This window comes from Gossypium hirsutum, chromosome D07, assembly GCF_007990345.1.
Source record: "Gossypium hirsutum isolate 1008001.06 chromosome D07, Gossypium_hirsutum_v2.1, whole genome shotgun sequence".
NCBI lineage: Eukaryota > Viridiplantae > Streptophyta > Magnoliopsida > Malvales > Malvaceae > Gossypium > Gossypium hirsutum.
The window spans coordinates 50484591-50556479 of record NC_053443.1 but is presented as its reverse complement, the minus strand read 5'-3'; the positions used below and the strand labels follow the sequence as shown (position 1 = coordinate 50556479).

Sequence of the window (71889 nt, the reverse complement as noted above, 5' to 3'; positions counted from 1 at the left end):
TGCCTTAGAAGCAAATCTGCCCTGATTAGTGTAATCGTCTAATGGAAGTTGCCCCCCAAGGTTAACATAGTAATTCAATATTCATACACTTGAATAAAGAATGATGAGACACAATTGGCATTGCTCTTTTCGAAAGGAATCGGTAAAATAGGCTAGAAAATAAAATTGAGAATTTGATCAGGAAATTTGACGAGAAAAGATAATTGAAAAGAAAACAAGCGAGTTGAGAAAATAAGAATGAGGTTGTTGTTTTTCTTGTTGTATAAAATGAAGAGAATGGCCTGCCATTTAAACTGTTTTTTGAAGGCGTAAAATGGTAAAACACGCAGTGTCAATTTCCACAAAAAAGTGACATGAACTCAGATCGGGTTGGATGGTAGCATGTGTGTGTTGGGCCTTTAGCCCCAATTACTTAATGAGGGTAAGAGGCAATGCTATATTTAAACCCTCTTAGAAGCATTTTCTCAACCAATGTGGGATTACCCTTTTTGCAATACCAACATTCCCTCACTAATACAAAAGAATTTGAATTTTTTGTAAACATGAGAAAAGGTAAAATGTGAGAAGAGCAACATCGAAATTAGCCACTTAAGCACTAGTATCTTGTGGGTTTGAACTAGTACGTAGTGAAAGATGTTATTCTTCTCTTTAACAAGTGAACAAATCTTGAACTTGTTAATATAGAGGTTAACTCATGACACACGACCAATCTCAAATCCAATTGATGTTCCGCGATAGATCAATAAGTTTTAGCCAATACACATTAGGATGCTGGTAAGTGCTCTAGAAAGACGACTCTATGTCTTTGATAGAAGGTGGCTAGTTCTTCATACTTACGTAGGTGATTTCATCAAGTCTATCTCAATATAGACTACTTGAAATATGACTATGAAATCTTTCAGAGCATTTATTAAGCTTATCCTCTAAAATTTAAATTCAGTGAATTCATCAAATCTTTCTTAATAATACCACACAGACCTTGGGATACGAATTCATTAAAAGTAAGAATTTAACCTTATGTATGTACATCGTTTTCCATAAGGATAGGTATAAATGTACACTATGAGTCTTTCCATGGTTTCATTTGAGCATATTTAACTTAAAAAACTAAGTTGGGTATCCACCATGAATTCCTCAACCACTGGACTTAAGACCCATCCTCTTCGACGAATTAAAAATCATTTTCCTACTTAACCCTTTGGTTAGTGGATTAGCTAGGTTCCTTTCAGACCTCACGCACTCCAAAGCAAGTACTTTATTCTTGATTAAATGTCTCACATATTTACTTTATTAATAATATGGTTTGCAGAAAGTATGACCTCCCCCTACATATTGCTAAGTAAACTAGAACTTAGATACATTTATCATTTCTTTTAGAGTTTTGTTTTTCTTTTCAACTATGTCATCTTGTTGTGGGAAATAAGGATCAGAGAACTCTTACATAATGTTGTCTTTCTCATAGACCACTTTAAGGAAATTAGTCTCATATTCATCCCCTCTATCGAATTTAAGATGTTTTATTCTCCTATCAAACAGGTTTTCTACTTCTGCTTTAAAAAGAAGAAAAGTTTTATTAGCTTCATCTTTCAATCTTAGAGGATAAACCTTTGTAAAAGGTCACTCCATTTTGGCAAAAGACCCACGCCCAAGTTCCATAACTTTGGGTCCGCTATCCCGATCATGATTTTCCTACATCCAAAGGGAAAGGTCCTTTCTTTTTGGCCGATTGTGGGCAATGAGGGATTCAAACCCTCGACACCGTGGTTCGTAGCCATGTGCTCTAACCCTCTGAGCTACAGGCCCTACCTCGTCTCCATTAAATCTGTTCCCAGCCATTTTGAGTTAAGAAAATGTGAAAGTGCCTTTCTCTCTATAAGAACTGTACGTTTCGAGGTGTAAAGTGGGAGAGAGGGGATTTCATAATTGGGGTTTTTAATAAGACGACCTTTTCATTTTTCATTCTTATTACTTTTTCATATGAAAAAGTAATAAAAATGAGAGGTGTTAAGCTTTTTATCATCCTGGCGTCGAGCTATTTTGCCGTAGGATAAACCTTTGTATAACTAGAGTAATCATCTACAAAGGTGATATAGTAGCGTTTTTCACTTTTATTTTCTGGGTTTTTTAAGTCTACTAGATCAGTATGAACTAACTCTAAAAGTTCAATTTTCCTATTAGTAAGAGTTTTTAAGGAAGGTTTAGAAGGTTTGGTTTCAACACAAATTTCACATTTATTAAAGCTATTATCATCTAGATTAGGAATTAGATTCATTTTTACGAGCATTTTAGAAAATAAATATTCACATGACCTAATCTAGCATGCCACATATCAAAGGATTCAACAATATAAGTAGAAGTGGTAGTTTTATTATTATCATTAAACATAGTCTAATCACAAATAAACCTCCACTCAGATAATCTTTCCCAACATAATCTCCATTATAGGAAAGTACAAGTTTATCGGATTCAAAGACTAATTTAATGCCTGCCTTATTCAATAATCCACCACTAATTAAATTTTTACGTAGTGCAAGTACATAAAGAACATTATTCAATGCTAATGTTTTGCCAAAGTACATAAAGAACATAAAACTCGCAGGTGAATAACCACAGCCTCCAACACAAGTAGCGAGAGCAAAGCTCCCAACTGTCATATTAAAGCTCGAAGGTAAAGAGCCACAGCCTCCAACGCAGTTAGCGAGAGTTACAAGCTCTCAGCTGTCATATTAAGGTTCACAGGTGAAGAGTCGCAGCCTCCAACACAGTTAGCGAGAGTAAAGCTCTCAGCAGTCATATTAAGGCTCATAGGTGAAGAGTCGTAGCCTCCAACATAGTTAGCGAGAACAAAGCTCTCATCTGTCATATTAAGGCTCGCAGGTGAAGAGCCGCAGCCTCCAACATAGTTAGGGAAAGCAGAACTCCCAGCTATTATATTATGGCTCGTAGGTGAAGAGCCGGAACCTGTGAGCCGCAGCCTCCAACACAATTAGCAAGAGCAAAGCTCTTAGCTATCATATTAAGGCTCGTAGGTGAAGAGTCGCAGCCTCTAACACAGTTAGCGTGAGTAAAGCTCTTGCAGATGAAGAACCACAGCCTCCAAAATAGTTAGCAGACCTACTTCCCAATTGATATTCTAAATGCTCGCTAGTTTAATATCACGACCTCCAAAACAACTCACGAACTTATGTTCTGTAACACCCCTAACCCTAATTGTCACCGGAATAGAGTTACGAGGTATTAACGAACCAAATTTAAATTCGAATAATCATAGATATATGTTCAACCTACAAAAACAGCCAAGTCTTAAATCAAAAATGTAATATCAACTTATTACGAGTCATTTCATATCATGTATCGAACATATTCGTAAACACAACTAATAATTAAAATTTATCCAGAGTATTTCAAACACCACTTTCGATCATACCTCATTTCGCCTACTTGACTAACAAATCAATTATAAACAACAACAACACTGTAAGGCCCAATTTTTGCCCGGGCCCGCATAAATAATAACAATACCAAATAAAACGTAAAGCCCAAACCCAAATAGCCCAAGACACATAAACCCTAGCAGCAAACCTAGTGCCGCAGCAACCTCGCCCCAACGTCGCAACACTCCGCACGTTTTCCTTCCCTCGCACGCCTCCGTTAATGTCGCACAGTCCGCGCACGTCTTCTACGTTCTGCAACAGACCACGAACAGAAGAGAGAGCAGAAAATATAGTAAAAATTGGTTAGATTTTATTTTTTTATTTTTTTATTTTTTATTCTTCTCTAAGATTCGGTTATAAAGACCGATGGAGGCATTTGTAAAGGACAGAGATGAAGAGAAAACAAGAAATTGAGAGGAGGGGTTACATATATTGAATCAAAAAAAGAAAAAGAAATTAGTGTAAACGAAATACAAAGGGAGAAAATAAAAATAGCAGTGGGATTGAAGGTGATTTTCTAGGTCTATTTTCTTCTTGCTCATTAGTTTCTTTGCTTGTTTTTTTTCTTTGTGCACCAAAAAAAATAAAAGAAAGAGGAGAAATCCTTACCAAAAGAGGCGCGCCGTCGCCATCTTTGCTTCTCTTCGTCTAAATCGAAGTTGAAAGGAGGGAGTTCAGCTTGAAGAATAGAGGAGAGGATGGAGCAGTTCTTGAGGCTGCTGTTACCGCAAATGGAATAGGGTTTTAATTAGAGTTTGAAATGGGTTTTAACTTTTAAGCATTGATGGGTTATTTGTGTTTTTAATCCTTCCATTTTATCCCATCATTTCAAAACCTTTTTTTTTGTTCTCAAATTTTTCCATGAAATATCGAATCTGTTTTATTTTAGTCCAATGTTGCGCAGCATTTTGGGTGGTTTGAGTAAATTTCTCTTTGGATCCTCCTCCTGTTGCGTGCATTTTGATTTGGTCCCTTTTCGCGTTATCTATTTTTGAATTCAGCCTTTAAATTCCGTTTATTTTCATTTTAATCCTTAATCTTTCATTTTAGGTTTTTTATTTTAATATTATTAATACAGTTATATTGCATTATTATTATTATTATTATTATTATTGTTACGTTTTTATTCTAATTCCTATACATATACACACGCATAGTTTTTAATATATATGCATATTTTCTTTATAATATATATGTATATATTTTAAACTTCTGTAAATACATATACATATTTTATATATATTTTATTATTTTATTTTCATAACTTTTATATACATGTATACATATATACATTTACATTTTATAATACGTATATATATTCCATATTTTATAATCCATGCATATACATGCATTTTTTATAATATATATGTGTACCTTTTTTTAGAAATTATTATAAGTTTTTTTTATATATATATTTCATTCATTTATATATATATATGTATGCTTATATATACGTATTTAAATATATGCATATACATATTTTCAAAATTTATTTATATATCATACTTATATATATACATAATTTGTAAATACATATACATATATAATTTATATTAAAGTATTTGTTTTATGTTGTATATTAACATTTTATCATTTTTTTTTTAAAAAATATATTTGGTTTCATCAAAGCATTAAAACTATTTTTGTTCAAAGGCTCTCAAAATAAGGCAATATTCGATATTTGGGATCTTCGAGAGGATTGAGCTCTAACGTATTGGGTTCCAATTTTCTTCGTTGAATCTAAATAATCGGGAATGCTCTTTAATCAAAAAAACATAAAAAAACTCATTATCGGGAATTCAATACATTGTATCCTAACGCATTGGATATGACGCATTGTTTTCTCGAGATGAGGATTTTTCTAAAAATAATAAAGGTAATATTCCGTATTTGGGAAATTCGAGTGATCGTGCCCTAACTTACTAGGTTTCGATTTTTTCTTTTAACCCAAATAAACGAATATCCTTTGAAATTTAAATGCATGAATTTTAAAAATTAAAAGAAAAACTTAATTTTGAAGATTAAAAATGTTGCGCCCTAACTCACTGGGTGTGATGTTTTATTTCTTTAAAATAAGAATGTTTTATTATTTTAATTCATTCGAGTTAAAAAGTTTTCTTTTAAAATCTTTTCAAATTTTCGACATCAAGACGTTAAACAATCAATTCGGTACCGATTTTGGGCGTTACGAGGATGCTAACCCTTCCTCGTGCGTAACTGACTCCCGAACCTATTTTCTCAAATTTTGCAGACCAAAATCGTTTTTAAGGTGAGCCGATCACACCTCAATCAAGGATCGGTGGCGACTCCAATTTTTGTTTTTTAAAGTCGACAACTAAATTTTTATTTTCAAAAAAATGGTTTCGACAGACACAATTATGTATATAAAACTCAATTTTAAAATTTACTTATTTTACATGTAATCATTATATTTTAACATATGTACCTATACCAAACCTTATAAATACAAGCATTTATAAACATTGGGCCGAATATACCATAAGCATTTATATAATTTCATAGTATATTCACATATTATTATTCAAATACACAAAAATGTTGATCAAATTGCATATAAATATTTATTCATCAAATAAATAAAGATACTATTCATATGGGCAATTTTTTTTTCAAGCTTTAGCCGAATATAATTTTATTTTAATCAATGTCAAATTCATCAATATTCAACATTTTCATGCCTAACATACCAACACCGATCCTATATATATATGTATATATATTAGTAATATTTATTCTCCCAATGAATCAAAGGTCATTTATAAAACCAATTCCATAAACAAGGTTCATTATGCAAATTACCAATTTCAACTACCCTATAATCACAGTAAATCAATATACAACTTTCACATAGTAAATGATAATCCAAATTCAATCTCAATTACCGAATATAAAGATATTAAATTAGCAACTCATTCTCATATATATAATAAATCAAGTCAAAGCATTTTATATTAGTCTCAACCATTTACGAAACATAGCCAAATCATCAACCATAATATTTAATCAAAACATAAAACCATTCATAACAAAATAAACAAGCCATTTTCGCATGTATTATTATATATACACACTTCATTCAAAATATATATTCAAAAGGGTAGTATAGTCTATACATGCCATAGATTTTATATTGAACTTTTATAAATACCGATGGACGGTCGATAGTGTGATTGACTTCGCTAATGATCCCCGAGCCCGTAACTAGCTTCCAAAATCTATAAAACCGAAGGAAACACACATACAGTATAAGCTATCACAGCTTAGTAAGTCATAATCAATTAGACAATTCAATAATGTTAATAATTCAATAACAAAACCGAATAATGCAATCATATTCATATATACACATTTGAGCTTGCAAAATTTAATTATCTAATATGTAACTATGAATCAATTTCAACTTAGCCAAATATACACGTAAATAAAAACGTACTTATTTTTCACTTTCAAATCATATACCCACTATTTACCAAATGTACTCATTCATATATAGATGCATATAATTCACAATTACAATATCACATATACTTACCATTTGGCCGAATATAGACCTTCATATACTCATATACTTTCATTTACCTTATATAAATTTTCTTATCACAATTGAAGTAACTAACTTACCTTGATATCAATTATTATTCAACCATTGCATACTTGACCTATCATGTACTAAATAATTGGTCGAGGCCATAATGAAGTTGCACAATTAGTGCTCTTTCTCATCTAACCAAATTGCTCTCGGTATCGCACACTTAGTGCTCGTTATTCTACATCATCATTTTAATTTCGCACACTTAGTGCCCATTATTCAACATCGTCATTTTAGTTTCACACACTTAGTGCCGTTCATATAGCTGTAGCTATCCCATACTCGTACACTTAGTGCTAAATATTGATAAATCACATTCACGTCTATTTCTACTTTCTGACTAAAACACATTCCGCTACGTATATATAGTTTTGCATACTTTCATTTCGGCATATATAACTAATATTTATTCAGAAATTATAACATCTATTTGATTATAAACTTACCTCGGATAGCGATAAACTGGAACGGAACGATTAATCGATGACTTTATTTTTCCCCCGATCCAAGTCCGATTTCTTTAATTCTTGATCTAAACACATTCAAATTTAACTCATTCAAACATAATTTCATTCAATTTCATCCAAAAACACATAAATTGGTAATTACCATTTTGCCCTTGATATTTAACATTTTTACAATTCAGTCCAAATTGCACAAAACACAAAATATTCCAAATTAATCACAATGTAGTTTGGCCGAATATTCCCTAGTCTCATATAGGTCCTTGCATTTCATTTATTTCACATTTTAGTCCCTCAATTTAATATTTCTTACAATTTAACTCAAAATAATCAAATTCATAAAAAATTCAAAAACAAACATTATAACCTATCACATATCTTTTATTTTCTACCATCAACCAACAAAAATCACAAACTATCATCAATGGCACATCACAAAATCATCATAAATTCCAAAAGTTAAAGCATGGGTTTTGAAGAACACGAAACAACGATCTCAAAAACATAAAAATTATCAAAAATCGATTAAAAAAATTACCTCAATCAAGCTCAACCTAGGCCGAATATAACAAAGCTTCAACTCTTTCTTTTTCTTTCAACATTCGGTGATGGGTGGATGAACAATCCACTAACATTTTTCATTTGTTTTATTATAATATACATTAAAATTCATTTACCAATTAACCTTTAATAATAATAATATTTAACATATATGCTAAGGTCATTCTTGTCAAATGCCTCCCACTAGCTTTAATAATGGTCTATTTGCCACATAAAGCCTTCACATTAAAAGAACAATTATTATTCGGCCCTATTGAATTTAACCCTTAAATTTTCATTTTACGCAATTAAATCCTTTCATTTAATCGGACACTTAAACGATAAAATTAAAACACGAAAATTTCACGCAAGCAAATTCACACATAATAGACACAGAAAATAATATTAAAATATTTTTCTAATTCGGATTTATGGTCCCGAAACCACTGTCCGACTAGGGTTTAGATCGGGCAGTTACATGTTCCTAGCTCATATTATAAAGGTTAGCTGAGTTAAAATCACAACTTTCAATTATTTGAGTTAGTTGATTTAAGACCGCAACCTCACACAGCTTACTGATTTAAGATCAAAACGGATATTGAATAATCTTCTCTGAGTCCGCTAGTCTACAACTTTTTTCTTACGGAAAATACAGTTCACAGTATTTTGCGTTACAATTCTTGACTCATGTCCCACACTATCGGACAACAAAATTTGTTCAATAAATACCATTTAATTTATTATTTGTTCATAGTACAATTCTTGACTCTAAAATTATCATTTCTCTTATTTTGGGACCTCTATCTTTATTTCCGTTGATTATTTGTATCAACAAATACCATTTAATTTTGTTGTATATTATTGAGGTAAAAAAGTGCATATATATTATATTTATATATTTTCTACATTGGGTTTGAAAGATTCCCACCTAAAATAGGTTCTAAGGTTAGTAGAAAATCCCCCCATTACATTGGTTATTTGAGCAAAACAAGGAGAATTTAGTTATGTTGTGTGCTTCCTTCCCATATAACCCAATTTGATCAACAAATGTGGTTTTAAGTCGCTTTTAATTCTTGCCGACCGTGTTAAATCAATTGATATTAATATTATTGTCAAAGAATATAAACTCGAATGCAATAAAATACGTTCATCATTTCATTTAAAATTGCTTTTAATACTTATTCTAAAATTGTTTTTTTAAAAGAATATTGATATAGTTTTATTATAGATTTTAATTATATATGTTCTATTTGACACAATATTTAGAAATATTTATAATCTTTCCCCTAATTCATAAATAGGAGGATAATGCACTTTAACGTAATCGAACTCACGTCTTACTGCATAAATAATAATGCTCATACCAATTAAGTTAAAACTGAATCAACAAGTCGAAATTTTAAACTCTAGCCAAAAGTTAAAATTTAAAACTTAGAATTTATTTTGATGATGATGGAGTCGATTTTGAGTAACCTCATATTTTTACTAGAGTTTATGAACTTCACAAAAAAATTTATTTGTAATGTTCTCTAACTTTATAAAAAAAATCATTTTAATTTTTCACTTAATTTTTCACTTTTTTAATCTTTAAAGTTGTACTCTCTTTTTTTGTAAAATAGATAAAAAAAAGTTAACAAGCGTGAACTAGTGTGGACATATTCGTGGATTGCCATGTAAATATCACATCAACAAGTAATTAAATTTTTCAAAAATCTCAGAAAGAAAATCCAAAGAAAAATAGAAAGCCATTAAAAATATTTAAAAAAATGTAAAAATAAAGAGTATTATATATTTTAAAAAAATATATATTAAATTTATTTAATTACTGATGTTTATATCGACAAAATGAATATTTTTTCATCTAACTAAGCTAATTGATAGAAAAAATACAAAAAAATATTACACCTATTTTGAGTTAGCATTTGTTCAATTCAATCTTATACTCAAACACAAATAAATAAATTTGTCTTCTTCTACATAAACATCTACGACGTGAAACAAACTGGATGATGAGATTGAAAAGTAAAGATGGAATAGAATAACATATTTAGAATCCATTGATTTATACACAAAGGAAGTAAGTTGCTAACAAATCCAACTAAAATACACAATAATACTCCCCACCCTAAAAATTCATGATTTCATTCTACCACTCTTTCAGTATCCCGTCGGAAATTCGCAATCACCATACTCTGCAAAATTAAACCAAATATTTGCATTAAAATGGCAGCATTATTACCATTAATGTTTTTATTATTTCCCACTGCACTGCGGCCCCACACCACGTCAACTTTTGCAAGATTCCAATTTTCCTTTCACCCCTCATCACGTGGGTGTTTTTTTTTCCTAACCTGGCGTGCACTGTGGACCACCCACTGTGCACGTTAGTAACTCCACTTTACATCTCGCTAACGTGGACCTTGTTAAAAACAGTTTTTATGCTGAAAATAATTTAATATGCGCCGAATTAAAGAGGGAGAGAAGGATAGAATACGCACTAGGGGGTTGGGTGACGACGTAGGCCGCCCCGCCAAAATAACACGTCCCCATGTGGCGTCCGTTCTTTTGATAATAACTGTTGAAAGCGAACGAAGCGTGGGCTTCCAGGGTGTTGGGATCGTAACACGTGGCACCTGGTTGGATCGAATGGCAATCAGCACCTCCTTCACCGCAGGCGAAATCTAGAGCTGCCTGCAGCTTCTCTTTTCCAGCTTCGCCGTTCGCAACGCACCACGTGTTCCCCGTCGTACTCTTCGACACACCCCCTTTTCCTCCGTTGACGGGTTGATTCCCGGCCTCCGGCGACCGCCTGTCATGGTAATTCTTCAACCCTTCTACAGTGAAAGGGATATCGTAAACTTTTTCCTCTGTCGGGTAAAAGAGGCCGTAATTTCGTTCGGATGTAGGCCCGACTTTGTTGTTTTCATTAAAAAGGGCAAACAGATAAACGGTAAGATCTGCTTTGGGTCTCAAAGGGGTCCCACCGCCGGTCAAGATCCGACGGACCAGATTCCCGTTATAAGCGGCGGCGTTTTCGGCACTAGCACCGATCTCATTCTCATCCCCCTTTGAGGGCCAACCCGTTTCCGTCACAACCAATCGAATATCATCATATTTCAAAGCAGACATTGCCGCGAAAACGGCATCGATTTGAGCGTCGAAAAGACTAAAATACCTCAACCCGTTACCCGCATCCACCACACCCGGATTCTCTCTAAACAAAGCGTAGTCCAAGGAGATGACGTCCGTGTTTGACTCATAAGCAAAGAAAGGATAAGCATTGACCATAAGGAAAGACCCGGTTTGGCGGAGGAAATTCAACATGGGTTTAAAAACGGGTTCAATAAGTTCGGGTCGGAAAGATCCGGCAGAAGACGGGTAAGAGTTTTGGAGAGCGGAAAGGGCAATGGGGGAAGAGATTTTAATATCCGAGTGAAGGTTGGACTTAACCAAAGCTTGGTGGATATTTTTCATGGCGGGTACGAGGAACTTAGTCGTATTGTGGGGGTCCACGAAGACTTCGTTACCGACGGCAATGGCTTCTATTTCAGTGTGAGGGTAGTAAGCGGCGACGTTTCGCTGGACCCAAGAGTTAGCAAAGGAAGTGCTTTTAGCAGCGGCGAAGAGTTGCTCGTTTGGGAGGTCGACGGTGACCTTGATTCCGGATCCAGATAATGCATGGAGAACAGCCGGGTCAGTGTCGTAGACTTTGACACGGTTTAAAGCTTGGGATTTAAGTAGTTCCACTACTTTGGTAGCTGAAGGAAGGTTGTTGGCGATTCTTCCGTAGTTTACTCCAATAGAACCACAGTCTGCAAAATGGGAAAAATAAATGCATCACCCAAGAGAAACAAAAAATACAACCATTTTTTTAATAAAAAAAAGACCAAAATGTTGGTTACCTGCAACAATGAAGAGAGCAGAAATGAGTAAAAAAGAGAAAGAAGCGAAAATGGGCACCATTGCTCTGCTCTATGACTTTTTTTCTTTTTCCCACTGAGAAACAGAGCAGGAATGAAGTGAAGAAGAGGAAGAGAGAGTAGTGGGAGTTCAACGGTAGGGTTTTGAGGAGTGTATAAAAGAGAAAAAGAGTGGGGAAGATTAGGTGTTTGAGCAGATCGAGATGGTGGGGGTGGGACCTGGTTGTCAGAAGAAATTGACAATAACCAGAGAGAGAGAAAGAGAGAGATGCTGGGCGGCAGAGTTTACAAGGACCACGATTTCCCCCACTTCGGTAATCTATATTAACAATTGGCTGCATCGAAAATCGTATGGTGTTTATACTACTATTTAAAAATTTTATGTTAATTTCTATACAACATTCTCGTTCTTAGAAAATTAGTGAGAGAACCTTAGTCAGAGCTTTTGTAAGAGGAAAAACATGGCTTGAATTGGGTAAACACAAGACCACTCCATCCCACGTGGCCCTACTTTCTCTGCCCTCAGCTGTACAATTCCTATGCTACTCACCTTCATCACCCGCAACGTGTCACCCGTTGTCCATTTCATCCACGTTTACCCTTTTATTTGATTTACTAATCTTCATGGTTAATTAAATAATTTATTTTAACAATTGATTCAGTCGATTTTACTCAAAAATTAGTTCAACTCATCCACTTGAATTTGATTCCGATAGCTAATTGTAGAATTTTTAAATTTAATAAATAAGATTAAAATCTCTTTTAAATTAAAGATATGTGATCAATTTTTTATCTCATATGTGAAATTAAAGATAGTTATCCTCTACGTATATAAAAAATATTTATCCTCTATTTTCTATTTTATATAAAAAAATAAGTGATACTGTTTTAAAAATATAAATTTTTATTTTCTATTTTATATAAAAAATTAGTTATCCTCTATTTATACAAAATTATTTTAAATTTATATGAAATATTAGTATTTTCTACCTATTATCATAATTTAAAGATTAAAATATGTCATAAGTCTATATATTTGGATGGGCGGTGCGGTGTGTTTAGCTTACTTTTTGTCTCACGCTACAGTACCGTTATAGTATTTAATCTCACCGCCACCGCTATTTTTATACTAACTGTAGGTAAACGCACCGCCCATCCAAACCCACCCTAAAACTCACCGACATTATTGATTAAAATTATTTCATGAGTCAGGTCAGATCAGATCGAATCGGGTTCGAAATAAAGGCTTAAAATTGTTTAAATCTGTCCATATTATTTTTTAAAAATATTAAAATTTTAGAATTATATTATTTTTAATTTAATATTTAATAATTTTATATATTTTTATTTATTAAAATTTTATATATAGACATCTTAACAATTTTTAATATTTACATTATTGTAGTAGCATATAATATTACTATAGATTTAATTTTTGTGTTATAAATTACATAATATATAAAAATAACGTGATATAAAACATTACCAACTTAAAAATGGGTCGAGCTGAGCTCCTTGAATGTTCAAGCCCGAGCTAGGACCATGTTTTAAACAGGTCTAATTTTTTTTTTACTTAAGCCCATTTTTTAAGTTTAATATTTTTACCTAAACCCTTTCAAATTTCGTGCTGACCTTTGAATTTGAGCAAATAGCCTATTCATAAACAAATCTAGTGAAAATCTCCGCTAAAGGATCGACGCTTTTTTTATTTACAATATACCAATAATTTACAATATACTAGTAATTGAAATATTTGCAACAATAACTAGAGATGTTCATGGGACGGGCGGCCCGGCCCGGCCCGCCAGAAATATGGGAGGGTTCGGGTAAAAATATAGGCCCGAAATATGGGTTTGGGCAAAAAAACTAAACGGGCCGGGCCTCAGGCACCACTTTTTTGGCCCGTGCCCGGCCCGAATATATAATATATATTTTTTTATTTTTTTATTTTAAAATACTTTTTTATTTTTTAAATAATTTTTTGGTGTTTATTAAAAAAATAGGCCGAGCCGGGCATGGACAAAATTTCAGGCCCATATTTTCGAGCCTAGGACGCGGGCCAAATTTTTTTCTGGGCCCGGCCCGACCCATGAACACCTCTAACGATAACTAATTATTTAAGCTCCAAAATTTAATTAGATTTTTTTAAAAATATCAATCAAGTTGTTAAATAAAATTGTAAATGATGAGGATGTATGGAAGATAAAGAATGTAAATGTATAAAGTGAATACGTGGTGGTGTTTATGAAAATATAATAATATACAAATTGATTAAATTGTAATATAATATAATATATTGAATTCAATAATCTTTTGCACTATCCCCTTCAAAAGTTTTATGTGTTTTAAAACATAAATTCCACATCCTTTAAATAAGACCATCAAGATTATGTTTATCTATCACTGTTTACCTTATGCTTATGGGAAGATGGACATTTGTGCACTACTAGGTTCAAATCGATTTTGCTTTTCACATTTCTCTTTTATTTTATTTGTATTGTTTTAGTTAAACAAGGTTACTTGATTTCCTAAGTAAATCATATTTTCTTAACGTTTACTAACAATATCAATATTTTCCCAACGGTTATGTTTTCCTATTTTTAGCATGCATGGTACCTATAAATACCATCAATTTATTCTTTACGTTCTCTTTCAAACACTCTTTGGTTTCTTAAAAGCTTTATTCTACGATTTTAGCTTAGCATTTAATTGACTTATTCTTCCTTATTTCATGTATTCATGCCGGTTAACAGAAGTACTTGTTGAATACGCGAATCCGCGAAATATCCTTAAGGGCATGGATACTCACACCTCAAGTAGCAATTCCAACTTTTTTACCCTCAGATTTCTAACAGTCTTTAAGGTAGATGGCTATAGTTATTCTTGTCTCAGTAGATGCTTCTGCTAGCTTCCTCACTAATCACCCTTCGACCAATGTCGTGCATATTCCCCCGCCTCGATAATGCCTGTTGTATCGTATGTTAAATCATTCCCTAATTCTCTAAGATCAAAATTTTTTTACAAGAATAATTTCAAGCACTGATAAGAACGCATTTTCTGTCCTTGACATATATGGAGTGACTTTTGCTCTAACCGAGAAACCTCATTTAACACCTCAAGTAAGTAGGTTGAATTGTTGGAATTTGGCAACAAGGTATATAGACACACAATAATTTCTAAACTTTTGAATGAACTTTTTGATGTTTACTGTTCGTACAAGGGAGTGAAAGAGATTTGGGATAACATGATTATCAAGTACACAGCCGATGATGATGGCAAATAGAAGTCTCTTATAGTTAAATATTACCAATGAGAGATTTCTGATAACAAAGACATCAAAATGCAAATGAATGAGTACTGCAAACTTTTGGAAGATTTGAAAACTAAGAAAACCATTTTGTTGAAAGAGTTTATGGTCAGTTTGCTAATCAAAACCTTTCTCTAGCAGACTTAATCACACACACATGATGTCCACTAAACTAACTAATAAATCGACTAAGACAATTGCACCTATCAATTAATAGTATAGTTATGGTGAGCACAAACATCGTTTCCTCGAGGACTACAATTACTAGTAATTATCGTCTTCCTATTATTTAACCTAATAATTCAAAAGATGGATTAAAACTAAAATTAACTAATGAATGCGCCAAATAGTAAAACACAAAAATAATCAAATACTTGAACTATGGAAATTTTATCCTCCTAATCTTAAATACTTGAAAGTGTAGGGGTGTCTTGCTAAAGTCATGTTGCCTGAGCTTAAGAAAAGGAAAATAGGTTCTAAAAATTTTGATTGCATGTTCATTGGTTATGTTGAACAATAGTGTTGCGTACAAATTTTTAGTTGTAAAAGTGATGTGCTCGAGCATAATACTATTCTTGAAACAAAAAATGTTGAGTTTTTTGAGCATATTTTTCCATTAAAGATTGATTACTATTCTCATGCACATATCTTACAAAATAAATTTGGATATGAGGATTTAAGAAGGTCCAAAAGACCCAGGATTGAAAAATCTTTTGGAAATGATTTTTACCCCTGTTTGGTAGAAAATGATCCATTAACTTTTTTTGAAGTAATATTTTTTTTGACGATCCGTTTCAAAAAGAGGCAATTAAAATTGAGCTTGATTCAATATTTCAAAATAAAACTTGCAAATTGGTTTATTTACCACCTAGAGCACAACCTATATGGTTGTAAGTGAATTTAATAAAAAATACAAACTCAATGGTTCTGTAATGGCCTAAATTCAAGGTTATCGGAACAGTGGTTTTGTAACCACAAATCCGATTTAAAGAGAAATTTATTTTAATATTTTTGCATGAATATTGATATGATAGGAAAATTGTATAAAAATATCGATAGAAAAATTTTACCGATTTAGTGGTTAGTTAGAAAAAGAAATTATTGGAAAATTTGGGTAAAAACAAGGTATCGAGACCTCGATCTTGTAAAACTGAGTTGGAAATACTTTTATAAATATTTATGAAGTGTTAGTAATATGGTATTAAAATTTCGTTAGAAAATTTCTACGTTTGGGTAGTTAATTAAGTAAAAAGGACTAAATTGAAAAATGTGTAAAAGTTACTAGAAGGATTAAATAGCTCAATTGTTAAATGAGGAGCAACATAAATTGAGAATAAGCCCAAAAGGAGATATTTAGGGTGGCATAAGCTGAGGAAAATCAGGAGAATTGGTGAAATAAGGGAAAAATGGGAAAATAACAAAATTTACTAAAATAAAAATGGGACCAACTTCTAATATCTAGAATTCTCTTCATATTTTCTTCATTATCATCAGAAAAAAACGTCCTAAGGGTTTATTCAAGCTGGTATTTCATAATTTTTTCACCAAGTGAGTTAATCCTTGCCTTTTTCTTGTAATTTTAGTGTTTCTAAGACTTTTACAACTAGGTCCTATTACTAAATTCATTAGTTTTTGATTTTATGAATGAAATTGAAAGTTGCTATGAATATGTGCTGGAAGTATATGATGATTTAGCATGGAATTAGAGCTTTAAATTGTTTATATGCAGATTTTATTGAAAGAATTGAATAGAAAGTGAATGTTTGAGACCTAATTGTAAAAGAGTTTAAAGTTAGGGTTTTAAGTGGAAATTCTAAATTTAAATAATTGTGAAATAACTTATAATGTCTAGGTAAAGTATTAATTGATAAAAAATTGGCTTAATTGAGGGGTTAATTGAGCAAGGACTTGTATGAACTGTGAAATTTTAGGTAAAATGGAAATCTACACTTGGCACTAAAACAGTTTTGGACAGCAGCAGTAGTATAATTTTGAAAAATCACCAAAAATTATATATATCGAATTATAGGATGAATAAAATATGAAATTAAATCTTATTTAGTCTAGTTTCTTATAAAAGAAACGGTGTAAGAAATGAAATTGTAAATCGTGAGATATAATAGGTTTTGTGAGATAAGGTCAGAATGATTTTGGGTTCCCTTGTTCTGACTTTGGAAAATCATAAAAAAATGGATAAAAATAATTAGGGGCTTAAATTTATATGTTTAAAATCCTTAATAAGTCTATTTTCAAAAGAAACAAATTAAAACATCATCTAAATTCTGTACGAGGAGATAATTGTTTTTTAGTGAAGAAGGGTCAAAACTGTCAGACAGCAAAATAGGGATGACTTTAAAGAATAAACTGTACTTACTGGCTAAACCAAAAATTCTGAAAATTTTATGGTAAGAAGATATGTGAGTCTAGTTTCGGGAAAAATTAGTGGATCTTAATTTGGAGTTCCGTAACTCAAGATATAAATAATTTAGTGATTATGACTTAAGGAGACAGCTCTGAATGAACTATAAATAATAATGGGATTAGAGAGAATGTTACATATGAACATGAAATGTATTAAATTAATGATTAAATTTATTTATTTAAATCCAAAAAATTCAAATACGAAGCTAGATTGAGGAAAAGAAAAAGTTCGGGATTAATAGATTTTTGCATACAAACAAGTATCGAGGTAAGTTCGTGTAACTTGAATTATATTCCTAAATGCTTGAAATATATTTTTCTTGATGTGAATATGATTTGGATGCTTATTGTATGATAATTGATGAAGTATTGATATTCTTGATGAAAAGAGAAAATAAATCTCGGTTGAATGAAAGGAAAATTCGATGGATCTCTGAAAAGGAATTGACGGTAAAAAGGATCTAACCCGGAAGGGTGATCCTATCCTGATATAGCCCTCCCGAAGAATATGTGAAAAATAGATTTAGCCCGGACGGGTAATCCAAATTAGGGTCTGAATTTAGCCTGGACTGGTAATTCAGATCCAAGCTCATTAGAGTAATTGTCATTGCAAGGGATTTAGCCTAGACTAGTAATCTCGACAATACTCTATGAGTTTATATTATAGGGGATTTAGCCTGGACTAGTAATCCCGCTGTAAGGATGAGGTTTGCGAGAGTGTGCTCTCTAAAATGGAAATGTGCGCACATGAATATAAATTGACGGACCCGGATTTGTACTCTTAGGTGTACCCCTGAAAATCCATCGAAATTCCAAATAATTCAACGGGATAAATATGGAAAAATAACAAGGGAATGGAAATCATGGAATTGATGAGCTCATCAATCATGGTATATATATTATTGATACATGGAAATTATTGAACTAACTTGAATGTTGAGTTTGTGCATGTTAAGGGAATAGCATTGAATGGATGTATGAATGTTTATTGCGTTGCATTGAAAATATTAGGTAAGTATAATTCTTGTTACATGAGCTTACTAAGCACAAAATACTTACCCTGTTTCCTTTTCCCCTGTGTTGTAGTGTCAAGAGCTCGGAGGTCAGATTTGGTCGGAGACGCATTACACTATCAACCTCAAGATCTCGGTATATAAAGAAACTTTATTTTGGAAATCAATGGCATGTATAAGCTAGTAAAGTAAATGTTAATGTGAAATGAATGTATGGTTAGCCATTGGTATGGCTAACAAATTTTGTTTTTGGTATGTGATGAGGCTATCTTATGAATATGTTAAATCTATCTTGAAAATATGTTGAAATGGATTGGTTGTGTTGGATTGGTCTCGACTTAAAATTGCAGGGAAGATTAGATATTTATAAAGGGGTTATATTGAGTTCATAAAAAAAACTTCGGGATTTTGCGAAATTTTTTTTCTTATGGTTTCGATTTAATCCCGATTTGGTCCCGATGTATGTTTTGGGCTTCGGAGGCCCATCCAAAGGACGTCATGACATGTTTCGATAAATGAATAGTATTTAACTCGTAATAACAAAAAAATTATTCGATAAAATCTGGTAATGCCTCATACTCTATTTCGGTGACGAATACGGGTAGGGGATATTATATTTGTTGGTATCAGAGCTACTGTTTAGCCAGTTCTCTGGCAGACGTAACAAATATGAGATTAATTAATAAATATCATATAAATCCAACCTAACACATCCGGAATAATATAAATCCTCCTTAACACACCAGTATATCATATCCGCCTAAACACACCAATAAGGCATTAGATGCCTCTTCAGATAAACCGAAGCATATATTAACAGAATCATCTTATCAGCCGAACTACAAATCTCCTCATCACATCACAAATCCTATGGCATGCCATTTGTATCCAATCTAGTCCGATAAGTTAATAGGGTATTATTTTACTTTTCCAATTTCGAATTCATTTCCACAACAATTTCAAATATTTAGTCAATTCAAAACATCTATTATTTCAATTCACAAACAATTCAATATCATTTAATTTAATATCGATATTCACCTTATTTTTATTTATTAAACATATTATTCAAAATTCAACAAGTACTATTAATAAATTTAATACCAATACGTATTTATCATTCAATTCAATCATGATACTTACCTCAATTTGCTTATCATGTATATTAATTTAAAATTTAACAATTAATAATTAAATTCGAATTATGGTAATACTAACCGAAATTTTCTCGAATCACTCCTTGTCCACCTTCTCATTTCCTTTCTCGAACAATGACTCTTGCACGACATTAGCTACGTAATTAAACAATTAAAAATCATTAATACACAATTTCATCAAAATATTTTCATTTATACCTAAACTACCTAAATTATAATTTAATCCCTTATCAATACTAATTTTATTTTCGCAATCTAACTCCATATTCTCTCTTAATTCTTACTATAAACTCATTTTAACTCTTCATTTTCACCATAAATCCCTAATTTTAAAATTCTCTCAATTTAGTCCCTATTAATTCAAAACTTATGTTTTATTTTACAAATCAACATTTTACTAACTTCTAACTTGAAATTCAATCAATCTAATCCCTAATTCTTCAATTTATTCAACATAAACAACATCTAAAAATTTACTAACTTTCAAAATTTCAACTTCAATCAAATAGTATTTTGTTCTAGGATTCCAAAAATATCAAAATTACAAGAAAAATAGACTAAATTGACTTACCAATTGAATTTGGAACTTTTGAAACCCCTAAGCCGTGGTTCTCTTTCTTTTTCTTCTTTCTCTTTTTCTTTCTCAATTTTCGTTTTGCTTCTCTGTTTCTTTCTTTCTCATTTCTATTCTTTCTTTTGTTATATATATATATGATATAATATATTAATAATAATATAATATAAAAACATACTTATTAGTTAAGTAAATATTATATAATATATATTTAAATTAAAAATATCTTACATTTTTCAATGTTTAACCCCCTCAACTTTAAGCAATGACATAATTGCTTCTTTGATCCCTTTAATTTTTCTTAATCTATAATTAAACTTTTATCTCTATTACAATTTAATCTTTTTTTATAATTAACCTCAATTTAGACAAATTCACTTACTTAAAACCTAACTAACTATACAACTAACTTCGTAATATTTATAATAAATATTTACGAGTCCGATTTATCGGAACAAAGTCCCGGGAATACACTTTTTTTTCAATTCGATCCTTTTTAATCAATTAACCATCGGAACATTAAAATTTCTTAATGAAACTTTAATACTACCCTAATGACACTCCGTAAATATTTATAAAAATATTTACGGCTCAGTTTATAATATCGAGGTCTTGATACCTCGTTTTTGACCCAATTTACCTAATAATTTCTTTTAAATCACAAAATTCACTAAATTTTTTAAATATTTCTAAAATCACGATTAACTTATAATTATTAATTAATAAATTTTCTAAATTTTTCATCGGATTTAGTGATCTCAAATCACTATTCTGACACTACTGAAAATTAGGCTATTACAACTAAAATCTTCACCCTCATGATCAGAACGATCATCATTATCGGATCTTTCTTCACCATCCACATGAGTACCAACCACCAACTGATGTATCTGTAAACGAGGACTCGTATTATGGTTGTTATACACAGTCGGAGCATTGTGTGGATTCTCGGCCCATATCGATGTCGCTCCATAACTGCATGGTTCTGCTAATCCAACATTCAGATTAAAGTCAAACTTGCATACAAATGATCGCCTATCGACAAACGCTCTCGGGACCTCCGTACATGGGTCTTGAACTCCATATTGTTGGTTTAATGGAGTGACATTTTGAACGGGCTCTACATGCGCTAACTCAACGAACAACTCAACTATTTAGCGTTCACGTTTCCAATTGAGCAATAAAGTATTATCATAGTCTCCACATCTTCATCATCTATAGATTCCTTCTCCGTATATTTGCACGAATTCGACAAAACTGGAAATTTGTAGAATAGTCTAGACATTATCCTCCTACAACATCGAACAATTTTTGCACTAATCTTTTGTTTCATATCATCAACTTTTACATTCTTATTAAACTTCATTCCTTTTTGCTGGCGAGATTCAAATATATAACCAATTGTCATTTGTAAAATTATCCCCTCGAAATGAACGTATACGAAGAATTGGTTATTCATCTTCGATACTAAATCTGTAAAATAAATTAAAAATAAAAAATATTAGCTCTTATTAAAAAATATATATAGCAACAAAAATATTTTTTAACAAAAAATATAACTTGCATCTCATATTACTAATTATCACTATAAAATAAAATAAAATTACATACAAATAATTACAAACTAACCTTATAAACTTGAACCTAATTTTTGAAGTCTAAAACAAAAAGCAAATATGTTGATCTTCAAATGTTGATTTCTAATAGCTCATTTTTTTCTCCCGATTTCTTAAACCAATTATTTTCTCTCGTATTGCTAAACAAATTATTTTTAGTTTTTTTTTTGTTTTCTCCCATTCTACTAAACATTAATCTTTCTTCTTTTTTCTCTTCAATAGAAACAATTTTTTGGCCAGGGGAAAGGGGTACATATACTAGCTGGTGCACCTAACAGCGTAGCAGGACCATTAGTTCCACCTAACACGTCGACGACACCACTAAAAAATTATTATTTTTTGGTTTCCCTTGTTTTTCCCCTAATAGCCATTTTTAAAAAAAATATATAGTGGTGTTGTCTGACACACCGGGCGACACCAATTAATTTTTTTTGTCTTACCTTTTTTTTTACGACAAATTTTTTTTTAAATATCACCAGTGCCGCCTGACAGACCAATGACACTATTTTTTTTTGTTTTTTTTTAACACTTTGTATACATGTATTTCAATGGGCATTTTGATAAATAAATGCAAGTGCTGCCTGACACAATGGCGACACTAATAATTTTTTTTAAATAATGATTGTGTCATGATTGGCTGAAATGGGGGTGGTGTCATCGATGTGTCACCGGTGGCATCGATGAGTACTATAGCAAACAACCCATTCTCATAAATAATTTCTCCCCCAACCCATTTTCATAAATAATTATTTTTTTGTGTTATTTTTTATATAAAAAAAGGCCTATAAATAGCATTGGAGAGACTAATTGGGCAAACTTGACTTACCTTCTTTGAGTTTATCTATTTAAGGATTATTTAGGGTTTTGGTATCGTTCATAGTGAGAGGGTTTTGGTATCACACTATTGTCAACGTTTTCCCATACCAACATCCTTCAAAATTCTATCTCCTAACTAAACTATGTATAAACTTTACATGTTTTTTAGTTTCTCAAGAGGTGGCTTGAGCTTTTGGATCTATTTTTTACAAGTAATAAACGGCTAGAGGCTAACCAACGATAGTCTTCCAAAACCCAGTGGAGGTATTACTATTGAGCTTTTGGATCTTGCAAGTAATGGATGCCTAGAGACTAACCAATGATAGTCTTCCCAAACCTAGTGGAAGTATCACTATTTCTTGCTTCCAAGTTCTTTGAATCTTCAATTGTTTCTCCCCAAATCCTCTATGTTGGTGTCGAGTTGTTGTTCAATTGTATTTTGAGTTGCAATTAACGATAGAGATGAAATTAGAAAAAGTAAAAAAAAAAAAACGAACACACAAATTAGTTACGACGTAGTTTGGAATCCGTTCTTATGTTTGCACAACTTTGCTCGAAGAGTTATCTATTATAATTTCAATAGTATAAGATGTGATTTATGCTTGATTCGCTCATCGTGTTACAATTCACTCCTATATAATTATCCAGATTCACTCTTTTACTAAATCTTTCATCCTAAAAGCTTAGTTTGTTTACAACATAAAATGCGCTCACAACAAATTCGTCTATTGAATAAATTAGTCCTCTCTAAATTTCATCCATAAATTAGGGAACAAGTCTTCAATATATAGACTTTTGTAAAACTGTAAACCCAAGCTAGTATGAATATGGCATGAAATAAAAGAGATCTTCAACAATCAAACTTCTTCCAATTACAAATCACTTTAAACAATGTAGGTGAAATATACTAAAACTTTTTAAAAGATTTTTTCTTGTCCGACCAATTATAATTATGAAAATTATTGCTCAATATCCTTTAAAATATGCATAAAAATAGGTAAAAATATTCTAAAAAACAAAATAAGTAAATTGGAATTTGCACAATTGTGAAATGAGTTGTTGAAAATTGCAAAATGTCTTTATTTTAGTTAATTATGATTTTTATTTTTTAATATTTTATTAAAAAATGAAAAAAATTTGGAAAAAAAATTGTAAGTGATTTGATTTTTAACTCCATTGACATGAATATTATTATCAATAAGAGGGTATAGATTCGAATCTGCTGAGAAAAAGTTAACTTATGTTTATTTATTTAATTTGATAATAAATAAAAATCGAATTAAGTTTACTCGTCGTTAAATTTGATTTTTAAAAAAATATAAGCTGGTGCTTTACTAAAATAATAAAATAATTTGAAATCAAATGAAAAAGAAAACCCTAATTCTATAAAAGATCGATTTAGTGAAGAACCGGAATCAGAAATCACTGAGAGGACAAAACCCAGAAAAAGAATAATATGTCGGGGGCGCAAGAGGAAGATAAGAAGCCTGGCGATCAATCTGCCGCTCATATAAACCTCAAAGTTAAAGGCCAGGTCTTTCTCCACTTGAATCCCTCCATTCTATTTTTTTTAGTTAATACTGGGAGATAATTTTCCCTCTTTTTCTCCCTTTTCACTTGTTTGTTTGGTTATTTTAATCCCTATTTTTTTTCATTGCACATAGAAAATTATGCTAACGTGGACTAGGATTGATTTTATAGTTCCCTTTGTTTTTACTTGTAATTTCTGTGTTTGATATTTGAACTTTGGGATTAAATAAGATGCTGGCATGATTGCGATTGGGTTGTTGCAAAGATTGTTCTTTTTATATTCCTCTTTTTGTTGTTATGGAGTTCAATGCTTGAAATTAAAGTTAATTCTGTAATTTGCGTCTTATAATATTATTTTCATTATTTTCTTCTTCTTTTTTTCTTTGTTATGATTTGTGCATGCTTTAGTTTAGGCTAGACTGTCTTCGGTAACTTGAGTTTTTTTCTTTTTTCACAAAAGAATGGATTTTTATTTTAGTATAAAATGTAGATAAACGACATGTAATTATGAGTTTTATGATTATTTTCAAATTTATCGATTTGTTGAATACTATGTAATGGTAAATTATTTTCAAGTTCATTTTGTTATATGTTTAAAATATATAAATAGTATATATTGAATGTTAACTAGTTTTTACATAGTGCATATGTCATTCTTTCAATCTGTATAACAAACCAAATCCAGTTCCTGTCTCTCAAGTTCACTTTGTTTTTATTTCTTTACGTTCGATTTTACCTTTTACATTGATTCTTTGCTTACATAATAATGGCTCCCTTTCCTTGGCCAAAAGAAACACCACACTTTCAGTTTGATTTTTCCAGTATCTGATAGTTTTCTTTTTGAAAGTTAGCTGACAAATTTACAACCATCCCTTCCATTTGTAGGCATACGTTAGAATGGTTAGTGTCGGACTTACTTCGGATCTTCTTGTGCTTGTATTTCTTGCAATCCAGTTTGGAAAACACATATAAGTGAGAGATATATGAATAATGGGAAGTTAATTCAAGCTGTGGGGCGTAGAAAATTTGAAGGTTGAAATAGTTTTAGTGCTTTTGGGATGGTAGAGAACTGCAAATTTGGTATAAATTCTTGTTGTGACCGTGACACACCTTTGTTTTGACTTATCTATTCATGGAAACTGCTAATTCTTTTGTTGGTAAGCGGCTCTGGTTCAACACTTTGTTAGTTTACCGTTAAATGATATATATATTTGGAGAGGTGTTCATATTGTCGTAGTGGATTTGGGATTTATAATTGGCCTTTTTGGAGTAAGGCTTCCTCTTTTATTTTGGACTAAATTTGTAATTTTGTATGATGAGCCTAGGATGGGAATGAAGTTTTCTTTAGGATCAAAAGAAGCACTCAACTGAAGAAGCTCATGAATGCATATTGTGATCGACAATCTGTGGATTTCAACTCGATTGCCTTCTTGTTCGATGGTCGCCGCCTGCGAGGCGAGCAAACTCCTGATGAGGTATCATTCCATTTTCTCTGTTAGATGAGTGACCACTCGAGCTAATGTGCACATTGCGGAGGGGGAATGTGTTCTAATGCATATTTTCTCTTTTGTTTCAGCTGGAAATGGAGGATGGTGATGAGATCGATGCTATGCTTCACCAAACTGGTGGCACAAGCGCTTGATGTTGTCATCTGTGTGAAGGCAAGTTCTAGCTTACTGTTTTTAGCAGTTGAAAGTAGACTTACTGTCTGATTGTGTAGATGTTATTATATACGGACTTATTGCTATGGAATCTTTATTTACCTATTTGGTTCTGAAATATCTAGCTTTTCTTTATGAGTTCTAATGGCTTCGGTTTAAAATGAGATGGGATTTGGAGCTTGTTTTTTTCATTATGCCTTTGGTTTGATGGCTGTTTGGCAATTGCTAGCTATTTGTAAGTTAGTGATTTCTTGGTTCTCAAATATTTATACTGCATGCATAGTGTATTCACTATATTATGATCCAAATTTGGACGAGGTTTTATTATGGATTGGATTTTATTCTGCTATTGGTCCCTATATGTAAAAAGATTGTATCACCTCCGGATGTGTTGAACGCGAATATAGAACATGAGTACTTCAATTGAACCTAAAAGTAAGTAAAAAGGGATTGTATCTTACTATATGGCACATGTATTTATGTTGGGGTAAAACTATTATATAATAAGTATATTTATTAAAATTTTTTATAAAATTTAAATGAAATTTTGGTTGAAATAGTAAAATTTTAAGTTTTAACTTATTTTGTATATAAAATATATTTTGGTATTTTCCCAATTGAGTTGGTGTTTTGTTAATTCAACTAAAGGCTTAATATCTAATATAACATTCTCCCAATAATACAACTTGCTTTGTATATATATAGAAAGGAGTGGGTGTTGGATTGATTTATGAATTCAACTAATATCTAATGTAGATATTATTCCAATTTGAGAGTGGATATCAGATGCAGATATAAATATATTTAATTTTTAAAAATATTTTATCTAGTTTAAATTTTGTTGTATCCTATCTACATATGAATCTTTCATATGCACCAAAACAAATATTAAACAATTTAAAAATAATAATATTTACCTTTTTTTCCATGTACATATTTTTTCTTCAAACTACCAGATAAATTTCTTTGTTATGGGGGTACCTATACCATTAAATGAATCAAAAATAAAGTTAAAACTGCAGTAGAGTTCAACACCATAGAGAATATTTTTGTAGAGTGAGGAGATGTTATAATTTAGCAAAACGGGATATTGGGGAGAGATGTCAGAGAGGAAAATTGGAGCAAACTCTAGAAAACAAGTAAAATGGTAGGTGGTGGTAATGGATGCAATACGGGGTTGAGAATATGAGAGCTACAGTGGTTGACAGGTGGGGGTAATGGACACAATAAGGGACTGAAAAAGATGAAAGCTATAGACAGAAAGTTGTAGAGAGAATTTTAGAGTGTTAAGTTTGTCAGAAGATCAAAAAGTCTCCCAAATAAGATGCTCAAACTTCTATTTATAGACTTAAAAAAGGAAGTTATCTCAAAGAATGATTATGAAACAAGTGACATATTTTATAGAATGCGGGTTATTTTACAAGTATGCGTTGTGAATTATTGGGTTATGAAAGTAAATGAAATCACGTTCATGTCACTTGTAGTGAGTAAAGAAAATAGTGGATATAATGGTAGTTTAGCAAAAGTTACTTTCGTATAACTTATTTTAGCAAAGAGAGTGTTACATGCAAACTTAAGTGGAAGTGTACAGCTTGATCAACAAAGATAGGGAAAGGCAAAAACACTTAATACTCCAAAGAAAGGTTAAAAAGTAAAATTCTTAATCATATCTGTATCTAAGTCTCTAAGTCATGCTTTTCAAGACATCCCAACAGAAGAGCAAACTTAAGAATATTGTCAACTTTCTTAAGCTTAACTACACAACTTTCTCAACATAAAATGGTTATGCAAAAAGTGATATTTCTTAAAAAAAACCCTATATTTTGCCTCTGCATGGGGAACTTCTTTTTAACAAAAGAAATTCTCGGGCATATGCATAGATGAATAATACAGCAATGGTAATATACTACAAGTTACATTCAAATTCCAATAAATAAATAGTCTATTGGTCCCTTGTAAGGCATTTATTGATAATTTCTTATGTTATATAATATTAATATTTGCACGCAAAGGAGCGTGAATTCACTATCAATGATTTTTTATTAATAAATTTATAGAATTAATCTAACTTAATAGTTTTAGAAAAAAACATTTTAGCCTACAATTTATATTTTATTTTATCTTTTTTTATCCCTTGAATTTATACTTTTTGTTAAACCACCGGAAAAATCAACGTTTTTTAACTTTTGTGATGTAGCACATGCATGACATGTCAGCATTTAATTAATTTTAAAATTACTTTTAAAAATTCAAAATTTTTAGAATTGTTTTAAAAACATAAAATATATTTTTACGATATCTTTAAATATTAAAAATTAATTAAATACCGACATGTCATCCATGTGACAATTCTCGTGCATACTATGTCAACAAAATTTTAAAAACTAAAAGAGACAAAAATAAATGATTTTTTTTTATAAAATTAAAAGACCAAATAAATCATTATGTCTAAATAGAAATTGTAAATCGGGATGGATGGAAGCAAGCGAGAGGCGAAGCTAACAAGAAAGGTAAGCTAGTAAACTGCGAGGTTAGGAAGTGAAGCTAAGAGGAATAAAAATCAAATTGAAATTAAAACTCTTATTATTAACCAAGTTATAAAACGAAAAGTCTCAAGTCACTATATTATATCATACATATATTATAACAGTATTGTGCCACTCGGCATATCTCTAAATTTTTTAAAATACAAAATAATTATTGATGGATCCTCTAATATCAATACTTTCTTCTTTGCTTTATCTAGTCTTTTGCTTGGAATATCTCTACTCTTCTTTCTATTTCACTATGATTGTATTAAGATGTTTTTCTAAGAATTAAGAGTTTTGAGTTTTTATTTTGGCACTTCCTACTATTTTGTGCATTGTTTCCTAGTTTTTACTTATCTAGTTGCCTACCTATTAGGAGATGTTTGTTTTTTAACCTTATTGAAATTGTCTACTACTTCATAAATACAACATATAGTTCAGCTTCCTCTCCTTTGACTCTATTTTCTTACTAAGTCTTTTATTTAGTTAATTAGGTCATCAAACCAGCTTTTCGTATTCCATGACATCTAAAAATTTCGTGCAACCTGCAATACCTCGCTTCCATGGCCATGATAACTGAGATTAAATGAGTATTGGTAAGTTGTCTCGGATGGAGTGTCAGAGCCAACAACAACAATGTCTCGGATGAAGTTGAAGGATCTTAAGCTCAAAAACTACTTGTTTCAGGCCATTGAACATTCAATCTTGGAGACAATCCTTTGCAAAGATACCTCCAAGCACATTTGGGACCCCATGAAAAACAAATATCAAGGATCAAATAAGATCAAGAGGCAAACATTACGGATGCAGACTGGAGAATCAGTTTCTGATTTTTTCTCAAGAACAATGGCAATAATAAACAAAATGTGAATCCATGGTGAAAAGATTGAAGATGTGATTGTGATTGAGAAAATTCTGCTATCAATGACACTACAATTTAATTATGTGGTATGTTTTATTAAAAAATCAAAGGATCTTGATACTCTTTCTCGTGATGCGTTACAGGGCTCTCTATTAGTTCATGAGAAGAAAATAGTTCAGCGGGACAAGGAGGAGCAAGCACTGAAAGCTTCTACAAATCATGTATCTTCGCCTAGTCGAGGAAGAGCTTGAGGCAATAGAGATGGTGGCAGACATCACCAACACAATATGAATGATCAAGATTTATCTCAGGGCAGAGGCAAAAGATATGATCAGTTATTCAAATAAAAAATTGAGTGTTATAGATGTCAGGAGCTTGGGCATTATCAAAATGAATGTCGAACCAAGTTGTCTCAAGACAAAGAAAAGACCTCGAAATCAAGTTTTGCTGCACAAAAAAAAAAAAGAAAAACATTGTTGATGGCAGTTCATGAAAATGTGGACAAGACTAAAACAGAAGTTTGGTATGTAGACACAGGCTGCAGCAACCATATGAGTGTGGTAGTAAATCCATATTTTCTCATTTAAATGGAAATTTTCACACTACTATCAGTTTTGAGGATAAATTTACTGTAAAGGTCATAGGAATTGGAGATATTAAAATCAAACACTAAAAATAGCTTTATAGAAATAATATTTAATGTCCTCTATGTTCTTGATTTGAAAAGCAATTTGCTTAGTGCTGGTCAGTTGCAAGAGAAAGGTTATGTTATAACCATTCAGGATGGAGTTTGTGAAATATATGATCCTTCAAAAGGTGCAGTTGTCATTGTTCAAATAAGCTCAAAAGATTATTTCCATTACAGCTAAAAAGTGTTCAGACCTATTTGTAAGCCAAAGTAGATGATCCATCATGGTTATGGCACTTTCGATTTGGTCATCTCAATCTCGGTAGACTAACAACACTCCAACAAAAGAATATGGTGACATGACTTCCTCAAATCATTATTCGAGTTGATCCAATATGCGAGGAATGCGTTGTTAGCAAACAACACCAATCTCAATTTTCACAAGGAAAGCCATGGAGAGCAAAGAAAGTGCTGGAGCTAATTCACTCCGACATTTGCAGACCAATTAATCCAACACCAAATGGAGGGAAACTTTATCTAATCACTTCTATTGACGATTATAGTTTAAAAACATGGGTGTTCTTTGCAGAATAAATCAGAAGCCCCATGGCATTTAAAAGCTTCAAAGCTCAAGTTGAAAATGAAGCAGAGAGTTCTATTAAGACATTGCGAACTGATCGTGGAGGAGAGTACTACTTAAAGGAATTTGAGACATTTTGCACTGAACAAAGAATTCGAAGAGAACTCACCGTTGCATACACACCATAATAAAATAGTGCGTCAGAAAGAAAAAACTGAACCATTCTCAACATTGTGAGAAGCCTATTGAAAAAGGGAAACATTCCAAAGACTTTTTGGCCAGAAGCTGTAAACTAGAGCATTCATGTTTTGAATAGATATCCCACCTTTTCTGTTTAAAACATAACGCTGGATGAAGTATGGAGCAGCAGAAAATCAGTCGTAGATCACTTTAAAAGTTTTGGGTGTGTTACGTATGCACATGTTTCAAATCAAAAAGGGAGAAAACTTGATGATAAGGGTGAAAAATAGTTTTTTTCTTTGTGTAAGTGAGACAACCAAGGCATACAAATTGTTCAACCCACTCACTAAGAAGATCATTATCAATAGATACTCCTTTTTTTTATGAAAATACTACCATGGAATTGGACTAAAGAGGGTGTTAAACAACAAGAAATTCCCACTAATTTTGATAGAGATGAAGATAAAATTAAAGTTACAACTCAAGAGTCAAATTCAGATGCAATTGATCATCACACGCAACTCTCTTGTGAAAATCAACCGAGTAACGACATAGTCATCGATGAATCTCGATTAAAAAAGTGACCAACTTAGATGATCGATTATGTAAGTGGAGATAAATTATCTGATGATAATCAAATTACCTATTTTGCTTTGTTTATAGATTGTGATCCCCCTACACTTTAAGAAGCTATCAAAGAACAAAAATGGCAAAAACCCATGAAAAATTAGATCAACTCAATAGAAAGAAACACTTGGGAGCTGACAGAACTTCCAAAAGGGGACAAATCCATTGGCGTAAAATGGATTAATAAGACAAAATTCAAGAAGAATGGCAAAATTGACAAGTACAAAGCTCGATTAGTCACCAAGAGATACAAGTAGGAGTCTGGTGTTGATTACAAATAGATATTTGCTTTAGTTGCAAGGTTGGACAATGTTCGTATAGTTCTTTCCATAGCTATCACACCCGAATCTTTGCTTCAGTTGCGAGATTTTTGCTGTAATTGTTTATGCATGTTAAGTGTTGATATAAACATGTATGCCCAATTGCTAGCATAAGCATGTTGTATTGATGAGATGTTAAATCGCTATTGGTTATGTTGTATTGTCGAACAGTCCATTAGTTGTAATGTGTTTTAGTGATTGTGGTGGAATTATTGGTATGTTTGGTTTTGTGCCAGTAAACGGTATGATTAGTTGAATATGTGAATTTGTTAAATGTTAGATAAGTGATATCTTGATGTGAATAATTTGCATGCGGAGCATATGAGGTATGTGATGATTGAAGATGAAAAAAATAAGAGATGTCATGTTGTGCACTTGTACCCCATGTTATTTGGCTTTGCGGAGGTTCGGGTGGATGGTATGGAGAATGGCCAAGCATGCTCAAGTTACAAGTATGAGACTCTATGGAGTCTATGGCTTTAAGCCTCATGTATGTATGCAAGTCCCATGGCCATGGGCATACGCAAGTTATGACAGTCCACTGGAATCGTCCTCATGTTTCAAGTTATGACAGTTCGTTGGACTCGTCCTCACATTTCAAGTTATGATAGTGCACTGGACTTGTCTTCATGTTTCAAGTTAAGATAGTCCGCTAGACTTGTCATCATGTTTCAAGATATGATGATCTATGGATGTGTCCTCAAGCTTCTGTTGGTGTTTAAGGCAGTAGCAAGCTGCTTTGGTCTTGCTTGGATAGCAAGCCTCGAGACTTGTAGAAGAAACAATTGAAGAAGAATAGAAATTTGCAAGTGGAAAAACAGAAAAAGAAAGAGAGAATTTGAATGCAAACTTAGCTGAAATTTTCATTAACGACAGAATAAGGCATTAAGCCATTACATATATTAGTCAACTTGTAAAGCTAACAAGTTACCACCTAATCAACTACCTAACACCACTAAAATTACATTGGAAATTGTTAATCAGCTTGCTTAAGTTACTTTGCTGATTTTCAGTCAATCAATCAACAAAATTACATCAAAAAGTTTACCAACTAAGTTTTATAAGAACTGAATTACAAAATATAAACTTAATTCAACACAACTAGTTGAATTTGAACAACATTGTCGAGTTCAAGTTGCTGCCTTCAAGTGCTGCTTCTTTCCTGCATGTGACCTGCATGGAAGCTAACTTCATCACTCCTCCTTAGTTTCCATGCTTGTTACTCCTAGTTGCCTTCTCAATTTTACAAACCTTGACACATTAAGTGCCTTGGTAAAAATGTCTGCAATTTGTTCCTCTGAATTGCAATGAACCAGCTCGATTCATGAGCTTGCTCCATCTCCCTTATAACATGCAACTTAATATTGAAATGCTTCGTTCTGCCATGGAAAATGGGATTCTTTGCAATTGCAACAGTAGATTTGTTGTCACAGTAAATCTCCGTTGCCTCTTCTTGATTTTGGTTTAAATCGGCTAGGATTTTTCTAAGCCATATGGCTTGATTCAGAGCAGCTGCAGCAGCAACATATTCAGCTTCTGCTGTTGACTGTGCCACAAGACTTTGCTTTTTAGAACTCCAGCAAAACATGCCCGAGCCAAGGCTAAATGCATATCCAGATGTGCTCCTCATATCATCACATGATCCAGCCCAGTCACTATCAACATAGCCTGTTAGCTTCATGTTTTCAGCCCTTTTGAACAGTACACCATGATCAATTATGCCTTTAATGTACCTCAGCACTCTTTTAGCTGCTTGAAAGTGCTGATCATTACAGCAGTTCATGAATCTAGATAGCACACTAATAGCAAACATAATATCAGGCCTTGTTGTAGTCAAATATAACAGGCTACCAATGAGACTCTTGTACATTGTCTCACATACTGACTCACCACTTCCTTGCCTCGATAGCTTCATTCCAACAGCCATTGGTGTGCTTGTTGGCTTGTAGTTCTTCATGGAGAACTTGTCTGAAACCTTCGTAGCAAAAGATCTCTGGCTTAGAAAGATTCATTCTTCAGTTTGCATCACCTCCATTCCAAGGAAATAATTCATATTTCCTAAGTCTGACATTTCAAACACCTTCATCATTTTATTTTTGAAATCAAGCAGCATATTTTTGTCTCCACCTGTTACCAACAAATCATCAACATAAAGTGATAGAATGAGCTGTGGTTCAGCTTGATTTCTTTTCACATACAAATTTGGTTCACTGGCACTTCTCTCGAATTCCAAACTAAGCAAGTAGGAGTCAATTCGAGCATACCAGGCTCGAGGGGCCTGCTTCAGGCCATACAAGGCCTTTTCCAGCTTGTATACCATGTGTTCTTTGCCAGATACAACAAATCCTTGAGGCTGCTCGATGTAGATCTCTTCTTCCAGGTAGCCATTGACGAATGCTGACTTTACATCCAGCTAATGAATGATCCACTGATTTTAAGCAGCCAAGGCAACTATCATTCTGACTGTATCAAGCCTGGCTACTGGTGCAAAGGTCTCCAGGTAGTCCAGGCCATATCTTTGGCTAAAACCTTTGACAACAAGCCTGCCTTTCAGCCTGTTTAGACTGCCATAAGCATTTTTCTTTGCTCGATAGACCCATTTCACTCCAATGGCCTTCTTTCCAGCAGGCTTATCAACAAGTTTCCATGTCTGATTCTTCTGAATCATGTTGATTTCATCAACCATGGCCTGCTTCCAGCCTTCATCTGCCTCAGCCTCTTTAAAACTGGTAGGTTCTGCTATAGCAACCTGTGCTCTCTCATAAACTTCATCCAAAGACCTTATGCCTCTCACAGGCACATCATCAATGTCAATTTCAGGACCAATCTACTCAAGTTTAGCTTGGTTAGGCACCAATTCTTCTGAAACAGCTTTTGGCTCATTCTTCTCCCAATTCCAGCATGCTTTTTCATTGAAAATCACATCCCTACTTACTTGAATTTTGCTTGTCAAGGGATCCAGGATCCTATAGCCTTTCTTGACTGAGCTATAGCCAACTAGAATGCCAGGCTGAGCTCTCTTTAAAAGCTTGTCTCTATTCACAGCTGGTATTTGTGCATAGCACAGGCAACCAAATACTCTCAGATGTGTTAAGGAAGGTTTGAATCGAAACCAAGTCTTAAAAGGTGTCTTGTGAGCAAGAGCCTTGGTTGGGAGCCTATTTTAAAGGTAAACAGCAGTGTTTACTGCCTCAGCCCACATGGTTTTGGGCAGTTTCTTTTCAAACAATAGACACCTGGCCATATCCATCAGACTTTTGTTCTTCCTTTCACTGACTCCATTCTGCTGAGGTGTGTAAACATTTGTTAGCTGGTGTTTGATTCCAGCCTCATTGCAAATGGATTGAAACTGATCTGAAGTATACTCAATGCCATTATCTGACCTTACTGACTTCAACTTGCAACCTGTTTCAGTTTCAACTGCAATCTTGAACTTCATAAACACTTGAGCTACCTCAGACTTCTGTTTCATAAAGAAAATCCAGCAATATCTTGAAAGATCATCAATGAAAAGGATAAAGTACCTGTTTTTGCTGAGTGATTCAGTTCTCATCGGGCCACACACATCAGTGTGCACCAATTGCAGTCTTTCTGTGGCTCTCCATGCTGAGTTTGTAAGAATTGGCAGTCTTGCCTGTTTTCCCATCTGGTACACTTCACACACATCATCATGCTCTACTGAGTTGGTGAAGTTCTCAGCCAAGTCTTCATTGACCATTTGAGCCATTGATCTGAAATTGGCATGTCCAAGTCTTTGATGCCAAAGCTTGGAATTATCATCAGCAGAGGCTGTAAATGCTGACTTTGAGTTATTTGGCCAATGAACCTCAAAGCATTTATCAGTCATGGTAACTGTCATAAAGCTTGATCCACATGGATCAGCAATCTGACATTGCTTGCCCTTGAACACAACTGAGTAGTCTTTCTCGAGCAATTGAGCTATGTTGAGAAGGTTTCTGTCAATCTCAGGCACCAATAGCACATTTGAGATGACTTTGTTCCCTGTAGGAGTGTTTATCAACACATTCCCTTTTCCTTCAGCTTTTATGAACTGACCATTTCCAACCTTAACCTTGGTTTTGCAACTTCTATCCAAGGTTCTGAACAAGGAAGCATCTGCTGACATGTGGTTAGTGCAACCACTGTCCAATAACCAGCCTTTTGAGCATTTCTTCTCAGCAGCTAAGCAAGAAACAGCAAAAACCTGCTCTTCATGATCACTACTATCTTCAGCTATTCGAGCTTCAACCTTTGGTTGCTGAAATTGGTTTTGCCTTGGCTTGTTTCTGTTCTTACAAACCCTTTCAACATGTCCCTTCTTCTTGCAGTGTTGGCATACTGCATCTGGTCTAAACCAGCATCTATCTTCTGGATGATCAGCCCTTTTACAATATCACAGGGTTGGTCACTGCTTCTAGCAGCATCAAGCTTAGGCTTGTTTTTCAGAAACTTTTTGCCTTTATGAGCATTTGTGCTCGAGGCTTCTCTGGTTTTGTCTTGAAATGCACCTTCTTGGTGGTCTTCATCCCTGCTAGCTCTTCTCTGTTCCTGAGCATAGAAAGTATTAATTAGCTCAGTCAAAGAGATGCTAGCAAGATCTCTTGAGTCCTCTAAGGAGGATATCTTTGCTTCATATCTCTCAGGCAAAGTGGAGAGGACTTTCTCCACAATTCTTGCCTCATCAAAGTGCTCACCAAGGAGCCTTATACTGTTGACCACTACTGTTATTCTGTCTGCATACTGCTTCACTGTTTCTTCCTCCTTCATCTTTAGATTTTCAAAATCCCTTCTTAAATTTAATAGTTGCTGTTGCCTGGTCCTTTCTGTGCCTTGAAACTCCTCCTTAAGCTTGTCCCAGGCCTGTTTTGGAGTCTCACAAGCCATGATTCTGGTGAAAATGACATCTGACACACAGTTTTGAATGCAGGACATGGCTTTGTGCCTCTTGGTCCTCTCATCAGCATGTTGTCTGATCTGAGCCACTATGGGATTGGCCCCCAGTGGTGCTGCCTCAGCATCTGTGTTGACAACTTCCCATAGATCAAAGGCCTGCAGGTAAGTTTTCATCTTAACCAGCCATATGTGGAAGCCTTCACCATTGAAAACTGGTGGTGCAGCTGGTGAAAATCCTGAAGAAGCCATAGTTTTTAGTGTTGATCTACCACAGGTCCTCTAAGAATGCAGCTCTAGATACCAATTTTTGGTGTTTAAGGCAGTAGCAAGCTGCTTTGGTCTTGCTTGGATAGCAAGCCTCGAGACTTGCAGAAGAAACAATTAAAGAAGAATAGAAATTTGCAAGTGGAAAAATAGAAAAAGAAAGAGAATTTGAATGCAAACTTAGCTGAAATTTTCATTAATGACAGAATAAGGCATTAAGCCATTACATATATTAGTCAACTTGTAAAGCTAACAAGTTACCACCTAATCAACTACCTAACACCACTAAAATTACATTGGAAATTGTTAATCAGCTTGCTTAAGTTACTTTGATGATTTTCAGTCAATCAATCAACAAAATTACATCAAAAAGTTTACCAACTAAGTTCTATAAGAACTAAATTACAAAATATAAACTTAATTCAACATAACTAGTTGAATTTGAACAGCATTGTCGAGTTCAAGTTGCTGCCTTCAAGTGCTGCTTCTTTCCTGTATGTGACCTGCATGGAAGCTAACTTCATCAGCTTCCATGTTAAGGCTATACGTTGGACTCTTTCATATAAAAATCCACTAGATTATCTGTTCATCAAATCCGCACGATTGAATTTGCATGGAATGACTTCTTGTATCCTAGCCCACCAAGCACGAATTCAACATATATGAATCTTTATCTATGAATCTTTCAAGCAAGAATTCGCAGAAACTAACTAATGAGTATGAATTCTCCAATCTAAATTCACCAAGTATATTATTGCAAATCTAGGTTCGCCAAGAATGAGTTCACATGTATGAATCTATGTCTATAAATCTGCATGTACAAATCCGACTGTATGAATCTATAACTATGATTCAGCATAAATGAATTTGTGTCTATGAATCATCATGTATGAAATCATTGTATATGTGCAAAAGGAATCATCTTACAAGATATACTAGTGCACGAACTCTGAAAGTGAAGAATTGTGTCAATGTGTAAAATGGGCCAATTTGTAAGTTGTATCAACGCGAATGAATGACAAGAGTGCTCCATGAAGACGTGAGATTTGCCCTCGGGCAAGTGTTGTCAAATATGAAATCAGGCCATTAAAGTCATATCATATAATAGTATCATGATCGGGTATGTTATATTAGAAAATCACTAAGTTCATTAGAACTTACCTAGCTTCTTGTTATGCTTTTCAGGTATAATACGCAGGTGAAGGACTAAGCGAAAATTCACCGAGCCTGTGTGAACTTGTTCCTCTCACCTGTAATATGCATATAGTGGGGGCAAACTGTAGGTTAAGCCTCAGGATTTGAATTTTTTCTAATCGAGTTTGAACAATATTGTAATTATTCCAACAAGGTTGATTGATACAATTTAATGAAGTCAATATTGTTAATCACCATTAATATGCTTGTTACTGTCTCAATTAAAAATTTGTGTGATTGTAGCCATTCTGATTTGGTCAGCCGAGCGATTGGGATGCTATAATAGTTCTTCAGAATTTGTGGAAGGTTTATCAATTAGATGTAAAGTTAGCCTTTCTACACGGAGAATTGCTAGAAGAGGTATACGTTGATCAATGTCTTGCTTTCATGAAGCAAGGCGATGAAAGTAAAGTATACAAGCTGAAAAAAGCATTATACAGACTAAAACAAGCTCCCAAGAGCTTGGTATAGTCGTATAGATGCTTATTTTACGAAAGAAAATTTTTGTAAGTGTCCACATGAAGACATTATTCACAAAATTAGATGGTAATGGAAAATTACTTGTAGTGTGTCTCTACATTGATGATTTGATTTATACTGGCAATGATGAACTAATGATCAAGTCTTTTAAGAAAAATATGATGACTAAGTTTGACATGACTGATTTGGGATTGATGTATTACTTCCTTGGCATAGAAGTTGTGCAATCAGATACCGGTATATTCATTTCACAAAAGAAATACATTCTTGAGGTTTTGAGCAGATTTAAAATGCATGATTGCAACCTAACCTGTACTCTGATGGAGTTGGACATAAAGCAAAGAAAAGATAATGTAACACCCTAGGGAATCCCACATCGGCATGAGAGAGACTTGGGCTATATAAAGCGGTAGCAACCATTTGCTACCATTTGCTAGCTGCCAAAAGAATCTTTCGTTATCTTAAAGGCACAGCTGATTTTGGTATTATGCACAAAGCTGAAGTGAAAAGCTCCTTATTTGGATTTACAAGCAGTGATTATGTCGGCGATTTTGAATATAGGAAAAACACATCAGGTTTTGGCTTTATGATGAAAACTGAAGTTGTATCATGGTTATCAAAGAAACAACAAATTGTGACATTGTCATCCATAGAAGTTGAATTTGTTGCAGCAGCTTTATCCTCCTGTCAAGTTGTTTGGTTGAGAAGATTGCTTGAGACACTTCAACAGCATCAAAAGGAAGCAACAACCATCTACTGTGATAATAGTTCAGCAATAAAGATTTCAAAAAATCCAGTTCTTCATGGAATAAATACCATTTTATACACAACTTGTGTAATGGTGGTGTAATTGATTTAGTGTTTTGTAACAGTGAAAGTCAATAGTTGACATCCTAATAAAGCTATTGAAGTATGCTCTTCAAAGGAAGTTGCAATTGATGTCTGTAGGCATCAGTGTAAGGGAGGGTGTTGAGATATTTCTCTAAGAAACAGGAGTTTTTGTTTTGGTAGTTCCTACTTGCTTCCTAATTTTTAGCTATCCTGTTGTCTACCTATCAAGAGAAGTTTGGCTTTTAATGAATAAAATAGATAGTTCAACTTCCCTTTCCTCTCGATTAACAGATTTCTCATATTTTTAGTAATTCTTAGTTTTTCACAATCAAGACTTGATCTGAATTTGTTTAAAACATCTATAATAACTTGTTTTTTTATTATTTTAAGCTTCAATCTTTTATTCATCAAAGTTTTCTTCTTCTTTTTTCATCCAGAAATTTTATTTATTTATTTCATTGAATTTTTTTCTCTCTTTTTTTTTTAAAAAAGAAACTCCATTCGATTTCACTATGGTTTTAGTTATACTAATGCCAAGATCACATATATTCTAATGAGTATATATATTTACTTTAAATATATTTAATATTTTATTGTTATCGAATATGTATTTTATATACTTATATTATGTATATTTTCATTCAATATCCATTAATAAAACATATATAATATGTTTTCAATTCTATAATTTATACATAATTCTTTATAGTAAATTTATATTGAATTTTAGAATGCATGTTTTTCTTAATATTATGTAATGTAAATTTCATGGTGGTCAGCTCCACACCGGCTCCATCTGTTTAGATTGGTGCGCATTATTCTTGTACTAAAACAAAACATCAAATGACCATTTCTACACTAGTAAAAATCTCGGTCCGCACTGGTCGCACCGGCTCTTTCCAGTCAATTTTGGTCATATCGAGTGGAACATGATGCACCAAATAATATTAAAAAATATATTTTTTTTATCATTTGCTTTGTTTGTGTTAAATCAAGTTTTATTTGATAAAATATTTTGATATAACAAAAATTGTTTTTGAACAAAGATTTAATGAAGTTCAAAGTTAAGATTTCTCAAACACTTTGAAAATTACTTTGAACACTTAAAAGTTACTTTAGACAAATTTCAATCATTTTAAAACAAGTGAAAAATTGCTCCCTAATACTTACAAAATTGTTTTTAAGTCTCGAAGTTCAGAAACATTGAGCAAAAATAAACAGTATTGATACTTAGACATTTTTATTGATACCCATGCTTGGTATTGATATGGAATTGTCATTTTGGATTTTTTGAATAAAGTAAAAATATCAATACTTATTATTAAGTATCGATACCTTTTTCGATATCGATACGAAATTGGCATTCTGACTTCAAGGAAAAATTGAGTAAAAGTGTTAAGTATCGATAATTGCAATTAAGTATCAATACCTATAAAAAATTTATCGATACCCTCCCTTGATATCGATATGGTTTTAAGGTTCGATGTTTTGAAAATTATTCAAAAATTACTCAAGTATCGATACGTATAAAAAATTATCAATACCTTAAATCAAGTATCGATAAATTTCTCTAGGTATCGATGTGAAAAAGGAGAAACGATCACTAAATTGGACATTAAATACTTTAAGTATCGATACTCTCAAAAGGTATCAATACATGTTGTTAAGGTGACATTAATGCACTAGTTTTTACATCCCGACAGCTCTATTCAATTCTACAACAACCACAATGGATGGAAATCAATTTTGGAGTATAAATACTATCTTCAAAAGGTTCAACAATAACATGAGAGTACAAAAAGATAAAAAAAAAGTCAATCCCATCAACCTTTGTGCTTAAATTCTTCATATTTTTCTTGTATACACTTGTGAGCATTTAGTGTTTTTCTATCAGCTCAAGTGTTTTTTTGGTATTAGTGTTTAATTGGCAAACATTCTAATCTTGTAAGGATTATTTATTTGTTTGCTCTTTTGAGAGGATTTGGGAGTTGTAACATTAAACATTGTCCTCAAAGGTTCATCAAATTAGTGAATTTGTAAAAATCATTAATTATGGAAAGCTAAGTAGTGGGGTAAGCAATTAGGGTCGAACCGCTCTAAATTTATCGTGTTCATTATCTCTTGCTTTTTTCTTTTGCTTCCACAATTTTTAAAAGGTCAATTCAAAACCCCTCCTAGCTATTTTAATTGATTGATCGAGTTAACAATTTGCAACTTTGAAAAATCAACACTTGCATTAATCAAAACTACAATTAATGAACAAACTTTAAAATTTAAAATAGAAAACCAAAATATAATAAAAATAAATAAACTCACTCACGAGTCAAAATAATTTCTCCTCGCGTTGACCTTCTTTTATTTCTTTTAGGGAAGAGGGAAAGAAGTTGAATACCTAAATCCCTAAAATTTTAGCTTCTGGCTTGGTTTCAGAAAAACTCTTTCAACCTTTGATATGTATGTTACTATTAAATGGGTTAATGTTGTGGATTATATTCTCGTTTAATACCTTAGATGATTTTTTTTTTGTTAATTTTAAATTTACTGAATGATAGATTTTGATTTTAGAGTTATTAATGAGTATTTTATATAATTGATAAGTATTTATATTTAAAATTTATTTAATGTCATTCATTTATATTAAAATACATAAATTAAATATTTTTTAAAATTTTCAATAAATCCAAAAAGGTATATCGAAATAGACCAATATCAATACATATCAATTCCAATAGAAAAATAATGTATCCACTAATACGATACTAACTATCTTAATAAATTTACAATAATTTCACGTATATAACTTTTTTCTCATATTAACTCCACTTTACAACTTTTAATAAGTGTTTTATAAATATAGCTTTTTTAATATTTTCATTATATGCTCATTAAATTAATTGTATTTTTTATAATGTAACTCTCACTAAATTAATTTTATTTAAACCCAATTATTACGTTAGTTTTTACGAACTTGACAATGTTTAGATTTGTTTTATACTTAATTTATAAATATTATTCTTTATCATTAAAAACATTAATTGACTAATAGATTAAATATATTTTATTATATAAAAAAATAAACAAACAAGTGAAACATAAAACACTAATGGATAGTTTTTTGATGTAAATTAATGCTATCTATGTTATGTGTTTATTAATTAATACAAAATTTTATGACAAATCGAATTTACAATTATCAAAAACCGTTGGGTGTATTAGTAAGATACATTTTATTCTTAAGGGGAAAATGCAAGTTCGAACGAACTTCAGAGACAACATTGTTGAGAAAAGCAACTATAAACACAGAATATGGACCATTAACAATTTCAAAAAAATTTAAATTCACAATTTATCATATTATTATTGTTGTTTTGATAGGTTGACCATTTTATTTTTAATAATTTAAAAAATAATTTCCAAAATTTTACCATTTACCTTAAAAATCATACTTCTATTTGTGTTAATAATATGTTAAAAAAATTTTATCATATTATTCATAACATTAGTAAGAGAATGTATAATATTTTAATATTTTAATATTTTAATTGACACATGCAACCATCCCATATATCTCACAAGTGTGAAACTATTATTCATATGAATAATATTATTAACATAAGTCACCCTTTCATTTTAAAGTAAAACCATATTTAAGTTTCCTTTAAGAAAAGCATATTTAAGTGCAAATAAGAAGATAAGGGTTCATTTGAATATAATAAAAGTATATGAGCTTAGAGAAGTGACTTCAAACATAGCATTGATTTCAAATAAGAACACTGAGTGGATAAATAATATGTTTGGGGAAAGAAGAAAACAAAGAAAGATAATATGCAGACTCACTGTTATTTATTGCTCAATTTTCAGGCAAACAATACTACTATGGATTAAAGACAATACTTACTAGAGAGGAAACAAACCAGAGCAAGCAAATACTTACATTTACAGACCATTCTTTTTAACTGATGGAGGCCAAGACAATCTCCTGTGGCTTGTACCATCGACAGGATCAAAGTCCCCCACCTCGCTATTTTCATCATCTGCTTCTTGGCGTTCAAGTTCTTGGCTTCTGAGGCTTTTGATAGCTAAGTCATCAAAACTCGTTTCGTTTTTCCAAGCCGGAAGAGTTGTGTGCTCTGAGTCTCCTCCTATTGCTCTATGGGAGGGATCCTTGGCTGGTGTTGTTGGTAATGGGGTTGCAGAATGCCCCACTCTCAAATTTTGAAGTGTTGCAAATGACTCTCTCGTTGCAGACATGGCCTCAAAGAATCGGGTGCAGGATGCTAATGCAACTGGAATTGGACGAAGCATCTCCTGTGTGAGGAAAAGGAAAACAACATCACATAAGAGAGGCAAAATGTCACGCTCTTGATCATACATATATATATCAAAATGCATCTTTAATCCTACCCCCCAAACTGAAGGAGGCTCCTTAAAGTTTTGGCTCCATTGGAAATCAGTAACAGCAGCTGTCAATGCACCATAATCACTTGCAGCCTTCATCAGTAATTCGGAAAATTGTTTCTGCATAAATCCAAGTAAACTGGCCTTTAGCAGTAAAACTAAATCCTTCTCTCTTTTTGGTTCACAAATTGAAGTAAAACAACCAGCCAAAAATCCTAAATTTGTTATTCTTGTTTTCAGTTTATTTTTTGTATGGAAGAATACTTGAGCACTAAAACGTGCATAATCGTGCATTCAATACTTTAACATGGCATTATTTAGAAAATCGCATTCGAATATATGATTTTTTTCTAATATCTACTGTTTTGTATCTTTCAACAAACTAATATCCTAAAACTTCTCAATTTCCATTCTGATACTACAAGGTTCGTATGCAATGGGAGGAATCGAAGTAACTGACTCAGTGCATATCCAAAATAACTATATCAATAATCCAATTCTCCTCTGACCTTTCATCATAAACTAACAAAAAATTCGCACAAGAGTTCATATCTATCAGACCCAACTGCAATGTCATGAAGCCCAATGGGCAGCATGTTAATCTTTTTAATGATTAAATTTTCATGTAAAATTGCATAAAATCTGAAAATTTGGAACTGAATGTGGAATATGTTGTTTTCACTAGTATAACGTAACAAAGCAGATAAATACAAATTGAGGACAAGATTGGGAAAAAAAGTTAAACAAATAAACTGATATTTAAAGTATGTTCATAACCTACAAGTACTTGATCCAGGATCATGTTTGGTAGATTGTGAAGTTGAAAGTTTTTTCAGGTGATCTTCACCAGATACGAATATTCTGGTTCATGAAAACAAAAGCAAATCTCATCTTTAAAGTAACTACCAAAAATGCACGAGGAAAGTAGCAACCTAAACGTCTAGTTCCCATGTTCCACAATAATAAACTTTCCAGAACCAATACCAAATTCAATAGCTTAAAATCTAAAAAGCAACTGAACACAGAAGTTCTACCTGTAAGCAATCATCACTAGACCAAGGAAAACAAGAACCAAAATCTCAAATTCTTTTTTGTGCTTATATTTAAACTAAACCCCAGAAGAATGGAAAACCTGATATTCTGCTTCCACGGGAATGCAATCTAGGGAATACGGTTGTTGCAGACGAGCTATAATTCGATCCTGCCAAAATAATAAAGCAAGAGAAAAATAGTCAGATGATAAATGAAGTAATCTTGGTTGTGATATGAAAAGTAGGAATACAATGAGTTAGGGCAAAGACAATATCTAATTGTAGGAACCGTCTTAGCTATGGACAAATTTTTTGTTTCTGTTTCCAACACAATTTTCTTGGGACAAAATAAATAAGCCAATGACAGAGTCCTCACAAGGGTATCAACACAAACAGGTCAATATGGTCTGAAATCCACGAATAATATATAAACAACAAAGCCTTCAAGGATCACCAATAAATGATATGCACATTTCTGTAGTTCCATTATTGTTTACAGCACCATTTTGATAAGAACTTTGAAAGTTGAATTTGGTCTGGGTCATGGGAGTTCTAAAACCAGACATAAAACTTAATAAGAGCGGAAATAAAATCTCACTTATCTTCCTAACCCTATTGACAAGTAAAAAGATCAAAAGGAATTGTTGCAGAAAGTAGTGGCAGAGAAATTCCAAACCACCTGTAAAATGGAAGTCATGTGTTGCATATATGAGTCTATATCTATAAAATTCATAAAAATAAAAATAAAAATCATGAGACAATCCGGACAGTGGCGTGCTAAAGTACATAATAAGAAAACCTGAAATTACCTTATTCTGAATAACATCTTTCAATATAGTAGTAATCCTCGCCAATGTTTCACACTTCTTTTCCATTTCACTCACGTGTGTAAGGTGTGCAACATTTTTGTCATCCTATACATACCATAAAATGGGTCAGTTAAAGTAGAAGACATGCAGTTAAAGAACTGTACTTAGTTGAATCAGCAAGATTAAGTTAAAAACAAAATTCATTGTTTTCTACAAAATACTTTTAAATTTTACATTAAAATATTTTCAAATGTATACTAAATGTTGGAGTGAAAACTACATAAACATATGAAGCTACCAAGGTTTTAGCGTGAGTTGTCCATTTATTTATCATTCCTATTTTGAACGAACAAACATGTAATTGAACTGCTCATTTATTTTATTTTCAGTAATAAATCCAACCCTTATAAATACTCGAGAGTTTAATTTCTTCTGGTCAACTGTAAACCTGTAATACTATTCGAAAGTGCCAAACAATGAACCTTACAAGCAGTAAAAAAAACAATGCGGATAGAATAAATAACCTGGGGAGCTTACCTTTCGGCCCTGTAGTTCAACTTGCAAATCGGCTATCTTTCTTTGTACAGTGGTTAGCTCTCTTAATACCTTTATCAAGTCATCACCCTTTTCTCCTGTAGCAGATGATAAGTTTTGCACTTCTTCCTATAATAGAAAAACAACATTAATTCTGATTGTACACTTTTAGTTCCATAGACGACAATGTACAAACTATTTATCAATGTAATTAAAGAGGAAAATGCTCGAGATATTAGGTTTTCAGACGATATATCTTAGTATCGAGTATATCAGACATGTATGAGTAACTGGTCTGCCATTTTAGTTGACTGGCTAAAACCCTACGTCTTTGAATAGTTAAATGAAAATCTCAGACTTCAGCTGGTGCTAAGGAACCCTAAATTTACAATTCCAGCAAAGAAATCATATGGTTTTGAAGGTTAAATTCTTCTTAAAATTAACCATTAAAAAGGTGAGGGGGGGGAATGCCAAACGATTTCAGCATAAGCATCAAAAACCAAAATTCATTACACAAACTGCAGCGAGGAATGAGGAGTTTGAAATTGCGTGATTGGAAAGTTGAACTTATAAAATCCAATAATTAAATATAAATAAAATCTACCAAAAAGAAAAGAAATTATGAGACGCAAAGCAAATGGAATTGATTAAGAAAAAGAAAAAAGGGGGAACCTGAGAAGGAGGAGGGGGAACAGAGAAACCAAGATCGGCGGCAATGGAGAGAGCATCGGACATTCCTCCGATGCGCCTCAAAGGCTTCTTCCCAACCCAAGTGGTATCGGTCCCCATTGACATTTCACGCCCAAATGCTACCTTCTAACTTCTCGCCGATATGAATTTACTTTCAGAGTGATAAAATAAAGTTGGTGATTTGAACGGAGTAGCTAGTTTCCAGATTTGCCAGGCCGGCCTCTGTTTCCACTTCAGTTTTTTTTTCTTTTTCCAACTTATTTGAATTTAAATTACTTTTTCCCATTGGAATTTAAGGAAAAAAAAAGCGGTATTCTTTCTAAAATTTTTAAATTGTTAGTATTTTAGAATATTGTTTTTTGTGATTAATAAATATTTTTTAGAAAAATTAGTTCATTGAAAATTCATCACTCAAAAATAACTATAAAGGAAAAGTAATTATATTAAAAATATACAATACAAATATCATGTGTATTTCTAGACTTTATTATATTATAAAGTTATGATTATGAAGAATTTGAATATAGAATATGAGTTACACATATTTATTTTTGAAATTTTTGAAATTTATTTTTAAAATATTAAATTTCTTGATAAAAATCATTTCTTTTATCTAAATACACCTTTAAATATTTGTAACTGCATTAAATATAATTTTGACTTAATTCATAAATTTGTATTTTTTTTTTCATTTTGGTACCTAAATTTTTTTTGTCACAAGTGGTACTTAAACTACTTTTTATTCTCAAGTTGATACATTCGTTAGTCAAATCGTTAAGTCTATTTAAGAAAAATATTTAACGCGCAAATTGGTACCTAAACTAAGTCTTCTTTTTTCTATTTTGGTATCTAAGCATTTTTTTAGTCACAAGTGATACATTGTTATACCCTTACCCCCGACCTGGACATATGGCATCACAAGAAGCAACTTAGAAGCACTTGTGGATGGCCCTCCTAATTACACCACCCAACGAATGACCAACCATCTGCTAAACAACGAACCCTCTATTAGGCCACCCGTTTTTTCGCAGGTATGTACTTATTCCCTAAGATGAGACCACTAAGGCTAACAACCTCCTATTATCTCAATAAAGGGAACGTTAGAGCAGTACTACACTTGATGACAATTAGGGTGTAATGACTTTGCCACCTGCTGACCATACGTTTTTCATATCTCAAATTTGTTGATGACGTACCAGACAATAGGGATGCTCCCCTTATATATACCCCAACACACGATGATAAGGTATCTTCTCTCCTTTTCAGCAACCAAAAAGCATCCAACCTAGCACACAATCTCCCTTATCTACCTTAAGTTTCCTTCTTCTTACTTCTCTCACTTTACCTCTCCACTTATCAAGGTGAACCGACCTCTTTGTCACCACCACCATCTCCTCATAACTCTTCTAATGTTGAACACTTGTATCAACAATTGGTGTAGTGAGCATGGTTCGAACCATGGCTCCTTCTTTAATCGATTCCCCTGTCAACCCAACAAACCCTAATCTAGAGCTTCTTTCAAACCAAACATCGACTCAACCACATGCACTGGCTATAAAGCAACCAACCTTCAATTTTGACCAAACAACACTATGCCAATCTCAGCCTCCTCTTGGTGCTTTATCCTCTCTCTCCCTAGAGACATTCTCCCATTATACTACTAATACACTCTTCCACCTTGGTGGTTTACTCCACCTCCCCAAGTTACTACTGCTACCACTCCTATTGACCATGCCTCTCAGCATCAAAACTCTAGCTCTCAACAATAAAGTCACTGAGATATAAGTGAAGATATGTCGCCTTAAACTACAACTTTCTAAGTAACAACACCATTTTTAAAAACAACAAGAGTGCCAATGCCTTTTGGACTTAAAGAATGGTCAAAATGACCAGTTAATAGAGGAGCTCAAGATAGCCAATGACGCTTCCAGAAAAGATAACCAAAATGCAACATGAGATTAAACGGACTCGAGATTGGATCAAGATTGAATGGCCTAAATGTAAGATGAGATCGTTTAATTCCATGCAAAATTTTGTATGTGGACGTTGAGACCTAATGATGCATGTTAATTTGTGTTAAATTACACAACTTTTAGTTTATTTCATGTCCTATTATTATAGAATTTTAATATGTCTTAATCATATTTAATTCTGGTAGTTATAGTTAAGTTGGTTGGTAGTTTATATAGTTAGTTTTATTGCATTTTATTATGTCATGAAACTATTTAATTTGCCTTTTTTACTACATCTTTAATGCTTGTTTTATTTCTAGGCATGTTTAATGTGTTTTCATTACAATTATATTGTTGCATTGCCCTAATATACTGTTTAATGTGTGATTTAATGTTCCTAAGAGAGTTTAATGGTCGATTTTAAAAGCTTCAAAAATGGTTGCTCGTTTTGGCAAAAGGGAATCAAATGAGTTCACACCATAAGTGGTAGTTCGGGTCAGTAAGTGATTGTTTGTGTGGGCTAAAAAATGACCATTCGATCAACACTTAAATGCACCGTCCAAATTGAAGGGATGAATGGGTAGATTCTATAAGCTGAGTTAATTATCTAAGTTGAACAAACATTTGCTTCATGACTAAGAATGCATGTATGGACAGCAAGGGGGAAGAATGTAACTTAAATGTCATTTAATGGATGAACATATGTCATTAAAATTGGTTCATGTATGGGTTGATTCATGTTACTTATTAATGGCCAAAATTGGGTATTCATGTCCTAGTTTTTAGTATAAATAGTTGGCTTGTGAACATGTAAAGGTTAGATCATTTTGTTATAAAACATATATTTGAGTTAATTCTATTTGTTCTTCAAGAACTACCAAACTTATCAAAAATTTCATTATTGTGGCATTCATAATACCGATCTTATCACTTTGTTCCCCATCCCAATGTGTGGCGATCAACCATATACCTTTGGTTCTTATCTCATTATAGATAGCGGGTCAAGGTTCCATCCATTTCCAAACTTTGTGAGTGTTAAGCAACCTTATAGAATTCGGGACACATTGTCATATAATGTTGGTTCTTTTTTGGTTCGTTTATTATTCGTAACTTATATCCATTATTCATCCATTGTTTTATCTTTTCTTTTCGTAATTCATCTATTTGTTCGAGCAAGTACCCATTTAGATGATCGTGACACTTAAATCGTGAATCAACTCGTAACTGAGCTCACGTCACCTTAAGATGAGGGAATAATTCAATCCACCCTCCACAAGTAGAATGACCAAATGCAATCAGATAACCATTTCGTTGATAATACGCGTCTGACTGGTTCCTAAGGCCAAAGTCCTCGTGATAATGATGTTGAATTCAGTGCCCTAAGTGTAGTATTTTCGTCGAAGTACACTTGAAATTTTTTCAAACATATTAGTTAATAAAATTATTCATGAATTACATTAATATTTTGTATATTGGCCTCACATGGTTTTTGCACGCAAAGAAAAATAGAAACAAATGTTGCTCACTAGTTATCTAAATGTTTAACTAATACTAAGCAATATTATGTGGTTGAATCGTAATACAAAAAGATAGTTTGTATTAATAGACGAGCCTAAACATATCCTTAGTCTAATTGAAAATGAGTAAACTGATTGAAAGACTAATATGTCGTCTATCAAGTCCAGTTAGGGAGATGCTTTGTCTTGGGCATCAGAGCAGATGACTCCCAGAAGATAGAGACATAGATGTGACTAATTAGACTGTCAGTACATCGGACAGGACCCAAGCAGAATAGATCCTGAATTCATTTATGGATTTATTCACTAGTGACATTCATAGTGTGACGTACCTAAATCCTAATTGGATGACGGGCTATGTATGCGTGACTCATACACTTTGATGTAAGTAAAATCTTGAGTTTAAATATATAAGAAACTGAAAGCTAGTGCCTTGGGTGTACAACTTTTGTAGTATGTAGTGTTATTCACAACAATGGAATTCAGAGCAAAAAGCATGGGTAAATGATATCCTTTCATTGGCATTACATGGTTGATGAAAAGTAAACATGGCCACAGGTCATCCATCTTTGTGATGGATGATTTGGTCACTATTTGATAGTGATTGACTTTTCATGAAAGAAGATGTAATGATTACCATGAGATAAAATAGGATCATATTGGGAGAACGTATATTATCCAAAAGAGATCAAGGATATCCTATGAGGGTAACACACTTATGACAAGGACATTAGACGAGCACACTGAGTAGTTACTTTCATAATGGTATATCGTCGAGGACAACTCAATCACGATACTATAGTAGAATGAATTTGTGACTAAATGAGTTTATAATTAATAGGCAAAAAGTTGAAACTTAATTATAAATCATTTGAGCTTCATCTACATATGCCTAATCAGTCCCTCCACTAGCTCATTGAAACAAAAAATGAATTGTGTGTTTGAGTAGAAATGAACGATATAAATAGAAATGGAGAAATAAGAAACATCCGGGAATGATTAAGGTTTTCTTCGAAATAGAGAAATTGAATCATTTGGAAATGAATGTAGGTTTCCAAAAATAGAAATTAAAACGAAAATGGAAACTTACAATCCTATATAGAATTACTTAAAAAATGATAGGTTAATGAGTTTATGTTTTTAGACTATTTTGAAGCCCGAAAATGAAAATAAATCATTCGGTCATAGTGGACATGTTGAGTTGTGACATATTGAACAAATTTTCTTGAAATTTTATCGAGGGTAAAATCGTCAAAATTTTATCAGGGGTAAAATTGTCAAAACTTTACTAGGGTAAAATTAGGGCGAGAAAATTATTTAATATGTAGATATGAAAGTTTATTTGGGGAAATAGAAAAACTAAATCGGGTTGGATCATATTACAGAGTATTGGGTCAAAAAGGTTTAGAAATTAGTCGTAATTGGACTCGATGTGAGAGAGGCCCAAAACCCCTCATGTAAGTGTCATGGGACTAGACCTTTCGTCTCGCGATCCGTACGGCCTTAGGTGATCCGTTCATCCAAACTCGCCTAATTTAGCCTTTACTCAAGTGATGATTCCTTAAGAACCCTTCCAATGTACCAAGTTGAAAAGCGAAAGCAATTTATGCCAAAATAAGCTACAAAGAACAACAGAAAGAGCGCACACAAAGTGTTTGAATAAATGCTCTCAATATTCTCTTATTCACAAAGAATAATGAAATAATGAATGGAGTGAGTACAAATGAGGGGAGGCTTTCTATATATAGTTGAGCTCCCCCAAAACCGATGGTCAATATACATTTACATCGACGAACGAGATTAACCATATCCCTTTTATTTTAGGGATTTACAAGATATGTCGTATCAAATCTAATCTAATCTTTACAAGATATGATTCCCTCAATCTTTTAAGATTAGTTACCAAATTAGCTTAAGTTGTCATATCTTCATTATCGGGACAACCAGGGTTCAATCTGATAGGCTTCTCTAACAGTTCTTTGGATCGGGCCAGTTCTCGTGGGCTAAATGATTCACATCTAAACAATAGACCTCCATTGGATGCATTTGGTGCGATGGTCACGGGCTTTAAACTGTGGCACGTGACATAAGAAGGTAGGACAACAAAACCCTAGTATCATTAACTAGGGTTGTTGCCCCCTATGTCCTAGATAAACTAGGACATTATTTTTCTAGTAGAAATAAACTTCTACAACTCTATAAAGGTTCTCTACCTTCTCTTTCTATAAATAGATGGCGCCAATAGAGCTATTTAGATAACTTTTGAAAGATTGTTATTCTGTCAAAAAATAGAGAGAATTTATTCTCAACTTATAAACATATTTTTCAGAATAACAATTTTATCGGTTTCTATTAAAGAAGAGAATTTTTGTTTTCACCCCAAAAGGAAAACTTTTTCTAGTTATGTGTTTTGATTCAATTGGTTTAAGCCCACACTCGAAATAGTTCGTGGTACGAGAATAGCGAAAAAGATCGTTTGGTTGAAAGTCGTAAAACATCAAGGATCCACTTATCCTAAAATGCAAGTATGGATTCTGTTAAGGTTTATTGCTATAAATATCACAAAAACAAGTCAGTTTTCAAAATTTTAATTTTCCATTGTGCAAGAAAATCATTTTGAAACCAATTTTTTTCTAATAAATTATGCTTCTTTGAAGGAGCAAGTTCTAACATTAAAGAAGGAATTATTGCAAAATTTCCAGAAGGTTAAGATAGATTAGAACTCCCACTTATCTTGGATGTGTTGGCCTATAACCTCCCTTCATCTTTCAAGATCTCCAAGTCTCTTATGGTGGTCTAGGGGACCCGAAAGACCACTTGGCCCATTACAAGAACCATATAAACATCTTGGGTACCTATGATGAAATCAAATGTCGGGTCTTCTCTATGACCCTCACCCATACCATCTGAACGTGGTACTTGCCACTCTTGAAGTGTTCTATTCTACTTTTGATTAGCTAGCCAACCTGTTCATGAGTTGGTTCTTGGCCAATAAGACTTTGCAACAATCCTCGACCTATCTGATGTCCATTTAGTAGAAAGAGTGTGAATCTCTTTAGGACTTTGTGAGGCGCTTCAACGTGGCTACCATGACAACTAAAGGGGTCTCGAATGATCTAGTCATATAGGCTTTCATTGCTAGCACCACTCATTCCTCAACTACAACATCATTGGCAAACCCCTGGAAAAGCTTTCCACCCTATATGAACTCATTCATAGGCTCGTGAAAAGTGAAGAGATTTAGTAAGGCAGTGCCAGATCCTTTATTAGTGTAATCGTTAGTTAAACTTATAAGTCTATTAAAAAAAAGATAATAAAGTAAAAATTGACATGTGGCAAAAAAGAGAATATTATTTTCTCTTATATATATTCTTTTTATTTTTTTCTTTCTTCAAAACTATACTAATGGCCAAACTAGTCAAGCCACCAATTCCTAATTTGATCAGTTCGTTAAATAATAAAAAATCATAAAAATAAAACAATAATTAAAAATAGAAAAGGTTAGTTCAACTATTTTTTTTAGGTTGGTTCAATCAATATGTATTGGTTTACGAGTCAGTCGGTTTAACCCCTATCTCCGGATTAGTACCTTGACAGGTTCCGAGTCTAACTAGTTTGGTTCTAAAAACACTAGTTTTGACCGATAAATAACTTTTTTTTATCTTATCAAGTCGAGCAAGCGAGCAATATAGTTCAAAAATAGAATAAATCGCCAGCGTCTCAACCTTAGGAGCTCGGGGGCAAATTTCGAGCATTGTTAGTTTTGTCAAACATCATAAAGGAAGGAAAAAAAAAGTGAAAAATAATGTAAAATGAAAAAAAAGAATTAATTTTTTTTTATGTTTATATGATGTGACGATTCATTATTGGCTGAAATTCTTTTTAATAGATATAACGTTTTTGGTGTAAAATGAGACAAAAGAATATTTTAGGTATGACTTGTGAAAAAAAAATCAAGTACCAATTTGAGAAAAATAGTATAATTTAGATACTAATTTGTGGGTTAAGCTCTTTTTTAAAATAGATTTAATAATTTGACAAACAGATTAACTAAAAGTGGGAAAAATAGTTTAAGCAGCACTAGTGACAAAAAAAAAGATTTAAGTACGAATTTGTGGATTGAATGTATAAATTTTTGTAAGCGTTTGGCTTCAGTTTTTTAATTTTTATAAAGTAATCCAATAAAACATGAATAATTGATAGGGATTACTCCAAATTGTTTTCAACCAATAAAAGCCGGATGTCAAATTTGGGGATAATTGAGAAATTTTTGGATTTTTAAAAAAATGTTTTTAACAATTTTCTTTTAAATATTTTCCTTATGTTTTAATTCACTTTTATAGATTAAATATATATATATTTTAAAAATATGGATGGAAACAGATTAATAAGACCAATAGTTTAGGCATATGGAGTTTGTAGGAGCAACCTACCCCATGCATTTTGGGCCTTGAAAATCACCAAAATAAGCCCAATTTAATGAATTTCAGTCTCTCTACAATTTCCAATTTAGAGATCTAGGGTTTCTTTCAACTCCGCTGCTCCCTATAAAATCCTACCAAGTTTCTTCGCCATAAAATGAAAAGAACCAAGTCATTCTAGGGTTTAACTGCGAAGCCCTCCCTTTTACTCTCTGTATTTGTTTTGGTTTAAATTTGTTTTGAAACGTAGAAGGAAAAGTGTTTTAGAGTTTGAAATCCCAGTGAGGAAGAATTCCCATAGATAGGAAGTGCCGTATGACACTTTAATCAGCAGCAGCAACGCGCTAAGGAACATGCCCGTCTTCCCATCCGCCAATGCTCAGCCCTCTGATATTTGTTCTTAGGTGTTTGATGGTTGGCCGGGAAATCAGGCGGGTGCTTCCTCGAAGCGTGTTCCGCTGTGTGGGTGATTTGAAACGGGTCTCTGAGGGTTTCCTTTTGAATGGTTTTTTTTATCTATCGTTTTTGGGTCCGATGCCACGTCGCCGGTAGCCAAGAGCAGTGACCGGCGATGCTATGATTGGACCGATATAAATTCCATGTTTCGCTTGCTGATAGGAACCTGTGGATCTGAAACAGTGTGATCTACGGAGCCGTTTTCGGCGATTACAGTTTATAAATGGATGGATTGTGGAAGCCAATGAGGATTTGATTATTATAGTTGGAATTACCGACTGAATATTTAATTTATTTTGATGTCAACTCGACTGGCTGTCTGAGGCTTCCTACAATCTCTTTTTTCTTGCTTGGTTCATATTGAACCTTTTAAAAAAATAATTATTTTTGTCAAATGAGATGTAGTGATTTAGGAGATTGGGTTTTTGGTATTTACAAATGCAAGTATAATACAAAACACAAATACTGATGTACCTAGATGAAACCCCTTCCATAATTTCATAAAAATCCTACATCCAGCCCTTCATTCACTACTTTCCTTCAGATTTTTACTGTTTCAGAAATAAAATCAGAATTATATAATTTCAATGACTTTTTTTCTTATTTCGAAATTATTGAATTTTTTTTCTAATTTTAAGTGTCGTAAATGAATCTTTAATTTTATAATGCAAATAATTTGAATAATTTGTTTCAAATTTGTCTTTTTTTTTCGTAGTTAAGTTTGTTTGAAATTGAGTCTCTCTTTCAAAAAAAATAATACAAAGTTTTTTTTTAAATGTAAAAATTTAAAATAATTTTTAAAATTCAAGATGTTTATAAAAATTTCAAATTTTAAAATTTTAAAAAATTTAAGAAAGTCTTAAAAAGTAAATGAAGAACATTAAAAATTTGTAAAATAATAATTTTAAGATTAAAATAAGTTCATTAATTATTTAAATTTATCATATATTTTTTATTATTTTGATTCAGATTTTTTTTCAAATATTTATAAATTTAAATTTAGTTACTTTTTGACATGGAATTATAATGTAATAAGATTTTAATTTTATATGTTTAAATTTTTTAATTTAAATTGAAAATTTTCATTTAATTTGACTTAACTCAAATTTTGTTTCATTAGATTTTATTTATTTTTTTAAAAAAAATTAAATTAGAATAATAAAATCTGATTCATGAATTTAATTAATTTAAAATTTTTCACCTCACCTGCTAACTAAAAAACAAAGAAAATTTCGAGCCAATTAACAAGGGTGCGACGTAGTCGGATGTTTCATCTTTCAAGTATTTGTCTATTTGAGATGGTTAAACTAAAAAAGGGCATAAATTCAATTAAGAAAACAACAAAATGAATGCAATATCTTCAAAATGTTGCAAGAACAGAAAGGTAAAGAAGATGGAATTGACAAACATTTCTCATTCATTCTCTTTTTCAGGTCCAAAAAACATAGTAAAAGACACTGAGATTAAGATGAGTATGCACCCAACGAGTCGACCCAAAGAAGGGGCTATGCTTGAGGTACCTATGCCCCATAACTGCGACAAGGCAGCCTGTAATACATTAAACAAAAAAGAATCAATGCACTGCTCAATCAACCAGAAAAAGGGAATACCAAAAGTGCAAACAAGAGCGTACCTCCATAAACATGACATTTGCAGCTTTGTTTATTTTCTCAAGCTGTAGTCCGTGAGCTAGAAACACCTGTAGCAGAAAAATGTTTAACGCAATGCCAAAAGTTTTAAGGAAACTATGGTTCAGCATGGTTGGTCATTATCATTATTCTAAGGAAAAAAAAGTTATTACTACTATCGTTGGTGCAATAGCGTACTGATTGTTATAATGGACAAACCTCAGCTAAGAAGGACAGAATACCAAGTGCAAGCATCAGAGATAGTGAATTGAAACTTGGCAGCACAAACTCCTGAGATATAAATAACAATTTTATGTTACCAGGAAATGCAGACCATATTCAAAATTATGATTTCTTGCTAAAACAAGTATCAACTAAATGAAGGTCAAAATCTTTTGGCAGTTATCCAAGCAAATCATTTTCAGGTCTAGGAGCAAGCACAAAATAACAACAAACTAAATCTTTTCGCTTAAGTGAGATGGGAATTAAAAGTGTCAATCACCATATTCGGATCCAACAAGGAATAGACTTGGGCAACAATAAACACCCATAAATTGCTGCTTCAGCTTTAATATTTGGCTGTCAATACCAGGAAGAAGTAAAAATCTTAAATATAACTACTAATTCAATTTCACCAATTATTTTCTATTTCATCTAGCCTATGACAGCCCTAGAGTTCATAAACATTAGCATTCCACATTACCACTTTGGAATGCTTTACTTGTTTGGAATAACTGTATTCATATAAAAGGTATTTTCCATGCACAGAGAATTGCAGGTTTAGGCTATGACAACGTATTCAAGCTGCTGTCAGCTACTGTTGTTGATATGATAAGCGAACTAGGATTTGTTATGAAATGATTAAAAACAGCCACGTATGACTTGTAAGGTAAACCGGTGTTTCAGGTTTCTGGACCAACGAGTCTATCATGAAATCTCTGATTTGCTTCCAAAATCAGAAACTTGCAAGAGACTAATAAATGGTACAATGATGCAGAATAAAAAATGCGTCTCTTTAAACATAATGGGCCTTTGTTACATTAGATAAGCTCTGGTCAAACTGTAATTAGTTGCACATAAAAAATGTGTCTCTAAACATTCAAAAATTGATCATATTATGGCACTCACCTCAAAGGCAAAAGTGCATATTCCTGCAGCAGGGCTAGCCAGTATGGCAAATGACAGAACTGTTACCCTAAAGAAGGATTATTTGCAACAAGCATTAATAGAATCACAAAAAAAAAAAGTAGATATCATAATAAGGCTCGTGAACATAAATTTTGGAATGATGATTACAGAAAATTTTAGGAAGTTTGATGGTAAGCAATGATCTGAAACACGGAAACATAGAAAGAACTTACACAGGCTGATCTGTTGCCTTTGCCGCAGCCTTTATGAGGCAGTAGCTAATTCCACCAGTTATTGATGAAAAAAAACCAATCAAGGCTGCATATATATGGTTACTTCCTCCGCAACTTGAATTGCTTGCTTCCTCAGTTTTCTGTAGCCCTCCTTCCACATCCAGCAACAGGTTTGCCATCAGTAATGCACAATTATAGGAAACTATGTAAATAATTCCATGATCCAAGAAGAGAAAACAAAATTGAAGGACATGGTTTTGCTCATGGCACTAGCTTCATCATAATCATTAAAGAAAAAATGTGCATATGCCTGCACTAGAATGAAACCAGTGTTTTTAAACCTTTTTACATGAAAATGCAATGTACTCCTCAATGACCTCAACTCTGAACTTAGAATAATTTCATAGAAAAAAGAAAGAAGATAAGTACATGAATAAAAAATTGAGTCTAAGCGTCACCTAGGAATAAATTAAAATGGATTTAAACTGTTGCCTCAAACTGCTTTGTTGTGGTTTGTGATGGTTTGGTATAAATGGTATCAAGGGTTACTGGGTTAGAGATGACAATTCGTTTACAGAAAGTAAAAATGATAACAAAAAGTTGTAAGTAAAGGTTTGATCTATGCAAGTAGTTGATTTTCCTGGCATCTCTAAGATGAATTTTATTTTGAATTTTTGAGTTTTCTTATGATTTGGTTAATTTATTGAACTGGCTGGTATTGAGAAGAGGCTACAAACTTAAGGCTCTGAAATCTGAATAACACATAAGATGTCTGAAACTTGGTAGGACTGAAAGTAATCGAGAATAGAGAAATTTCAATATTAGGTGTCAAGGTTTGGAATTTTGGTGTTCGAAAAGAAAAGAATCACTGCTAGGTGCTAGCCATTAAATTATTAAGAAATGAATCTAAATTAGTGCAGAAAAGGGCGAATAAATCCATATATGCTAACAGATGAAAAAAAAAAAGAAAATCCAGGAGAACTACATAATCGAATATATTTTATCACTTGATGGATGCATAGAAAGTGGAGACAACCTCTCACACACCTACCAGAACAAGGATTTTAATCATGAAACTAAAAGTGACCGAAAAAACTTAAGGCCATATAACAATATTAAAACTTAAGTAACAAATATGCAGAGAAAGAGAAAAGAGAAGAGAAGTGAGGTTACTGAAGAGACTGCAGGACATCAAAATTTCAGAAACATGGAAACAATAAAAATCACTCATTAGCATAAATGGAAATGCTCCATTACCATTATAAACATATAGTAGCAAACTAATAAAAATTCTCACTATATTTCAACTTTTAACATATCCAAGGCATTCATTTTGAGCACATTAGAGAAGGTTCTGTCAACTTACTTCTGTACCTTGTGTAGTAAGCATCTGCTGAAAAATGAAAAGCATGCCAGAGAAACTGCAAGCAAGACCTGGAAATGGATGAAAATCAATGAAGTAATTAAACCCTACCACTCTAAGGCAGCTCAATTTATATAGCATAAGTCAAGATAGAAGGTGAGAATATGTTAACAGACCTCCAATTTCTGTAATTTTCAACTTCTCATGCAAAAAAATTCTAGCCATGATTGAAGCCATTATTGGAGTTGTAAAGCTTAATAAAATAGCCAGAGAGAAAGGTATCCTTTGAATGCTGAAAACAAAATTGAGCAAACCAGTTACGACTACCAGATTATCTTATTTTTGTTAACAATGAAAAATCTTACTTGCCATAGCAAGAGCAATTTCAAGAATTGCTAGTTTAAAATAACTAGAGAAATTAAAAAGAAGCAAAACCTAGTTTTGGAAACTAATGTTTAAACCATTATCGACAGTGGGTTATACTAGCAAACGGGTTAATTCATGTTTAGCTTGGTAATAGTCTACATCCTATGCCAATTTGATTGTCTAAATTTCCAAGTTCACGTAAAGCAAGGCATCAAATAGATTAGATAAAAACTACAGCTTTGCAGGCATAGAAGTGATAAGCCCTTTATGATACATTGCAAAGATAGGACTCGTAACAACTGGTATAAGCAGGAAGAAAAATGTAATTGCAGCACCGCCTCCCCACCCCCCCCCCCAAAAAAAAAAAAGAAAAAAAATCTAGTATGCCTAGTGTATCACTGGAGCAACATCAGTGTCGATATAATCTAACAACAATAGAAAGAAGCTTTTAACTTTAGCAAGATGAATATGTTGTAAAAAAGTTCCAAAAAGATAACAGAGGGGAGTAGTCCAATATGATGAAAACTTTCTCCTTTTCCTTTCTTCCTAGGTTATTCCTTCTCTGTCATGGAAGAAGAGCGAAAGGATCCCTAATATAAGCAAGCTCTAAAGAGGCAGAGAAGCAAGAATGTGAACTAAAACTTACCAATAGATAAAACTCAATAATGAGAGATACCCCACTAGTGATCTTAAAAGTAAAAGTTTCCTGGGATGAGTTGCTCCAAATATTGGCAGGCCAATTCTTCGCAACCATATATATGATAATATCAAGGTAACTGTACATCTTACAAATGATGTCTCAAATAAAGGAATTGACTGAGCTGCCATCATAAAAAAAGTAATGGAAAGATAATTAAATCAATGAAAAACATCTCATGCCAAATAATTTGGAATCATTGGAAAATAGATATCAGAAGCTAGCAAAAGGGGAAGGTGTAAACACTTAAAAATAACACTACATAACATCAGCATTGCATATGTCTGCATGTCAACAACAATAGTATACAGTGAAGACTCTACTTAAAAATGTAGGTTGTTTATTGCATACATTTTGTGGTTCACATGCCCTTTGTCTTAGTTGTTTTATAAAGATCTACATCTGAGAGTACTAAATCGTGTTATCACATATCAATGAAGTTTGTGTTTGTTACAGTTGGCCCGCTCTTGATTATCATTTTATAGATTAATCCATACCCGCTCAGCTATAGCAAACAATGATAGAATAGCAAAATTCCCTGCAGTGCTGTCAAGGCGTGCACCTAGTTGCACCTAGGTGTGTTTTTCTGGAAAGTCAAAATGCATAAAAAATTCCGCCTGATTGAGTTTCTCTTTAGTTTCTTTTATTTTCACCTTTTTAATTTGATATACCTTTACTAGTAAGAAAGGGTTACTATCAAAACCTATACTCCACAATATTCGAGCATTCAACAAGAAATATTGACCATAAGGAAGTCGTGCATATTGACTGATAAAAAAGTTGCATGTTTTGTAGATAAACCAGACCATACTTTAGAGTTTATACATATCTTAAGCTTCATATATTTATATACACACTCAGACATACAAAAACCCAAAGATATACATATTGTATTGTATTGTGCTTTACTTCACTCAAGCCAGCACTTTTTTGTGCCTTACACCTGAGGCAATATAAGGGTTCTAGCACCTAGGGTTCTAGCACCTAGGGTGTTCCTTGCGCCATTGGTAACAACATTCTTCCCTGTTAACTTACTATGGATTCTATTAGGAGGATGCAACCGCATGACAATCTTATTTATGCAATTGAAGTTTAAGAACCATTTATGCCATTTAGAATTTATGGCTATCACTATACCTAATTCAGTCTATCATTAACTAGGGTTATGTTAGGACTTCCATTTACCATAACTAGAATCTCATGGGGACCACAAAATATCATTTACAACAGAAAAATGGCTAATTTACGTAGGAAGCAACATATATGAATTATGACATGCCTTGTGAGCTGGCTTCAGGCATAGGGGAGCAGAAACTTACTAACCAGTAAAGTTTTCGGAAAGAACTTCCATGACAAAGTAGATAACAGATGATAAGGCCATGCATAGTAGACCAGAGTATCTGGATCCACTCCATGCCCACAACATAAACTGTGAAACCGGAGATATCTCTGTTTCTGGTGCTTTTATCACTAACTCCTGCAAACACATTAAACCAATTAAACCTAAATTCAGTCCATAAACTAAAATACTTCTGCAACACCTTATGCATTCTTGGTAAGCAAATACATAGTTTAAGCATAAGCAATAAGATTGACCAACAATTTCAATAAACCATATTAACCTCAATTTGTAGGAACTTTGTTATTTTAAGCTTAGCATTGCTATCAGGGACGGATCTAGGATTTTACTCCAAGGGGGGTGAAACTTCTAAATCCGAACGGCCTTTTATTTAATGTAAAAAAGTACCAATTCTTCTCGGAGACATTTTTTTCATATCAAACAAATCAATTTAATGTTTTCTAAAAAGTATGAATGATTTAACCAAAAAAAAATTAAAAGAAAAAAATCAGACTATATAAATTTAAATAATCCTTTCCAATATGCAAAAAAAAAAAAAAACTAATACTATACTAAAAAATTTCATAAATATCATTATAGTTCCAAAAATTAAATTAATAAAACTTGGAGTTAGTCTTATTTCTCAATACTAGGCATCCTAAATTGCACCCTCCACTTTTTTATTAGATCAAACTCATCAATGATAGAATCTGTTGAAAATTCTCAAGAGGTCTTTTGCGTAAGGAGTCGAGAGGAAGGTAATTTGTATGTTTTTACTCTGTGCTCTCAGTCTCAGCATCAAACTCCTTTCTTTTTCTCTCGGCAATGCCGGCACCTTATCAGAGGAAGATACTTCTTTAATAAAACATACAAATTAAAATACAAGAAAGTCACTAATCTAATATATACGGGTACGGGTTAAATCAATTAATTCTGAAATTTGACTTTAAAGTCCATATTGGGCCTCTAAGTTTAGTCTTTCAAGGCCCATCATAGATTAATATTTGATTATTATTAAAGCTATATAATTAAAAATTGAAAAATACTTTGTTAATATAAATTATAACTTATGCCTTAAAAGGCGAATTATATAAAATACAATTTGGCCAAATGGGGCGAATGATATACAATTTGGACACCAAATCTAAAATAAATGATAATTTATACATAAAATTCAAAAATCTGAGAAAATTCCAAGTGGCGACTGCCTCCACGCCCCCTGGATCCTATGACTTAAATCTATAGCAAATTGTTCAAACTTTATCAATTATGAATCTGAGTTGAGTTAAACTGCTTCATTTCTGCAACACTTTCCATTTCTTTCTAATAAAATGAAATAGCAATGATAAGAAGTAATGCTCGGTTTGATTTGTTTGTTTATTGATTTAGCTAATTTCTTTTCCTCTAGGGGCGTCGGAAGTTCAGATTCGATATAAATCATAAATAAATGGTTTATCGAGTCAAACATTCAACTTTCAATACAACCTGCTTCCCTTAACAAGTAAAACTAGATTATACAAATAAAGATTCAGGCAGACAGAACTAGATAACTTCAAATTAACAAAACTGTAAAAAATAACATCAAGGGTTTACTTTACTTACCCTAGGTTTTCTTCGGGAACGAGAGACAGAAAAGATGTTGATCTTGGGCCTCTCGATCTGCGTCAAGAGAGGTGTTATCTCCTCCGAAGACGCTGCTGCAGAGCCACCATTAGCTGCCGATTCCTCGTTGTCAAGCACGGTCAGTTCTACAGTATGATTCCCGTCGTCGGTAATGGTATCCGCTGAAGCCGCCATCACCACTCATCAAAATGTCCAAAAATAAAAACAGAAAGAAAGAAAGAGATCTAGAGAGACCGCACAGTGGATTGTTGTTCAGGAATCTGGAGTATCAATTAAAAGCGAGTCAATTAAGTTCAGTTCCGGCGGCAACCATGAATGTGGATTTTTCTTTTCTGTTTTTTTTTTCTTTCAATAGGGAATAAAAATGAATTTTATTTTTTAAATTTTCCTTAGTAGTTTGTTGGTGGAAGTGACATGTCAACAGTCAAATTAGTATTTGCTATTAATAAAAAAAATATGGAAACTCGTTTACCCAATCATGTATCCTATTAATAAATTTTTAATTGGGTTGGTCTCACCAGTTAATTATGTATCAATTAAGTTAAAAAAATGTTTAATATATCTTTATATTAAATGACTAATTTAATGGTCTTTTTATCTTTTCATCCTGTATTTTTTTTGAATTACAATAATTGGACAAAATTCGAACAACAAACGTAATTAACGCAACTCGAACTCAAGCCATAGGATCCTTTTATCTTTTTATACTTTAAGAGATTAAATTTATGTTTAAGAGATTTATTAACAATTTTTTTTACCACGGCACCAAAATTTTCCGTCAATTTTAAAAAAATTAACTATTAACATAAAATATTTTCTTTCATCAAATTTATGTAATTATACTATTAATGAAACCCCTAATTAAGTTAGTGTCACAAATTAACATGTATATTTTATTTTTTTATTGTGATAAATTGATCTTAACACCTAAACTACTTTCATCGTGTGAATATACCTTGTAATTGATTTTATTATAAGAATCGGGTCAAATTAATTCTTATATTATTAAACATGTCAAACTAATCTTCATATTATTAAAAGAAATTCTAAATTTCAATAAAGTTAATATTCATTGTTAACAAAGTTAATATTTTGAAAGTATTTTATGATTCTAGTAATAATTTTTATTTCTTTTTTTAATTGTAAATGTTAACTCTATTACAATTTGGGTTGCGTTTGTTTCTCTGAAAATAAATTCTAAAAAATGGATTAATTTTCTAGAAAATTGATATTTTCTAGTGTTTGGATAATTCTGCGTAAAATATTTTCCGACAAATTTTCCTGAAATCATTTCTAAAAGTTGTTCTTAATAAAACAAGCATAAGATAAATATATTCGTTACAAAATATTATAATAACATTTCTTTTTAACAATTGAAATTTATTTTATAATAAGATAATATTCTATAATAATAAATATCATATATAAACTTAATAATAAATAATGTAGATGCCCAATTTCGTTCGGCCCAATAAACAAAACAACAAAAAACAATAACAAAGTCCATTGACAGAAGCCCAAAAACACCAACCCAATAGCCTAAAACCTAAACAAAAAAAAGAAAATCCTAGAACCCTAAAAGCTTTGGCGCCGCTCCTTCACCATGTCAGTAGGCACGTCACCCGAGGTCTGCCCCCTCCTTTCACCGAAATGGCAAAGCGTGGCTCCGCGGTGTCGTTGACCTTGGCACAAACACCTGTAAAAAAAATTTAAAAAAAAAGAAGCAAATGACAGAACGCAAAAACAGAAGAAACAACAAAAAAGAAAACAAAAAATGAATATTTTGTAATGTATTTGGCTATAAAAGCCACAACAACCACATGTAATAGGGGAAAAGAGAAAAAATCCAATACAAAATAAAAAAACAAAGTTAAGAAAAAAAACTAAGGTTGTTCATCTTCTCTCTTTTTTTTTGCTTTTTATTTCGAAAAATATAAGAAAATAAAATAAGAGTTTAAATCTTACCCGTTCATTGCCACTGCAAGGCCCTCCTCCGCTCTGAAAGGTTTCTAAACCTCTTAGGGTTCGTCAATGGCCACATCGAAGAAGAGAAATCGAAAGGTTTCTCGGCTTTTCGTCCAACTTTAACTAGCTTTTCGGAGGATCTATCACCAGATTCACAATCTACGCAAGAAAAGGGGCTCGGGGGGAACTTTTTCGATTTTCTGGCCACCGGAGGTGGCGGTCGCCGTTACCAATGACCAGTGGCCGCGGCGGAGCTACGATGGCCTCATGGTCGGCTAAAGGAGGGCTTGAGAGAAAAAAGAAAAAAAGAAAGGAATTTAAAAAAAAAAGGTTTAGAATGATTTTTAAAAATATTTTTAACTTATATAGGTTTAATGAAACGTTGTCGTTTTGGGCTAGCTTCAGAAGCCCCATAACGTCGTCATTTGGGCTGACTTTAGAAGCCCCATAACAGCGTCGTTTTGGACATGACCCCATGACTCGACTCAAATCCTCTAAGATCTGCGTGTTTTTTAGGGAAGGGTCAAATTGCTTCCCAAGTCCTTCCGCCTTTAGGCGCTTTTCAATGTGGTCTTAATTTTGTTTTTTCTTCTTTTTAAAATTATACCATTTAACTTTGACTTGCTTTCATTTTGGTCCTCAGACTGTTGACTCTTTGGGGAGTGACACATGTACTTGGGTTAGTTTATTTGTCCTTTTGGTCCCTGCATTTTTATTGTATTTTAATTTAACCTTTTATTTTTTGTTTTTATTTATTTATACGTGAAGTTTTATCATAGTTTCAATTTTAGTCCTTTGTTCACTTAATTAAGTCCCTGTACTTGTTTTTTTTTTTAATTTTCACCCTTCAAGTTGTATAATTTACATTTTTGCCCCCAAATTTATTGATTATTTTATTTTGGTCCTTTTATTTTTAATTATTGATACTATTAACACTATTAAGTAATTATCGTTGCTAATTAATATTATTTTTGTTAAAATTTGCTCAAAAATCAATATTTTAGCATGGAATAAAGTGGTAATATAATTATAATTATGATAATATATCAATAATTTTAAAATAAATAATTATAAATTAATAGCATGGAATAATTATAATTATAAATTATTATTTTAAAATAATTTCCAATGAAGGGGAAAGTCACTAATATAATAGAAAAGAAAGTGTTAAACATAAGAGATGAGACTACCATGGAATAAAGTGCCTGACATAGCATCTTTAAAGATATAAGATAAAAAAATCATGTTTATGTGGACATGAATTTTTGTTTGCAATAGTAAAATGAACAAATCCTTATGTTTTGATTTCATGGAACTCCCGATTCCTACATCCAACTAGCATAATGTTTTGATATTAATTTATATTGTGATTTGAAGATATCTAACACTTTAATATCTTGTAGTAATGATTCGTTTGCCTTTAATAGTACAAAGTGAGAGGCGAAAAATAATTAGTCTTGCATTGACAGTATAGTTGCAAATGTGTACAGTTGCAAGTTGGTTCTTAGTTATATTGGGTATTGGCTGTCATTTTTAGTCTACATACTTATATACCAAAGATTAGATCATATATTTTAAATTTTTATGCACAACAAGATTATGTGAAAAGACTTGTACATGCTAGTGACGAGACCTGTATTGAACAAGTTAGGATGAATAGAGTTACTTTTTTTAAATTATGTGAGTTGTTAAAAACTTTAGGATGATTGAAGTCGACAAGGAACATGCTTGTTGATGAGCAACTGGCAATGGTCTTACATATCATTGCTCATCATCTTAAAAACTGAGTTATCAAGCATCACTTTAATAGGTCCGGGGAAACTGTTAGAAGATCATTTCACAGTGTTTTAAATGTCGTCCTATGCTTACAAGATGTGTTATTTAAAAAGGCAGAGCCAATTACAGTTAATTCTATAGACCCAAGGTGAAAATGGTTCAAGGTATCGGAGTGAGTTCTATATATAGCTCGTACATAATTTAGTTGATTTAGATTTAAATATAGTATCCTAACCCGAGGTTTTATACATGTGATGTAGAATTGCTTAGGTGCTTTAGATGGAACTCACATCAAGATTAGGGTTCCAATAGTTGATAAACCTAGATATCAAACGCGAAAAGGTGACATAACAACAAATATGTTAGGTGTTCGTCCACCAGATATGCATTTTATTTATGTTCTTCTTGGTTGGGAAGGTTCTGTTAATGATGGACGTGTTCTTTGAGATGCCATTAGTAGAAGACATGGACCAAAAGTTCCTTATGGTAAAGTGCAGAATTTGAAGAATTTGAATTAATTTTTAAGATCATACTTTTTTGGGAAAATTAACCATGACAAATAGTTTTTTTATAGGTTGATATTATCTAGTTGATGCTAGTTACCGAAACTGTGAGGGATTTCTTGCGCCTTTTAGAGGACAAAGATATCATTTGAATGAGTGGCGTCAAGGTTACCAACCAAGTACTCCGGAAGAATTTTTCAATATGAAACATGCTTCAGCGTGCAATGTTATTGAATTATGCTTTGGGTTATTAAAAATTAGATAGGGAATACTTAGGAGTCCATCATTCTATCATGTGAGGGTGCACAATAGAATCATTATTGCATGTTGTTTGTTCCATAATTTTATTTGAACCTATATGAGTCTTGATCCTATTAAAGCGAAGTTGGAATAAGGATCACCTAGTAATGTGATAGATGACGATGAATCGAATATCATAAATATTCATCTATCGGATGCATGGGCTACTTGGAGGATGGAACTAGCCAATCAAATGTTCGATGAATGGAAACTATCTAGAAATTAGTTAAGTTTAGGGTAAAAATAGTAAAGGTGAAGTTGTTTATGTTATTTCATGTATCTAGTTTATGAAACTTTGGTGGTGTTTGATTTGTCTTTCTATATTGTACTAGACTTCTTGAATTACAACTTTAATTTATTTTCTTTTGATTCGTTATGTGTTATAATTTTATAAAGCATCGACCTTTTGATTCATAATACCAAATCTAATTTTAATTTGCATTTTTTCTTAAAATAGTTATGTCAGGCTTTTCACAATTAAGTGTTTCTTCCCAAAATTCTCGAGGAACCAAAAAGAAATGGGTTCCAGAAGAAGATGTTGTGTTGGTTGCTTGTATGGTTGATTTGCATAATGTTGGAACCTTTAATGCAGATACAGGATTCAAGGTCGGTTATTTAAATGAACTGGAAAGAATGTTAGAAATTTTTTACCCCATGTTATGTTGAAGGATAAACCTAATCTTGAATCGAGGATTAGGACATTGAAAGGGGATTGGGCAATCGTTTATGACATGCTCAGTGAAAAAGACAATAGCAGCTTTGCTTGGGACGAGCATAGGCAGCTTGTTGTTGCTGAAGATGTTGTGTGGGACTCATATATAAATGTAAGACTTATTTCAAGTCTTTATTATCTTGTTTTGACCAAAATTATATCTAATCTAGATTCATCCTTTTTTATAGAGTCATAAAGAAGCTAGTCAATTTAGACATCGTTGTTGTCCTTATTATGACCAACTTACTGCCATCTACATAATAGATCGAGCCACTGGGAAATATGTTCAAACAACCGCTGATATTATTGAAGAAATAGATGTTGAGGATGTGCTACTGCAAATACTCATGAAGAAAGAAACAATTTTCATGGATGCAAAGTTGATGTTTCTTTGGATGAGATGAATCTCTCAGCTACACAACCACAATCATCTAGAAACCAAGGTGAATCCACATTTTCAAAGAAGAAAAAAAAAAGATTTCTGATGCAAGTGATCATAAAAAACTTCTACTTTATTTACTGATGCTGCCACGTTATTGGCGAAAAACATATGAACCGTTGGCGTTGAAATAAGTTGGAGCATTGCCTCCGAAGTGCTAATTCAACAAAAATCAGAAATGGTCATTCAAGAAAGTGCTCTAGAATTATATCCAACCTTATGTGAAGTAGAAGGATTAACTGAGGATGAACGCTACCGCGCGCTGAGCAAAATTCTAGACCATCCAATGCAAATGCTCATTTTCTTTAGTCTACCTTCTTCTATGCGATTGGAATGGGTGAGAAGATTTCTTTCTAACTATTAAAATCCATGGTTGTGTTAGTGATGTTTTGGTAACTTTTTGTATATGTAATATTTAGATAGTATAATGACATGATAGAATGTCATTACAATGTTGTAAAATTTAACATATAAATTATGACATATAAGCTAATGAAATCATGTAACTTTTTGTTAATATATGAACATTATGTTTGAATGTAAAATATAATTCTCAAGCTATTTATTACTTCTAATATTTTGCTTTTTTATTTTAGAATAATTAAATTATTTGTTTCACTAATGATATTTTAGCATATTAAATATGTATTGCAGTTTAAAAATAATAAATTAGGTTATATATTATTTTTATAATATTATATATTATGATTTTTTTAATTTATATTTTGATAATAATTATATTAAGAATGTTATTAAATTATATATTATTTTATTAAATTGTATTTAATAATAATTATGTTAAACTATGATTAAATTATTTATTTTTATTTTTATTAAAATATATTCATAATAATCTTATTAAAATTTAATAGAAATAACAATAATTATCTACCTAAAAATTCTGTTAAGGGTACTTTGGTCATTTAAGCTTTTTTTTCCTTATGCAATTACAACATCTATTCCATCCAACCAAACACAAGAATGTTTTTATAGCTCTATTCCATTCCTCCTTTCAACCAAACAATTGAATTACTGATTACAGCTCTATTTCATTACAGCCCTATTCTATTACAGTGAACCAAACGTACCCCTAATGTCTCATCGGTCAAACCGAAGCAAATTGGCACTCGGTGCCTCATCGACTCGTGGTCGAAGTAACCCTAAACACTTCCTATCTTATGACATGTCATCTATATTCAACTCAGCCCGAATAGTTAATAGAGTTTTCATTTCATATTGCAATACAACCAATGTCTTAATTTCATATATATTATCAACATGTGTGCATTTATTTAACTTGAAATCAACCACAATTTTTCAATATATATATATTCAATTTATTCATTCATAAAAATACATATACTTCTTAAATATACATAATTGAGTCATTCTAATCATCAAATAATTCAAATCAACCCAATTGAACAAGAATCTCACCTCAATTACTTCCCATGCACAAACAAACCAATATGCAGAAAGTTATAAATTAGTTCGGATTATAGAAACACAAACCATAATTTCCGAGCTACTTGTCGTCGACCTTGTCTTTTCCTTTCTTTCTCAAGGATTATGAGACGATATTAGCTATGGATTGAAAACAATTAAAATAAATTAAAAACACACAGCCCAATTTGCACTCAATTACAAAATTTATACTACTTTTGCATAAAATTCAATATGGTCCCCCAAAACCAGGACTAATATAACTTCACAATTAACCTTCCAACATTAGGCCGAATTTTCCTAGAGTCCCTATAAGACTTCCTCCTTCCCAAATAAACCCCTAAATTTAAATTCCTGCACAACTTAGTCCTTTTTGCATGGAATTTTCACTTGACTCTACAAAATAGTCCAATTTCATTTCTAACCTCAAAATCTATCAAAATAACATCAAAAACTTAATTTTCTCGACAATGGCAACTTTCATGAACTTCAAAATTTCTAAAAATTTCATCATGGATAAGCTAGCGACTCCAAAAACATAAAATTTGTATAAAAAGGACTAAGATATACTAACCAAATTGAGCTTCAAAAATCAATAGCTATAGCCGAATGCTCATTCTTTTTTCTATCTCAATTTTCGGCATGCAAAATGAAAATGAAGGTTTGTTTCTCTTTCTCCCCACTTTGTTAATTACTTACATTTTGTTTTTATTTTATTATAACATACATTTTAACTTAATTATTAATAATATATTTAACATATAATACATATAAGACTAACCATAATCCTCCACTATCAAAAGTATATATAATGGCATATTTACTTAATAAGTACCTTAATCTAATTCCACCTTTGTAATTTAATATTGATTCCAACTTTTATCACTTACTTGATTTAGTCCCTAAACTTAAATTAAACCCTAATTCCAAAAAATTACCTAATCGAAATTAAATTCGCTTTTGAGATAACTCTGTAAATATTTAATAAAAATATTTACGAGTCTAGTTTACGAAAACGGGGTCTCAAAACCACAATTTTCGGCACCACTAACTTTCAAGTCATTACAAATTTCGAGGGTTCCTCTCTTAATTTCAAGAAAAAGACCAAATTACAAA

General features: G+C 32.4%; 4 protein-coding genes, 3 long non-coding RNA genes and 3 other non-coding genes across 15 annotated transcripts; 4 read left to right on the top strand and 6 right to left on the bottom strand.

Moving 5' to 3' along the window:
- Positions 1 to 3303: 3303 nt before the first annotated feature.
- On the bottom strand, positions 3304 to 4308 carry LOC107955061 (uncharacterized). The gene is made up of 2 exons (XR_001699801.2): positions 4044 to 4308; positions 3304 to 3686 (listed from the first exon to the last, which is right to left on the bottom strand). It is a non-coding gene; the product is annotated as an uncharacterized lncRNA (long non-coding RNA).
- Positions 4309 to 6235: 1927 nt separating this feature from the next.
- On the bottom strand, positions 6236 to 8148 carry LOC107956814 (uncharacterized). The gene is made up of 3 exons (XR_001700270.2): positions 8047 to 8148; positions 7491 to 7576; positions 6236 to 6670 (listed from the first exon to the last, which is right to left on the bottom strand). It is a non-coding gene; the product is annotated as an uncharacterized lncRNA (long non-coding RNA).
- Positions 8149 to 10063: 1915 nt separating this feature from the next.
- On the bottom strand, positions 10064 to 12375 carry LOC107955062 (glucan endo-1,3-beta-glucosidase 12). Its single transcript, XM_016890771.2, has 3 exons — positions 11951 to 12375; positions 10547 to 11860; positions 10064 to 10240 (listed from the first exon to the last, which is right to left on the bottom strand). Exons 1-3 carry the CDS (start codon positions 12009 to 12011, stop codon positions 10206 to 10208), a joined length of 1410 nt encoding a protein of 469 aa, XP_016746260.1. The 5' UTR covers positions 12012 to 12375; the 3' UTR covers positions 10064 to 10205.
- Positions 12376 to 24171: 11796 nt separating this feature from the next.
- LOC107955063 (small ubiquitin-related modifier 1) lies at positions 24172 to 30179 on the top strand. Of its 4 annotated transcripts, XR_005916333.1 has the most exons (5): positions 24172 to 24406; positions 25728 to 25877; positions 25979 to 26063; positions 29078 to 29187; positions 29279 to 30179. XR_005916333.1 is itself a non-coding variant. In XM_016890773.2 (4 exons), the coding sequence occupies exons 1-3, from the start codon at positions 24329 to 24331 to the stop codon at positions 26042 to 26044; spliced, it is 294 nt and encodes a 97-aa protein (XP_016746262.1). In that variant the 5' UTR covers positions 24172 to 24328; the 3' UTR covers positions 26045 to 26063; positions 29597 to 30179. The 4 variants fall into 4 exon arrangements, 3 of the variants coding, with proteins under 3 accessions (XP_016746262.1, XP_016746261.1, XP_040953729.1); XM_016890773.2 differs by lacking the exon at positions 29078 to 29187 and having other exon boundaries at positions 29597 to 30179; XM_016890772.2 differs by having other exon boundaries at positions 29078 to 30179.
- Positions 30180 to 43187: 13008 nt separating this feature from the next.
- LOC107955064 (AUGMIN subunit 2) lies at positions 43188 to 47200 on the bottom strand. Its single transcript, XM_016890774.2, has 6 exons — positions 46895 to 47200; positions 46226 to 46351; positions 45689 to 45793; positions 44981 to 45049; positions 43855 to 43968; positions 43188 to 43758 (listed from the first exon to the last, which is right to left on the bottom strand). Exons 1-6 carry the CDS (start codon positions 47015 to 47017, stop codon positions 43387 to 43389), a joined length of 909 nt encoding a protein of 302 aa, XP_016746263.2. The 5' UTR covers positions 47018 to 47200; the 3' UTR covers positions 43188 to 43386.
- Positions 47201 to 55078: 7878 nt separating this feature from the next.
- On the top strand, positions 55079 to 55143 carry LOC121219743 (small nucleolar RNA U49). The gene has a single exon (XR_005916634.1). It is a non-coding gene; the product is annotated as a small nucleolar RNA U49 (small nucleolar RNA).
- A 187-nt stretch (positions 55144 to 55330) lies between these two features.
- On the top strand, positions 55331 to 55476 carry LOC121219741 (small nucleolar RNA snoR2/U65). The gene has a single exon (XR_005916632.1). It is a non-coding gene; the product is annotated as a small nucleolar RNA snoR2/U65 (small nucleolar RNA).
- Positions 55477 to 55496: 20 nt separating this feature from the next.
- On the top strand, positions 55497 to 55589 carry LOC121219732 (small nucleolar RNA snoR77Y). The gene has a single exon (XR_005916623.1). It is a non-coding gene; the product is annotated as a small nucleolar RNA snoR77Y (small nucleolar RNA).
- Positions 55590 to 56587: 998 nt separating this feature from the next.
- LOC107955065 (pseudopaline exporter CntI) lies at positions 56588 to 64046 on the bottom strand. 3 transcript variants are annotated; one of them, XM_041097794.1, is made up of 10 exons: positions 63615 to 64046; positions 61997 to 62150; positions 60623 to 60797; positions 59787 to 59902; positions 59614 to 59681; positions 58248 to 58426; positions 58015 to 58081; positions 57106 to 57177; positions 56892 to 56957; positions 56588 to 56806 (listed from the first exon to the last, which is right to left on the bottom strand). In XM_041097794.1, exons 1-10 carry the CDS (start codon positions 63807 to 63809, stop codon positions 56672 to 56674), a joined length of 1227 nt encoding a protein of 408 aa, XP_040953728.1. In that variant the 5' UTR covers positions 63810 to 64046; the 3' UTR covers positions 56588 to 56671. The 3 variants fall into 3 exon arrangements, with proteins under 3 accessions (XP_040953728.1, XP_016746265.1, XP_016746264.1); XM_016890776.2 differs by having other exon boundaries at positions 58248 to 58387; XM_016890775.2 differs by having other exon boundaries at positions 58248 to 58398; positions 59622 to 59681.
- A 1014-nt stretch (positions 64047 to 65060) lies between these two features.
- LOC121219523 (uncharacterized) lies at positions 65061 to 65892 on the bottom strand. The gene is made up of 2 exons (XR_005916332.1): positions 65601 to 65892; positions 65061 to 65331 (listed from the first exon to the last, which is right to left on the bottom strand). It is a non-coding gene; the product is annotated as an uncharacterized lncRNA (long non-coding RNA).
- Positions 65893 to 71889: the final 5997 nt, after the last annotated feature.

Coding starts and splice junctions, on each gene's coding strand:
- LOC107955065 (XM_041097794.1), bottom strand. CDS start 63,809: ATGGCGGCTTCAGCGGATACCATTACCGACGACGGGAATCATACTGTA. Junction 62,151..63,614: donor GTTCCCGAAGAAAACCTAGG/GTAAGTAAAGTA, acceptor ATGTGTTTGCAG/GAGTTAGTGATAAAAGCACC. Junction 60,798..61,996: donor TCTTTCCGAAAACTTTACTG/GTTAGTAAGTTT, acceptor TTATGATGGCAG/CTCAGTCAATTCCTTTATTT.
- LOC107955063 (XM_016890773.2), top strand. CDS start 24,329: ATGTCGGGGGCGCAAGAGGAAGATAAGAAGCCTGGCGATCAATCTGCC. Junction 24,407..25,727: donor ACCTCAAAGTTAAAGGCCAG/GTCTTTCTCCAC, acceptor TGATGAGCCTAG/GATGGGAATGAAGTTTTCTT. Junction 25,878..25,978: donor GCGAGCAAACTCCTGATGAG/GTATCATTCCAT, acceptor CTTTTGTTTCAG/CTGGAAATGGAGGATGGTGA.
- LOC107955064 (XM_016890774.2), bottom strand. CDS start 47,017: ATGTCAATGGGGACCGATACCACTTGGGTTGGGAAGAAGCCTTTGAGG. Junction 46,352..46,894: donor TTCCCCCTCCTCCTTCTCAG/GTTCCCCCTTTT, acceptor TTTCTATTATAG/GAAGAAGTGCAAAACTTATC. Junction 45,794..46,225: donor TTGAACTACAGGGCCGAAAG/GTAAGCTCCCCA, acceptor TGGTATGTATAG/GATGACAAAAATGTTGCACA.
- LOC107955062 (XM_016890771.2), bottom strand. CDS start 12,011: ATGGTGCCCATTTTCGCTTCTTTCTCTTTTTTACTCATTTCTGCTCTC. Junction 11,861..11,950: donor TGCTCTCTTCATTGTTGCAG/GTAACCAACATT, acceptor CCCATTTTGCAG/ACTGTGGTTCTATTGGAGTA. Junction 10,241..10,546: donor CGTCGTCACCCAACCCCCTA/GTGCGTATTCTA, acceptor TTAATTTTGCAG/AGTATGGTGATTGCGAATTT.